General features: G+C 45.6%; 2 protein-coding genes across 2 annotated transcripts; one reads left to right on the forward strand and one right to left on the reverse strand.

Annotated features, from left to right (window-relative positions):
* The first annotated feature begins 21,182 nt into the window (after positions 1 to 21,182).
* LOC133928816 (probable transmembrane GTPase FZO-like, chloroplastic) lies at positions 21,183 to 34,861 on the forward strand. Its single transcript, XM_062375305.1, has 11 exons — positions 21,183 to 21,899; positions 22,277 to 22,848; positions 22,971 to 23,039; positions 23,950 to 24,147; positions 24,699 to 24,830; positions 27,802 to 27,888; positions 27,996 to 28,439; positions 28,846 to 29,013; positions 33,494 to 33,724; positions 34,214 to 34,329; positions 34,439 to 34,861. The coding sequence occupies exons 1-11, from the start codon at positions 21,440 to 21,442 to the stop codon at positions 34,719 to 34,721; spliced, it is 2,760 nt and encodes a 919-aa protein (XP_062231289.1). The 5' UTR covers positions 21,183 to 21,439; the 3' UTR covers positions 34,722 to 34,861.
* Positions 34,862 to 38,688: 3,827 nt separating this feature from the next.
* LOC133928069 (uncharacterized) lies at positions 38,689 to 40,418 on the reverse strand. Its single transcript, XM_062374353.1, has 2 exons — positions 38,807 to 40,418; positions 38,689 to 38,700 (listed from the first exon to the last, which is right to left on the reverse strand). Exons 1-2 carry the CDS (start codon positions 40,301 to 40,303, stop codon positions 38,689 to 38,691), a joined length of 1,509 nt encoding a protein of 502 aa, XP_062230337.1. The 5' UTR covers positions 40,304 to 40,418.
* Between the last annotated feature and the right edge of the window lie 31,671 nt (positions 40,419 to 72,089).

Consider the following 72,089-nt stretch of genomic DNA (forward strand, 5'->3'; position numbering starts at 1 on the left):
GGTTCATTTCCTATAAGAAAAAATGTAATATGATTTTGATTGATATGAAATATTGGTGTAAGTGAACAATAATAAATGCAAATTGAAGCACCAAATTCGATTTACTTCCATTTTTCTTAATTATTAACTCCCATTACAACAGTTGTGTCTGTTGTTTATCAGCTACATAAATGAATAGAGTTTGTTCATACATTTTTTATCTATCATTTGTCTGGGTTCACTAGGTGATATGTAATTATTAGACCATAGAAATACTTGTATTGTATACTATTATTAATTTTTTTAATTTCGTAATTATTTTGCATCATTTATCCTAAATATATATTTGTATTAGCATAGCTCATTGGCCAGTAATTACTTTAGTCAACTGACAAACTATTAACTTATGTCCATGTCATCTTGCCAACTTCTTTTTATAATATGCATTACTATATGCCTTCCTCTAATCTTGAGCTTTTCCTTTGTGTTCTCTATCTCTCTACGCACTTGTACATCAGCTTAAGGGGATATTAGGTATTTCACTATAGAACAGTGTAGGTGATTGTAGCCAAATATAACTATGCTTCTTGGCCCATTAATCTATATATTTTAGCCCATTTCGTTATCAGTCGGAATTACCGACCCATTAAACTAAAATAGACAAATGTGTCTTTCTTGAATGCCGGGTAGCGAACTCAAACAGATAGGTGGGTTTGTTTCATGGGCCCATTATGAACTGGAATATATAATCGGGTTTACTTTGAGGGCCCATTAAGACAATTGAGCTAAAATACCACTACAAGCAATACTAGCTATTATATTTTCATCAATGGTCAATATCATCAACTGAGAATTCATCTAATTTCCAGTCACCTTAAATTTAGCATGTTCCTACCTGACATAATGGTAGGCGATCGGTTATGCGTTGTCAATCGACAAAAACATTCTTTTTCAGTCGACTAACATATAGCACGTTCCTACCTTTTACTAGTTCTTTTAGTCTGATGATTTATTTCCTCGATTGCAAATATTTACAATTTCACCAATGCCAATATTCTATTTCCATACTAAACAACCAAAATGCATGGAAAATAACCTAATTGACCTTTGGCATATTAGAGATTATGTCTTAGAAAACATGATCACCAATGCCAATATTCTATTTCCATACCAGACAACCAAAATGCATGGAAAATAACCTAATTGACCTTTGGCGTATTAGAGACTATGCCTTAAAAAACATGAATGGGCGCATGGCATGTGAGGAACCGTCCAAATAGTATTCTAATTAATTATTATGAGAATTGTTATTCGCAATCACGACCTCAATGATTAACCAGAATATCATCTCGGTAGTCCCGACACATGTTTTGTGTCTAAGATCAGAATATATATCTTTCCAACATGTAAATCACAACATAGCTTAAGAAAGAGTGAGTAATTAAAGTTGTAATACAAGTTCTTAAGCATGCAACCATTTGCAACAGTTTACACAAAGAGAAACTACGTAGCGGAAGATTAAAACCTTAACAACAACAAAAGGAGAGTGGAGCCATATGCCCTTAGGCTCCACCCCAAAAGTTACGTCTCACCAGAGTAGGATGCACTACTCTTTCCCACCACCTGCATCGGCGGGCACGAAGTAGCTAAACACCGCCTCACCCTCACCAGTAGAACCTGAAAGAGCAATGTGAATACGAAGGTACTCGTATGACTTAATCTATATAGGGTACATATAAATAGTCCGACTCCAAGGATCGTGCATTAAGCTATTAGCAAGAGTAAGACAATAGAGTTAAGTAAAATATATGCGGTAAGCAACCTGTACACCTACGTGTGAGCATATATACTTAACTGACATACTAGTGTGCCCTACAAACCACAACTTGAGCATGTATGTATAGGAATCATAGTATCCCATCAACAAAAACCACCGACCATTTTCATCATACCATAACCTTATCCCACATTTGTAAACTCTATGATCGATGCAAATGAATGGAAGCATGCTTATGAGCGAGAGCGTGGCATTTTGAAATGTTTTTATACCTTGCAGGTGGTATAACTTTACCCACACGACTCGAGAACCATTCGGCTTATGCTACTCGCGAAAGTACATACAAGGGGGTACTTGTATCAACCTTTCTCATACTCAGAACCACTACTTGCAATGCCCCTATGGCACCAGGGCACGAGCAAGTTCCGGTCATGCTTCGACTCCTCGACACCTTGCTTCTCATTTTCTTTTTCTCTTACGCGTCATACAGCCACAAGGCAAGTGTCGATATGGCATATGATAATCAGCTTATCTTACCATTAGATCAGCATGCGGTGAGTACGGAAAGTGCTAGAGTCAACTGCACCGACGGACGGCCTTAAACGATGCAAGGGGTCTATGGCATCCTGGCTCCTCTCCCGAACTACCCAGAGGACTCCTCCTGAGCAGAAGATACCCCTAACATCACCCACATCTCATCTCAATCTCACATCTCAATCTCATCTTTGTATCTATGAACAATGATTAAGCTCTAGGCTCGTGAACAACGGTAGCACCGTCGCTCGACTTCTACCAAGGACTTAAGCATTGCTAAGCATTTCGAATAATCCTTGAAGCTAGACACCGACTATATCATGAAGGTACAAGGATAAGGATTCATCAATAAGTCAAGGTAAAGATAATGCATCAACATAAGTTCTACCCATATCAGCCCGACACTGGACTCAACATATGCAAATATACATAAAGCATAATTTATCAATTTAGACTCTATTCAATTTGAATAAAGGATGCAATATGATTAGATGCTTGTCTTGTTGCTCCAGAGTTTGCCCAATACTTCCCGCATAGAACTTTCAGAAATGCGGAAGGTTGGCGTTGTCCTTAATCGCGCTCGCGTCACGCTTCGGACCTTCGTTCAATACTGAAGAATGCATGCAATGATGAACATGGACGACATGGAATGACGGATGCTTCATAGTGTATGACAATAGTGGAGAAGCAATGCATCATACATAAGTTTTAAAGGATTAAAGGTTTTCCTTAGTTTGAATTATTGTTAAGCATCTAATCATTTCCTGGATTAATTAAGCTTAACACAAACCTTAACCCTAAATAGGAATTTAACCATATCTAACATGCAGGTGATTATTTTTGCTGCACAAGGTATATCAAAATAGTATTAACAAAATTGACCTCATCAATTTTGGAGTTATCAATAATTAATTATGAATTAACAAATCTTAAATCCATCTTCATTAACTAATGAAATTCCAGTACATATTTCACATCTCCTAGTGTTTTTAACATGTAGATTATGATCATGCAAACATAACAAAATTGGTTTCACAATTTTTGGAGCAACTTTCGATTTTCTATGCATTTTACAAGTTTTAGCTAAATTAATAGCTGAACAATAAACCAATTTTGTAGGCAATGGCTTCATATTGATGCGGGGAGTCCGTTCGAGGTACTCACGGCCGGTGAGCCCGACCGGAGCTGGGCCGACGACGGGCGGCCATAGCTCGATCGCTGAGGAAAGCTGCGCCGGTGATCGGCCAAACGGAAAAAAAGCATGTGCACTAGCTACATGAGGGCATTAGGGAGCTCACCAAGCAGACGGTTGATGCGAAGAGACAACGGTGAGGTAGCTCAGCAGTGGATAGGCGGAGATGGCTACCGGAGGCGAGGAAGTTGGCATGAGCGAGCTTGATTCGCGCGGGGAAAGCCGTGGAAGGCGGCGGGGGGTGTCGGGTGATCCACCCCAATGCTTCACCTGGCCTGGCCGAGGCTAGTTGGACCTCAAGCATGACAGATTGGATGGCGGCGTGATGCTGCTTGGCTCTGCTCTGCTCTGTTGAGTCCGGCCGAGTGAGCAGGAAGTAAGGGAGAGAGAAGGATCAAGACACATATGTGGGGGATAAGGGCGGCAGATGCTTCCTCTCGAAGCAACTCAGTGCGGCCCACGAGCTTGGCTCTACCATCCAGAGCAGAGAGGCCGAGAGGACTAAAGAGGATGACGAGTGGGCCGCGGTGAACAGTACTGATAGGAAAAAAAATCCCCTTCCTATACTTATCCAAATGAAGTTCTTCCCATACCCCAAAATTCCTGGTTCAAATTTTGTTGGACTCTGTAATTCATGTGCAATTCATTTTAACTTGTTTGACCCACAAAGCCTAAGCCAAATTTGAACTAAAATTCTTCAAACATACAACCTTTTCTAACTTGATGTAATTTTTATGTCTCCAAAATAATTCCCAAAAATTTAGAAAAAATCATTTATATTCTTGACATGGCATGGACTAATTTCTAAAATTGTTTCTAGCCCTATGTTTCATAGCAACTTTGTGAGATGCTTCGTAATGCCCCAATTAATATTGATTTTAACAGTTTATGTTTAATTTGAATTTCATATCAAAACTTTCTCAAACAATAAACATAATGCTAATGATGTTCATGATGCTTAATGACATGCTTAAACAATTTGGGCTGTCACATGGCACCTCGCCTTATTCATGCCAATTGGAATCTTGAGTACTTGTCCCTTGCTTTGGTCACCTTCCTCTCCTGCGTGGTTGCAACTATCGCCCTTGTAAGAGAGCAAAGCCATGTAGAGTGGTAACGTGTACACGTGTGACCTCTATGTTTAAACACAAGGCATATAGACCTATGTGGCCTATATATTTATAATAGACATCTCCAAGTAAAGAATGTCGTGAGACGAAGCTCAAATGTAATGTTGAAGACCCATGACAAACTGATTGTGCTAGTGCCATCACCATATCTTCTATTTTCATGTTTATTTTTATTGCTAAAAACTTGCATGTAGATGATTCCCTACCCCTTTGTTTTTCACCTCATAGAGAAGTCTTACATGTGGGTACACTGAGGAGTAAACAACGAGAGATTGGGAAGAGACACCAAACTTATTTTTGTAATCTGTATCCACTACCAATCTAGCGTTATAGCAATACGGTGTTCATTTAAAGTTAGTTTGTGGTTGTTACTTGTTATGATATGCTATACTGCATTGTTGAATCTATTTAATTATTTGCTGATTGGAATAGAGCTTTGCTATTATAATTGTAAAAATGATAATTTTAAGAAGCTAATTGTCGGTGTAAAGAATAGTAGGGTCCCCTCGCGGGTGGACCCACTTCGGTAAGATATTAGCAGGTGTTGCATGTCATGTTTTGTCCTGAACCGTGGGTGCCCCGTGCGACCAGCCAGCAACCATGCAATCAGGCTCTCCGACCAAACTCCGCGACCAGTCCCCAGGTCACAAGAGCAAACCCCGCGACCAGTCCCCTCTGGTCGCGGGGCAGGTATTTGTCCAAACAGTCTAAATCACAATAAATACCTTTTCACTCAGTATTTCCCTTCCCCAGGTCCTCTTTCGGGTTGTCCAAAGCATGGTCAGCGCAGAGCTGCCGTGTCCCGTCCCGTAGCATTAAAAGCTACGGGATGGCCCTCGCTCCCGTAGCATTAAAGGATTTCTGTCTAAGTCTAGAGCTTCGGTCTTGTTTCGAGCTTCATGAGTTCTGTCTTCGTTAGCTTGTCTGTGTTTGTGGAACTTCTTGAACTTGTCTTGATCTGGGTCTTGTCAAGCCTCTCAGATTCTTTAGCTCCTGCTCGTCGTCGGGGTGCACCCCCTCCTTTTATACGGTCGGGGGGGGGGCTTGGCGTGCCCAGAAAGGAGGGCATGAGTCCCCATGAGCCATAAATAGAAAGCAACCATCATGGGCTGCAACTTGATGTTACGAGGGGTTGAAAAATGTGTCCCCGACCGGTCCTGTCGTCATCATGCTGCTTTTCAGTGGGTGCAGCAGAGGGACCCACTGGGCAGCCACCGAACAACTCCGCGTGCCCGCCCGGTCGGAGTAGGCCTGACACAGCAGGGCCGCAGGCGATATGCCTCGAGCCCAGCGACGATATCCCAAGGCGTGCCGGATGACACGTGATGGGACCCGCTGCATTAAATGTCCCCACGCCTCCCTGCCAGGTAGTGGCAGGGACTGACAGCAGGCGTGGGGGGAGTGGTTGGGAGTGACATGCCATGCTCCCTCTTAAATGCAGCATTGGGCCTCTCACCAATTGACACCTCACCGCTGAGCCCGTGTGGGGTCCACCGGCAAGGGGCTTCTCAGGTCCTCGGGGAACTCTGGTTGCTCGGGGATTACTGTTAATAGCCCCGAGCGCCCTCTCCCGGATATGTCCTTTCCCAGTCCTCGAGGAACTCGGATACTCGGGGACCACTGTTCATGGCCCCGAACACCCTCTACCGGAACTGCCTTCTCGGGTCCCCGGGGAACTCGGGTACTCGGGGACCACTATTCATGGCCCTGAGTGCCCTCTCCCAGAACTTGTACTTCTTGGGTCCACGGGGAACTTGGGTACTCGAGGACTACTGTTCATGTCCCCGAGCGCCCTCTCCCGGAACTTGGTCTTCTTGGACCTCGGTGAGATAGTCCCTGAGGGAAGGCGTCACATGGCATTCTGCTGTCCTAGCCTCGGGACTCAGGGACCCCTGGTTCCCATGTTACCGACAGCAGCCCCCGGGCCCATTGGCAGGCGATGGCCTAGAGACTACGAATGCGGCCCTTATTTCTTTGAGGCCGATCCTAGCATCGATGTCACGTGGCTTGTTCTTAGGTGTTAGAATCTTGCTGTCTTTGCAGTCTTTTCAGCCCAAGCTTTTGGTACGGCCCAGGCGGGAAACTGAAAGGACACGTGTCCTTCCGACTTCCGAGGAGAGTGATAACGAGGCGGGAGGTGCGCGCGGCAATCGCGCGGATCGAGGGTAGTGCACCTAGCAACCGCACGGATCGAGGGAGATGCGCCTGGCAATCGTGCCGATCGAGGGGAATGCGCTTCGCAGATTGCGCCGCGGAAAGTGCCGTTTGAAATCTCCAGGATATAAAAAGGAGAGGGGGAACGAACCGTTGCCCCACACGCCATTCTTACGATCGCCACCTCCTATTTTCTTCTTCTTCTTGCGCACCGGGATCTCTGTCTTCAGCCCGCAGCGCACCTTTCTTCTTAACTCTTTCAGCACACTCTCCACCCCCAAAGAATGCCGAGGGCAGGAAGTGGTCGCCGGGACGCGTTGGGCTCTAACAACGTCCTGCCGAAGTCCCGACTCATGAACGAGGAGGGGTCTGAGAAGGTCTGCAAGCTGATGGTGCCCGCCGGCCAGCGGGAGGCATCGGTGGTGATGCCGACGAACTTTCCGCCCTCCACGCGCCGGCCGGAGCGGATCGTGATCTTCGTGTCCTTCGTCGCCGCCGGATTGGTGCCGCCATTCTTGATGTTCTTCCTCCAAGTACTGGACACGTTCGGCATCCAGCTAGCCCACTTGAGTCCGAACTGGGTGGTAATCCTGGCGATCTTCGCGCACTTCTGCGAGATGTTCATGGGACTGCCGCTGTTTGTCGCTCTGTTCTGGTATTTCTTCGTCCTTCGAGTGGCCGGGAAGAGGAAAGGATCCGACGAGGTGGAGGTGGTCGGCTGCTGCAACTTCCGCCTGCGGGAGGGGCTCTACATCCAGCTGGTGCTGCACAGCAAATGGGAGGACTGATGCTGGGACTGGGTCTACGTCGATGTCAGCCCCCATGACCGCCTCTCGCTGCCCCAAACGCCGGCGGAGCCCCACAGGACGATCTGTGAGGCGGCCCTCGCGGAGGATGAGCGCCTACGCCCAGTGCTGAACCGCATCAATGACCTACGCCGGGCGGGGCTGACTTCGCTGATGGTGGTCACCGATTACCTGCGCCGCCATTTGGCCCCTTTGCAAGAGCGTGCCCGCTTTGCCTAGATGTACACCGGCTCGGGCGACATGACGAGGACCCACATCGGCCCGGACGGGGACCTCGACGAGGGGGCGCTGGCAACCTTGCTGAAGGTGGTGACCAGCGTCGATGACCTCGCCCAAGCGGTCCTGCCCCGAGAGGTGCTGGCGCTCTGTGTAGACCCAGGCCAGGCAGCACTGCAGGCGTTCATGCCAGAGTTCGACGCCCAAGGGCTGGTGGATCGTCCGGGGCGCCGGAACCCCGGGACCATACAAATCCCCAGGGTGGATGACAATGGAGGGCGGGGCGCCACCGCCGAAGGCAGCAGGCCACCGGCCCGAGGAGACAAGGGGAAGCATCCCCAGGCGTACGTCCCTCAGCCGTCTTCATCATCGTCGCCGTCACCTCCGCGACAACGATCGGCGGCGGGCAGTTTTTTTTCCTTCGCGCGTTTGGGCGCATCGGAGAACTAGATCCCCAACCTCGAGTGACCGGGCCCGGATGTGATGCTGATGATAGCGCCGCAGGATCTGCTGGTATCTGGTTGCTCGGACGTCGGCTCTTCACCGACGCTCCTCCAAGTGATCGACGTCGTCGCGACTTCGTTGTTCCTGTTCGCCTTCTGAATAGGCATTCACTCGAGGGGAGCCGAGAGTGAGCTCGGAGGGGAAGACCGCCTCGGTGCCGTACACGAGGAAGAACGGCGTCTCCCCGGTGGCACGGCTTGGCGTGGTCCGATTGGCCCATAACACAGCAGGCAGCTCATCGATCCACCCTTTCCCATGCTGTGCGAGCACATCGTAGGTCCAGGTTTTGAGCCCCTTCAGTATCTCGGCATTTGCACACTCAGCTTGCCCATTGCTTCGAGGATGAGTGACAGAGGCAAAGTAGAGCTTGATGCCGAGGTCCTCGCAGTAGTCCCCGAACAGGGCACTTGTGAACTGGGTGCCATTATCGGTGATGATTCTGTTCGGGACGCTGAAGTGACTTGTGATACCACGGATGAATTGGATCGCCGTGTTCTTGGTAACCTTGACAACTGGGACCGCCTCCGGCCACTTGGTGAACTTGTCGATGGCGACGTAGAGGTACTCATAGCCCCCGATTGCTCGGGGGAATGGACCCAGGATGTCTAACCCCCACACCGCGAAGGGCCATGACAGTGGGATGGTGTGAAGAGCCTGAGCTGGCTGGTGAATCTGCTTTGCGTGGAACTGGCATACCCTGCAGCGCCAAACCAACTCGGAAGCGTCCTGGAGGGCTGTAGGCTATTAGAAGCCTTGCCGAAAGGCCTTCCCGACCAACGTGCAGAACGATGCATGGCCACCGCACTCGCCCTTGTGGATCTCAGTGAGGAGCTCACTGCCTTCTGCCCGGGTGATGCATTTCAGGAGGACACCGTCTGTGCCACGCCGGTAGAGATCCCCATCTACTATGACATAGCGTTTGGACTGCCGTGCAATCCTCTCCGCAGAGGCATCATCCCTGGGTAGGATGTTTTATTTCAAGTACCCTCGGATCTCATCGATCCACAAGGTATCTTGAGAACCACCGGCAAGCGCAGCGCACTCACCAGGCGGCGACATGTCACACCCAGTTTTAACAGCCAAAAACAGATGCGACTTATGTATGCCCAGGATGTTCAACACACATAAGGACGTTACATGTGAAGTAACAAAAGCAATACTTTTATTAAATAACGTTAAACTCTTACAGCAATTGACATATATTGTCTTCTAAGAAGATATCTGCAGTGGAACAGAAGCACTGATGCCCAACAACACCGCAGGCAACTGACCGGGAGACACGCGCCTAGAATGTCACAACCTCGTCTTGTTAGTCTTCAACATCTTCACTCACTGAGCAGCAGCATACATGTCGCATGGTGTAGTGAAAATAGCAAGTATAAGCACATGGAGTACTCAGCAAGTGAGGAAAAATAATGATATGCAGACTTATACCAAGAATAGGCTAACAAATGGTATTTTTGCATAAATGCGAGTAATGAAAACATATTTGGACTCAAAAGCATTAAGCAATTATTAAGTGAATGTAACCCATACAGTCCAATACGCAGCATACAAGGCTCCCCACCTTGCATACCATAACCGTCTAGTACTCCCTGTATTATAACTAAAACCACAACCATCTAGTACTCCCTGTACCAGAACCAGAACCATAACCACAACCATCTAGTACTCCCTGTACCAGAACCATAACCACAACTATCTAGTACTCCCTGTACCAGAACCATAACCACAACCATCTAATCATGTGAGGATCCAAGTCTCTCATATTCGTGAGCACGGCTGTTATAACAGTTTTACACTCTGCAGAGGTTGTCCAGCTTTCCCCACGAGTCAGTGAATTCCATATTGCCATGTTCGCGAAATACTTAACACACGCCAGTGGTGTGCCGCCAAGGATCACTGTATGACACTTTCTACTAACCAGAGACTAATCCAGTATGTGTCTGCCCACTAGGTTTCACCGCCAAGCTTTACGCAAGCTAAGCTCCTACCCAGAAGCCCCCTTTTATGCTGACCCAACACACACTGGATAGACTCTAATCAGTATGTCACTCCTTACCCATATCAGCCCCGTGGTTGGTACATTACTTCTTGGGTTGTCGCTCCACGAACCGGTCCTTACTTAGGTTACTTGAGCAAACACTAAACCAACATCATAACTATGACAACCATCAAAACCACTTTGCTCAAGGCCTAAGGTTCCATGTTGCTAGACCATTAACAAATTAACGACCATTGTTGCATATGTTCATTAGTCAAGATCATGACACTTCTCAACATCCCAAAAGCATGGCTAAGCAATCTACCCATAAAAAACACCTAACCATAAACCATCTAGGTTCCAAGGGATGATAAGGGAAAATCTAGGGAAAATCCTAACATAGGTGACTACCCATTATATTGACACTGCATGCAATTTTGTAAAACAAAACATTTAAAAATATAGGTTCAATATGATCAAGGACACTTGCCTTTTTCCCAATGCTGCTCAGTGTTGTCGAAATCTTGGTCTTGAAGTCCCTCGAACTGTTCCGGAACGTTATCGACTAATCGCGAGAACTACCGACAAACAACACAAAGGAAACACTAAGAACAACATACCAAACATCATCAAAACACTTTAAAAACACTATGGTCAGATAGGAATGATTTTAGAAACGTTTAGACACAAGAATCATCTAAATCGGAGTTAAGATGAAAAGAGAATAGCTTTCGGGAGATGGATTAGACTGAAAAGGAAACTATCTCCCTATGGAAAAGGCTTTATTGCACATTCACTGTGTCAGGCTTGACAACATAATTGCGCAAGATTCAAGAAGTGTAGGGCAGGTCATTCTTCGCTGACTAGGCTAAGAAGAATGATGTGGTGCTGACTTGGCATACTATACAAGTACCATCTTGGATTAAAGAAAGGATACACTGAGATCTAGTATCGACCACCTATGATGAATCAAAAATGCCGAAGGTTGCGCTTCTAGGTTAAGGATACTACTGGTGACTCTATGTAGCGGTGGTGTTTTGGGTTTCGTCGGAGATAGCGATCGGGCATGTGGCCACAGACATCGATGTCGGCTTCAGTGGTGTTTCAGTGAAACGAGGGAAGCATGGCGTAGAACGTGGAAAGACTAACTCAGTGGTATGGTTGGTTTTGGAAGGGGTCATCCGAGATGGCGGAAAAATAGCGATGACTGCTTCTAGGTTTGGTGGTGACCGCGAACAGATGCAGGAATGAAGACGCTCGCGTTCCAGGAGATTGGCTATGAATTTTGAGGAACCGTTTGAACAAGGATGTTCACATAACACGGGAACACAATGCTATGGCATGGGTTTTAGTAGATCATCCACTGAGAGGAAGAACGATCTGCATAGATGAGACGGGTGATGGTTGCGACGTGCTGTGGTTGGCATTGGCGTCCTGGTCGTGTCGTTGCACAAACGGGGATGGGCTCCTAGGGTCACGTAGAAGACTCAATGGGACACACCGTGACATAGTTGGTGCATCCATACGGCTTTCGAATTGATGGGGAACGCAAATGCAAATCCGGTGCGCGTGCAGAACACGTCCAGAAACCAGACAGCTGGTATGTCGACCTTGATTTCGATAGTTTGGCTAATCTACTTGCCGACCTGGTTGTTGAGGGCGTAGGGAACATCATGGGACATGCACCGGTGAAAGGGCTTGGTGATTTGACCTCTGGTTGGTCGGGAACATCGGTGCCAATCGGCTACAGCGCGGCTGTTTCGCGGCTGTCCGCGACGGCGACGACTGTGGCAGCGTAGATCGGGCTTTGGCTGGGGCTAGGGCTTGGCTTGGGACTTAGTATGATGCTAAAACAGTAGTAAGGGAGGAGAAGAAGAGGTCCTCAGGTTGCTTTGGTGGTCGAGGAAGAAGGATTCACGGAGAAGACGATGTAGTGCATCACCGGCAGCGGCGGCGGCGACTCCGGTGAACGGCGGCGCTCCGGCGACTCACGGACAGGGCAGCAGTGACTTCTAGGGCTTGGAGGCATAGAATAGGGGTAGGAGAGGGAGTGAAACTCATATATAAGGGTAGGGGCGGCTGGTTGGGGTGGAGTCCAAACCGAACACGAATTGGATTCGAGTTCGAGTCGGTTACAATTTCTTTTTTTCGCAGTTCTGTATTCCGAGGATGATATCTTAGTCGTCCGGACTCCAAATTGGACGTTTCTTGATTGTAAATTGTAGTACTAGAAAATATCTACAACTTTGGTAGTCATTGGAACTTCTGAAAATGTCATCTTGATTTCCAAATATGCGCCACAAGATAAACTGTTTGAACTCGGACTTCTCTGCGCAGCACTGATTTCGGTGGCCATAACTCCTAGCTCCATTATCCAAAAGAGGGCTTCCATAGGTTCAAATCGAAGCTCTCGATGAGACCTAAAACTTTGGTATTGTCAAGATTTGTATTTAAGGCCGTTTTTAACTCCAAAACGTCATGGAAAGATGAGGCTATCCAGGACTCCGCGAAAATTTACAGATTTCGTGGATCCTTTGTTGGGCCATATAGAAGACTTGGCTAAGTGTTTGTACTTGAGCAAAATTGAGCCCAAAGACACTTTATGTATATCTAGGGTTTAGAAAAGAAACTTTTGCAGAGAAATTTGAATAGGGTTTGAATTTGAATTGAGTTCGGAGTGAATTTAAGAGAAACGAAAAATGAGATTGAACAAGAATAGGAGTAGATAAGGAATTTGAATTTGGATTTAGGTAGGATTTGAGAAATAGGAGAGGTTGACTTTAAAAAAGGATTTGGATAAGATTTGAATTGACCTGGAGAAGGATCAAGTATGATCAAGGATTGAATAGATGATGAATTCAAGGATTTTGAATTTCAACCATTAAGATCCTTAACTTATTCACTACTGAGTTTTGTAAAAACCTTTTCAAAATCTTTTTCACTCAAAACACCAAAGAGAAAGAAAAGAAAACGAACTCTAATGCATTTACCTGGCTCCTAACAAAACTCAGCATGCAATGCACACAAAATAATAACTTAGATTGATTGATTGATTAAGAAAATAGGTTTTAAACCTATACTACTAGTGAAGCTATTCAATACTCTTGAAAATTTTAGAAATTGGAGAAATATGAAAATTAGGGTGTTACACGGCACCCTGAAGGGACCTCCCACTGAGGGTGCTGCCTAGGTTCCCTCAACTAGGCTCGAGGGTTCCCCTTCATCCTAGTCGGCAGGCAGGACGGATGGCCGTGTGAGCCTTTCTTCAAAGGCTCCGGCTGGGGCGAGCGCCCGGGCAGAGGCCAGGCGGGAGAGGTCATCGGCCAGAGCATTGTCGCGGCGAGGTATGTGCCACAGCTCTAGGCCGTCAAAGTGCCTCTCTAGCCTCCTAACTTCCGCCACGTACGCCGCCATCTGAGGATCCGAGCACTGGTATTCCTTGGATACTTGGTTGGCCACCAGTTGGGAGTCTCCCTTGACCAGCAGCCGCCGAATCCCGAGGCCCACCGCTGCTCGGAGGCCAGGGATGAGGCCCTCATATTCCGCCATGTTGTTGGTTGCTCGGAAGTGCAGCTGCACGACGTACTGGAGTACTTCACCCGTTGGAGAGGTGAGCACCACTCCAGCCCCCGCGCCTTTCAGCGTGAGGGAGCCGTCAAAGTGCATGACCCAGTACCCGACCCCATCTTGCTCGGGGTACGTGGAAATCTCTTCATTGTCGATCTCAGGGACCAGCATCCACTCTGCCATGAAGTCGGATAGAGCTTGGCTCTTGATTGCTTGGTGGCTGACGAAGTGCAGATCGAATTCTACGAGCTCGACCGCCCACTTGACGATACACCCAGTGCCTTCTCGATTCCGGAGGATCGGCTCAAGTGGGTATGTGGTTACCACCGAGACCTTGTGCGCCTGGAAGTAGTGGCGCAGCTTCCTGGAAGCAACGAGCACGGCATAAAGCATCTTCCGGGCTTGAGGGTATCTTGTCTTGGCGTCTCGGAGGACTTCACTGACGAAGTCCATCAGTCGTTGTATATAGCGAGCCCGGACTGTGGCCTCGCCCGAGGACTTATCACAGCACCCGAGTGGTCGGGGTCGGCCAGGCTCTCGGGCTCAACTCCCTGGTCGGGAGGAGCCGGGGTCTCGGGCTCGACTCCCTGGTCGGGAGGAGCCACAAGACCTGAAGCCTGCTCGGGGGCGGCTGGGAGCTCGGACCCAGCACCTTGCCCCGAGCACTCGTCACGCTCCACCACCAGTACCATGCTTACGACCTGAGGAGTGGCCAAGACGTAGAGCAATAAAGGCTCGCCCTTGGAGGGGGTCACCAGTACGGGCGGCGAGGTGAGATACTTCTTCAAGTCCTGGAAGACCTGCTTGGCCTCCGGTGTCCAGTCAAAATGACCGGTCTTCTTCAGCAATTTGAAGAGGGGGAGCCCTTGCTCACCGAGCTTGGAGATGAAGCGCCCCAGGGCCGTCATGCAGCCAGCGAGACGCTGAACCTCCTTGAGTTGGGCCAGGGGACGCATCTGCTCGATGGCCCAGATCTTCTCCGGATTAGCCTCGATTCCTCAGCTGGAAACCAAGAAACAGAGGGGCTTGCCCGTGGGTACCCCGAAGACGCACGTCTCGGGGTTGAGCTTCAGGCGGGTGGTGCGGAGACTGTTGAAAGTCTCGGCTAAGTCTTCCAGCCGGGTGGCGCAGTCTCGGGACTTGACCACGAGGTCGTCGACATAAGCTTCGATGTTGCGGCCAACCTGCGTATCAAGGGTAATACGCACGGCCCGCTGGAATGACGATCCAGCGTTGCGCAAACAAAAAGGCATTGACACATAGAAATAAGTCCCCATTGGGGTAGTAAAAGATGTTTTTTCCTCGTCCTGTTTGGCCATGCGGATTTGGTGATAACCCGAATTTGTATCTAAAAAACATAAAAGATCGCATCCTGCAGTGGAATGTACAATTTGATCTATGCGGGGTAAAGGAAAAGGATCTTTCGGACAAGCCTTATTTAGGTCGGTGTAGTCGACGCACATCCGCAGCTTGCCGTTGGCCTTCGGGACGATGACTGGGTTTACCATCCACTCTGGGTGGAGGACCTCTCGGATGAAGCCGGCGTCGAGGAGCTTGCTGACTTGCTCCCGGATGAACTCCTAGCGCTCGGGCGCCTGTCACCTAACCTTCTGCCTCACCGGCCGCCCGTCTGGTCGCACAGCAAGGTGGTGCTTGATCACATTCCTAGGGATCCCGGGCATATCGGACGGCTGCCATGCAAAGACGTCGACGTTAGCCCGGAGGAAGGCGACGAGCGCGCTTTCCTATTTGTCGCCCAGGTCACTACCGATCCGGGTGACCTGGGACGAGTCTTCGCCCACCACAACCTCCTTCGTGGGGATGGAGGCATCGGTGGCAAGTCGGGGTTTGGATGAAGAGGGTCCCGGGCCCCCTGGGTGTCCTTTGACTCGGCCCGAGCAGAGACCAAGGCCGAGTAGAGCTGCTCGGTGCAGGAGACGGCGCTGCCGTTCTCGGCGGGCACGGAGATGGGGCCAGTAGGGCTCGGCATCTTAACCGTGAGGTACGCGTAGTGTGTCACCACCATGAATCGGGCGAGCACCGGGCGCCCGAGGATGGCGTTGTAGGGCAGGGGGACCTCCGCAATGTCGAAGACGACGTTCTCCATCCAGAAGTTGTCCCGACTCCCGAATGTGATGGGCAGCTCGACCTGCCCGAGGGGAAAGGTATGCCCCGGTATCACCCCGTAGAAGGGGAGCGACGGCTTTAGGCGCCTTCAAGGCACCTGCAGCTTCTTGAAGGTCTCCTGGGACAGGAGGTTTAGGCCTGCACCCCCATCGATCAGCACTCTACTAACCTTCACATTGCAGATGGTGGGGGACACTACCAGAGGTAGTCGCCCCACGCCTGCAGTACTCGCGGGGTGGTCCGCCAGACTAAAGGTGATCGGGGTCTCCGACCACTTCAGAGGCCTTGCGGCCGCAGTGCCCGGGGTAGTCGTGCACGCCTCACGTCGCATTGTTTTGACGCAGCGACGAGAGGAGGGCGTATACGTGCCCCCGTTGATAAAAGTGACGGTGTACTCGGGCTCCTGGAACCCGAGCTCTTGGTTCCCAGGGGTGGCCTTGTCGTCCCCACCCCTGCGGCGCTCCTCGCGCTCCTTCTGGTGTCGCTCGACGAGTCCTTTAACCGACCGACACTTGGTGAGGTCGTGCCAGTCAGTTTGGTGGATCTCACACCACTTTCCTGGTTCGGGCCTTGCGGGAGCGGGAGGGCTTCCTGTCAACAGCGGCCCGGCGTGCCAGCCTGCGGGCAGGGCCCTCTGCCGGCACGATAGGGACAGCGTCGCGCCTCCTTCTCTTTTTCTTTTCCCGCCTGTCAGAGCGGGAAGGACCTGCCTTGTCGGCAGCGGGTTGCTCAGGGCGCGGGACATGCCATGCCCGAGCCTCCGCCGCCTTAGCGCACTTGTCGGCCAACGCGAAGAGCTCCGCGGTGGTCTCGACCTCATGCGTACCTAGCTTTTCAAGCATCCGCTCGTCACGGACGCCTTGCCGGAATGCGACGATGATGGCATGGGGAGTAATCCGCGGGATGGTGTTGCGGACTTGGCTGAAGCACTATATGAAGCTCCTCAGCGTCTCCCCCTCTTGCTGCTTCATGGTGTGGAGGTCGCACTCCAAGCCGGGGCATGTGAAGGTGCCCTGAAAATTGGCCACGAACTGGTGGCAGAGATCATCTCAGGAACTAATAGATCTTGGGGGCAAGCAACGCGCTCGCAGGGCTGGCGTCACCAAAGGCGAGCCTGCGCCGTAACGGTGCCCGGCGCTGTCCGGATGTGGATCTTGCGGCAGGGGCGTCTGCCGCTTGCTGAGGGTTAGGTGGCCCGCCTGCGATGGCGGCGGCGGCCCTACTGGGCCCAGCGCTGTTGCCCCCAAGGGAGGGGGCGCCGTACGGGCCGACCGCTGCTGCTGCTGAGGAACAGCAGAAACTAGGGCCTCCTGAGCGATGGGCTCCACTTCTTCGCTGGAGTTGGAGCCGGTGCGTTGGAGACGATATTCACTTGCCATCTTTTCTGCAGAAATCAAGGCGGATTTAGAGATGCAACCCCCCTACTTGGCGCGCCAGTTGTTGGAGGATGAACTCCTCAAGCGGGGATCCGGAGGGACCCCTTTGAGATTCGGCTGGGGGGATGATTCTGAATCTACCTCGTATGTGAATTAATGAGAGTAAATGGAAGATGCAGGCGGGACGGATGATCGGAAATAAATGCTCGAGGGAGTTAGACAGGTTCGGGCCGCATGGAGCGTAATACCCTACTCCTGTGTGTATGCTATAAATGCTCTGGGAATGCCTCTCTGTGGATCTCTTGCGTTACAAGGATTTCTATCTAAGTCTAGAGCTTCGGTCTTGCTTCGAGCTTCATGAGTTCTATCTTCATTAGCTTGTCTGCGTCTGTGGAACTTCTTGAACTTGTCTTGATCTGGGTCTTGTTAAGTCTCTCAGACTCTTCAGCCCCAGCTCGTCGTCGGGGTGCACCCCTTCCTTTTATACTGTAGGGGGGGCTTGGCGTGCCCAGAAAGGAGGGCACGAGTCCCCATGAGCCATAAATGGAAAGCAACCATCATGGGCTGTAGCTTGATGTTACGGGGGGTTGAAAAATACGTCCCCGATCGGTCCTGTCGTCGTCATGCCGCTTTTCAGTGGGTGCAGTAGGGGGGCCCACCGGACAGCCACCGAGCAACTCCGCGTGTCCGCCCGGTCAGAGCAGGCCTGACACAACCGGGCAGTAGGCGATATGCCTCGAGCCCAACGATAATATCCCAAGGCGCGCCGGATGACGCGCGATGGGACCCGTCATATTAAATGTCCCCACACCTCCCTACCAGGCAGTGGCAGGGACTAACAACAGGCATGGGGGGAGTGGTTGGGAGTGACAGGCCATGCTCCCTCTTAAATGCAACATCGGGCCTCTCACCAATTTACACCTCACCGCTGAGCACATGTGGGGTCCACTGACAAGGGGCTTCTCAGGTCCTCGGGGACTACTGTTCATAGCCCAGAGCGCCCTCTCCCGGATATGTCCTTTCTCGGTCCTCGGGGAACTCTGGGTGCTCGGGGACCACTGTTCATAGCCCCGAGCGCCCTCTCCCGATATGTCCTTTCTCTGTCCTCGGGAAACTCGGGTACTCGGGGACCACTGTTCATGACCCCAAGCGCCCTCTCCCGGAACTTCCTTCTCGGGTCCTCGGGGAACTCGGGTACTCGGGGACCACTGTTCATGGCCCCGAGCGCCCTCTCCCGGAACTTGTACTTCTTGGGTCCTCGGGGAACTCGGGTACTCAGGGACCACTGTTCATGGCCCCGAGTGTCCTCTCCCGGAACTTGGTCTTCTCGGACCTCGGGGAGATAGTCCCCGAGGGAAGGCGCCACGTGGTATTCTGCTGTCCTGGCCTCGGGACTCGGGGACCCCTGGTTCCCATGTTACCGACAGCCACCCGCTGCGGTCTCGGGCCGAAGCGGAAGGGATGCTCCGCTTAGAAACGGAACACCAGAGGCAACACCTTTGGAGGCAATGCCTCCCTTAGTGTCGTCGACCTCAGGTGGCCATTATGTGGATGCCCTACTCGATTTGGGTACGACTTGAATGGATCAGATCTCAAACTACCTTCAGAATCAAGCAACCCCAGATAACGATGTGTCATTAGTAAAGGTCACGCGGGCTAACCGCGAGAATCCTCCTTGGTAGAGGGACGCCTCTACCACAAAGGGAGCAATGACCCTTTACTGAAGTACATCGCTCAGGATGGGGGGGGGGCACAGCGCTCCCTAACACCCTCGGAGGCAGACACGGAGGCCAGACCTCCCACTGCCCTCCAGGATGCTCGTGAGTAGGTGAAAAGGTGCGAGTCGTGCCAGCACCACGACCGGAATACCTACCTACTAGCCCGAGCACTGCAAACCATACCACTTTTCCGACTTATCGTTGTCTGGGGGCTGGACGTTATGGGATCGTTCTCTAAAGCCCCAGGCAGCCATAAATTCCTAACCTCAGGCACGGCCGTGACCACCACACGTGGAACTGGTCGCAGATCACTAACGACCTCCAGTTTCCCAGCCTCACGCAGTCAGGTTGACCGGGGTGGTTGGTCGCCGATCATACAGCTTGTGATATGCCAGCTCTACATATGAGGCTGCTTGGAGACAAGCCTGTTTGACTATTTTGCAGGACCTTCCGAACGAGCGTGAACATGACTTGTAAGTTTTTCCACATTAAAGTAATCAAACCCTTTATGTTGCAGGACTCCATGGACAAACGCGATTTCCCACCATATTCCGAGATTTGTTAGCCTGCACACTCGTGTTGACGGGACGAGATCCGAAACTAACCTGCTCGCACGATGATAGGGTAAAGGCACCCGAGGGTTAACGACCACATTGCCGCAAGTCCTAAATCGGGTCGAGCACTGGTCGCCACCGAAAGGCTCGTCGTGCTAAGGGTCTCCCTCAGCGTCAGGAGTGTTGCTCACGAGCGGCTTAATGTGATTCTTCCTAAGCTATACAGGCACTCTGAAGACTATTCATCATCCAAACACAGAGGAAAACCACATGAAGGCCAAATGCCCATCATTACAAAGCCCAGGGGCTGGTTCTACATAGGCCTACGACATTCCTCCTAGGACCAAAAATACCCCTGAGGGGGTCAAACCGGACGGTCCATAGACAGGAACGAACAGCATACCAAAAAGAATCATCCCGGGCGAGTCCTCCACGATCATCCGAGTAAAGAATAGTAGTGTCCCCTTGCGGGTGGACCCACTTCGGTAAGATATTAGCAGGTGTTGCATGTCACGTTTTGTCCTGAATCGTGGCCGCCTCGTGTGACCAGCTAGCAACCATACAACCAGGCTCTCCGACCAAACTCCGCGACCAATCCCCAGGTCATAGGAGCAAACCTAGCGACCAGTCCCCTCTGGTCGCGGGGCAGGTATTTGTCCAAATAGTATAAATCACAATAAATACCTTTTCACTCGAGTATTTCCCTTCCCCAGGTCCTCTTTCGGGTTGTCCAAAGCATGGTCAGCGCAGAGCTGCCGTGTCCCGTCCCGTAGCATTAAAAGCTACGAGATGGCCTGACGGGTGTGACAAGAGGTCTTTTCCAGGTGCGCAGGCGACGCATGGGGACGGGACAGGCCAGTCCAGGCGACTGGGATGACGCAGGTGGTGGAGCGATGGAACAGGCTCTGTAGCGCCATAGAACAAATGGATATGTCTGCTCTTAGTAATGATGGACATAGGTGGGAAGCTCTAGCTAGGCTTGCGTTTATATCTTGACTTACGTGTAAATCCTTTCTCCCTCTGATATATAAAGGAGGAGTACCAGACTTGTAAGGGAATGGGGAAAAAAGAGAGACCTAGAGGCGAAAGAGACCGAGAAAAAGGCTTAGCAAGAACATCATCTATATCTCACTTAGACCGCAAGAAAAGAATACATAGGATGTAGGGCTATTACCCTGAGGGGGTTTGAACCTAAAAAACTCCGGTGTTCTTGACTCACACACATAGCTAGATCCAATATACGCATCCCGAACAAAGATCACACACCCATCGTCCGATACGTCCTAAAATCATTGTCAGGAATTTACTCTCGACGCTAATACAATGTTAAACGAAGCCTTAAGCAATAAATGTGAGTGTCCAGCCGATGTGATATGAAAAATTTCTTAGGAAATGGGAGATAAATAGGGGTTTCTTAACCAAAATGAGTTGGAGAGTGAAACAGTGATTCATGAGGTGTTAAACAATATCACGCTGTCCAACGTTATAGCAACAACGTTATAACATACTATATCATCAAATCCTTTCATCCATCTACATCCAGCAACTCACGATGGAGATGGAGTGAGGTTAGAGGATCCCATTTCTGTGATCAAAACGGCTCATCTGACCGAGCCCGCAAACGGCAAATCCCTATCGCGGCCGTGCCCCGCCCTATCCAACCAAATCCGCGACAAACGCCTTCTCCTCCACGGCTCCACCGCCCACTTCTCCCACCTCACCTCACCTCACCTCACCTCGCCAGTCGCCCCACCGCAGCTCGCTCCCTTCTCCACTGTCCACACGCGCGCTAGCGGCGCACTCCCATCCCTGTCGCTCTCCATGTCCGCCGCTTCCACCGCCACCTTCACCCGCCTCCTCCTCCCGCTCCCGGCCGCACCCTTCTGCTCCCTCCTCCTCTCCCGCCGGCGCCTCCGCCGCGCAGTCCACGCCAGCGCCGTCGCGGGAGGAGGCATCTCCAGCGGCGGCGGTGGCGCCGCCAAGGAGCCTCCGCGGACCCTGTTCCCCGGCGGGTTCAAGCGGCCGGAGATCCAGGTCCCGGCGCTCGTCCTGCGCGTCGGCGCCGACAAGGCGCTGCGCTCCGGGGATGAAGTGGCCGCCGCCGTGGCCCGGGGAGTGGGGATCGTCGTGCTCGATACCGGGGAGGAGGGCGGCGGGAGCGCGTACGAGGCCGCGCGCGCGCTCAAGGCGGCGGTCGGGGACCGCGCGTACCTGCTGATCGCGGAGCGCGTCGACGTCGCCTCGGCGGTCGGGGCGAGTGGCGTCGTGCTCACCGACGATGGTTAGTGATTGAATTCTCTTCGAATTCTCTCTCCGTTGCTTCTTCCATTCTGTATTGTCTTGTTTTTTGAGCAGTTGTTGAGAGTGCGGAGTATACTGACCTCGAACTTACGTTTTGCAACAACCGGTTTATGCTGAATTGCTGATACGGTCACGGACTTCCATCATTCATGTAGTGTACCAGCTACCAACTTAACTAGAGTTCTCTTAACTCTTCACTTTTTCCACAAGTTCTAAGCTTCACGTCAATAATTTTGAATGGATCATCGGATGATTTCTCTATCCTAATGTATTCTTAATAGGAAGTTATGCTGTAAGAAGTAACTGCACTGCAACATTAATGTATTTTAAGACACCCCTTTATTCATTTTGATGCAGGTATTCCTGCTATTGTTGCAAGGAGTATGATGATGAAATCAAATGCTGACTCCATATATCTCCCTATTGTTGCTAGAACGATAAGCTCTGCGAACTCTGCGATAAGCGCTTCAAGTTCTGAAGGGGCTGATTTTCTTATCGTAGATAGTGGCAGTGATGATTTTGAGGCTGTTATGAATGGTGTGGATGGTGGTGTCGGTCAACATGTGAAGATTCCGATTTTCTTCACTCTAAAGGACCTGCGAAGTGGAGGGACTTATTCTGACATCACATCCAGGTTGCTCCAATCTGGTGCATCTGGAATCGTTACTTCCTTGGCTGTTATGCAACTCCTCACGGATGATCTTATAGAAAGGGACTTTTCAAAAGTGGATGCGACTGAGGAAGTCCCACAAGCCAGTTACTCTTCTGCTAGTATGTTGGAAGAAGCAAATAATGTAATGGTTGTAACTTGTGAGAAGACGAAAGTTGCTGGATTCACAAAACTGGATGAAAAAGTGATGCAGCTGATAGAGACGGAAAGGCCTATTCTAAGTGAAGCTGTTGCCATTATCCGCAAGGCAGCACCAATGGTGATCACCTAATGTTACACATTTGGTAGCTGAATATGCTCTGGAATGAATTCAATTGTACTTCATATCATCATCTCTAGCATATGTTTGATTTGATTATAATTGCTGATATGTGGTCACAGATGGAGGAGGCTGAGCTTCTGGTTGATGCCGCTTCTCGCCTGAGTGAGCCATTTTTGTTGGTTGTTGTGGTAATTTTGGGTTTACATCAAGTATTGATTCTGGCATCATCTGTTACCTACCCCATATATAGATAATCTGCCTGTATACTGCCGAGACTAATGATTCATATGTTAAATCATGAAATGGTATGCATCTGACTAATGAAATTGCTCTTTCTGGTGCTATAAGGCAACCATATCAATATATCATGCATCTATCTTGAAAGCAATCGACAATCTTAATCTTTCTTTTTCTCAACCAATGAATACCAATGTTCTATGAATGTTGCTTGCGCTTGTCTTGTCTTTTTTATTTATAGGAACCTACGATCCTATTGAACCAATAGTTTGAAATCTGTTCTTTTGGATTTCTTACATTTCATGAACTTCCCAATTAATGTGTTCCATTTAATGCTTTTTTTCTGGTTTATCTTGTCATGGGATACAGTTTGAATTTATGTCTTCTTAGTTCTTTCCCTATTTGCCTTTGTATGAGTGGAGAATGTCCACTTCCTCTATGCTCATTCTTGTAATCCACCCATTTCACTAATCAAATTTGCTTATTCACTTCCTTATTTAGTGAAATGTTGTCCGCATATGTGTCCACATCCTTGATAGTGCTGTATAAACAAAAATAAAGCTCGTTAATTTTCTAGCAAATTATGGCTTTGATCCCTATCAGATCTTAAGCTAACCAGAGTAGTAGTAATGCAGGTCCTGTTCTACTGTTGTATAAGCAGACCTGTTGGTCATATATATTTTCCTCACACAAACAGTTTGGTTTGAACTGCAAAGCAAAAGTGTTTTCTTGTTCACTAGGAAATATTGACTCTTTGTTTCACATTATGCTATACATTTTCCACATTCTTCAACTCATTTTGTTCGCTCAATAATCTTTTTGCTGCTCATTCTGATCAGATCCTCCTGCAATTTATCTCAGGGTGAATTTAACTCAGGAAAATCGACTTTTATAAATGCTCTACTTGGAAGGCAGTATCTTCAGGAAGGAGTTGTGCCTACGACAAATGAGATCACACTGCTATCATATTCCGAGGTTGATTCCGAGAGCTTTGAACGATGTGAGAGGCACCCGGATGGTCAATTCATGTGCTATTTATCTGCTCCGATTTTGAAGGAAGTAAGTACTGAATTGCTGGTGACTATCATGTTGATATTCCTTACTTAGCTCAGAGATGTATGCATGCAATTTTGTTATTCAATGCTTACCAAGCTAGCCTTTTCCCCTTCACTTAACTGCATTGAGTTATATAAGCTAGCTACTTCAGGATGGCGGATGTAGTTTCCCTTTTCACCCATTTGAAGGCTGCTTTCTGAATGAAACTCAAAGATATACTAGTTCCAAGAAAGCACTTTGTGATCAAATTGTCAAAAGGTTTAGTGATAAATTATTAGGAACAAACTTCTTTCTCCTTCGACTTGCTATGGTTGATGACATGTACCACCTGTCCGTTACTTGTAGATTCCTGACTGCTTGGCTGTTGCTCAGCATTTACTACATCTAAATGAAGATGCCAAAAAATCACCGACAGTCCTATTCAACCTTATTTTCATTTACCTTTTGTAGTTGCATGATTGCACCAGTAACAAGGCCAACTCAACAGTGTATGTTCTTTGCTTCTTTACTTCATTTTGCTTTTCATAAGATGCTCTATGTGTACTAATGAACAGATGAATCTAGTTGATACACCTGGAACAAATGTTATTCTTCAGAGGCAGCAACGACTCACTGAAGAATATGTGCCACGAGCTGATTTAATACTCTTTGTCCTATCATCAGATAGACCATTAACTGATAGTGAGGTAAGTTGTTATTTGTTTTATTATGCCGAATGTTCACAATTTGATATTGTGATTGCTATCACTGCAGAAAAGATAAATGATACAGCACAACAACAACAAAGCCTTTGTCCCAAGCAAGTTTGGGTAGGCTAGATATAAAACCCACAAGATCCAACTGCAAAGAGATGATAAAACAATAATAAATAAAGGTATTGGTAATAGTAAAAAAGTAAAAGTAATAACTGTACAAGGAGATTGATGCATAAATTATGGTTCTGACACGTGGATTGCTAACTTCCACGCACTTTTATCCAAGTTCTTTTGGGATATTCTATTCTTTTAAGTCTCTCTTTATAGACTTCTCCCATGTTAGGTTTAGTCGATCCTTACCTCTTTTCACATTTTTAGCACGCCTTAGTATCCCACTATGTATGGGTGACTCTGGAGGCTTCCGTTGGATATGTTCAAACCATCTCAACCGATGTTGGACAAGTTTTTCTTCAATTGGCGTCATGGTTGTTATGGCGGCATGGCGAGGCGCGGCAACCCACCACCTTCACAACTTTATAGCGCCATGGCGCGTGGCGTGGCGATGCCATACACTCGTGGCGAATACACACATTATAGTCTAGGATATTAACAAATGACAATGTAAATGTAGTTTAACAGTTATAATCTATGATATTAGGAAATGTAAATGTAGCACAAAAGGCAAATAACAATGTAAATGTAGCACAAAAGACATGTAACTCTCTCAGCTCTCAAAGTTGTACTGTTGTGTCATTGTGTGCTAGGGTGCTTAAGTTACTGTTATGTGTAAGTGTGGTACTTTGCTATGTGTGCTACAGCTTAGAGTATAGCTACTGCCTACTCCCGACTGTTATGTGTGCCTAGTGCAGCTGTGCTTGAGCTGTGTGCTACACTGCTACTAGCCTACTGTTACGTGTCAATGTGTGCTTAGCTGCTTGATCTGTGTGCGTGCTAAGTGCTCAAGTGTGCTACACTGCTACTGCTAGTGTGCGTGTGCTACTGGCCTACTGCTACTCTGCTAGTGTGCGTGTGTGCTCATAGAGTGCTACTGGCCTACTGGCTGCTAGTGTGCGTGAAAGTTGAAACAGAACAAAAAAAACACAATAGAAGAGGAGCCGATGAGCTACTCGATGGAGGGCGGTCGGGGGTAGCCGGCTCAGGAGATGTCAACTCGAGGGTGGGGCCGGCCGGCGAGGGAGACACCGAGGGCGAGGGCAGCCGGAGATCCGAGGTGGGGGCGGCGAACACAGCGAGTGCAGGGGCGGGTGGAGATCGACTGTCCTGCCTCTGGTGCCGGCGGCTCAGGCTAGGGTTCCTCAGTCCTTGCGGGCTCTCGATGGATGCGGACAGAATGGTGCGAGCGGATTCTTTAGACCTTCGCTGGATTACCAGGTAAGTCACCACCAACCTAACCTTCTATTGCGCCCGCCACAGAGCCGCCATGTGCCACAGGACGCCATATAGGCGCCACGGGGACGCAATGGCGATATGGCGGACGCCATACACGACGGAGCCGTGGCGTCCTTGTGGCGACAAGGGGATTTCCGCCACGACAACATATCGTCGTAATGGCGACGATATCCCGACGCCATAACAACTATGATTGGCGCTACCACTACCCTATCATGTATATCATTATTTCAGATCCGATCCTTTCTAGTATGGCCACAAATCCATCACAACATACACATCTCTGTTACACTTAACTGTTAGACATGTCGCCTTTTAGTTGACCAACATTCGGCTCTATATAATATCACAGGTCGAATCGCCGTCCTATAGAACTTGCCTTTAAGCTAAGCTTTTGTGCCATCCTACTCTTGTCACAGAGGATGTCAGAAGCTTGGTGCTATTTCATCAAATGTAATTTAATCAAATCCAGAAATGGATTGGGCATATTGATTCTATCTAAAGAGTAGACTATTTATATGGTGATACGCATGAGGTTGTTGGGGTTGGAGTATCAATTGATAGTCTGGAATGTTTCACAATTGTAGACTCCCAGTCAGTGCAAATCTCAAGTCCTGCTTGGGGAGTAGATTTTAGTGAAACTAATTATTAATTGAATAAAAAAGTGAAGGCAGCTGAGCTGGGCTAGCGGCTAAGTACCTGGGTTCGATGGGAGTAAAAAAGGTCCCTTGCCTAACTTTCTGGTTTTGCCACACCTAAGTATCACACATTCTTAGCCCTAACGATTTCAAGCAGTAGACTCAATATTATTACTAACTTTTGGCACACTTATTGCAGCTGATTTGCCCATTACAAAAATGTGGCAAGCGTAACTTTACCTAAACGTAGGTTTGGCAAAGTTGACTGCCAACTAACTGCTTAATTTTCAATTTCAGTTTCTTTTCGACAGTAAGAGTATTGTGTTTAGCATGATAATGTTCAATTTGTGGTTGCTAACTAGCTGTTCTGTGCTGCAAATCTAGTCTGTTTAGGGAATATTTTACTAGTTTTAGTAAGAGTTTGTTGTTACATCTCCTAAAAAGTATGCTTTTTACAACAAACTCTTACTAAAACTAGTAAAATATTCCCTAATCTAGAAAGAAATAAGTGCTTTTAAGAAGTCACAGGCTCACAGCAATTCTAAGTGGAGCCTAAGCTTCTAGCATCTCTTTGCCACTGATCCAGATTGGTAACTTTTTACTTCACCGTTTTTGGTTGGCTTAGTTTATTTTTCATTGTTTCAAGTGCTATGTAGGTTTGTCACTACCAAGGGTTCATTGCTATATTCCCTCAAAAACTCAAATTGAATGTCTTTCAACATATGCTATTTGTGACAATGTTGTAATAAATTTCATCTATATGTTACATGTCTTCTTTCCAGGGTAATTATAGAATACAGGTTGCAATGGATCTTGTCTTTGCACGGATTTCTTGCTGAATCACATATTTCGCAACAAGTCTCTAGAGTTATGATTTTCTAATAGAGCTAAACGTTGTTTCTCATAACTTCTAGGTCGGATTTCTTCAGTATGTCCAGCAGTGGAAGAAGAAAGTTGTATTTGTTCTCAACAAATTGGACCTCTATCGGAACAGCGATGAGGTATGATATGACATCATCTGTGTACCATTCAAAATCCCAGCAAGATTGTTTCGCTCGTATTAGTTGTTGCTAATTCATTGTTTTGCTTCTCAATCTGATGGGTGTAGCTTCAAGAAGCTACTGCATTTGTCAAGGAAAATGCAAGGAAATTGCTTAACACAGAGGATGTAATACTGTTTCCTGTATCTTCACGCTCTGCTCTGGAAATCAAACTTTCATATTCCAAAAGCAGTGGTGGAAAGCATTACGAGGAAGCTATGTTTAGTGATCCTAGATGGAGAAGCAGCAAATTTTGTGAACTTGAGGATTACCTACTGAGCTTCTTGGATGGATCAACAGAAAATGGAAAGGAAAGGGTCCGGCTGAAACTAGAAACACCAATAGGAATTGCAGATCGTTTGCTAACTTCATGTCAAAGACTCGTGAAACTAGAATATGAAAAAGCTGTTGATGACTTAACATCCATCAGGGATCTTGTTTCTGGTGCAAATAATTATGCTGTGAAGCTTGAGGCTGACAGCAATTCTTGGCAGAAACAGATTTCATCTCTTGTAGGTGTTTCAAAGATTACTACTTCTTTTGTATCCTATTTAAGTTGCACTGTGATATGCTCAGCCTTTACAGCAAAATATTGGCACAAATGCAAACTAAAGATGATTTTCCTGCTTTGTACTTATTTGTATTTTCTTGCCTCAAGATCATTTATAACAAACACAGTTCATATATTGCCCCTGTCCTTTCCAGGGGTATTATGATAATTTAGTCATTTTCTCCGTGCCATTCCTATTAATTGTCAAGCTCCATAGTATGCATGTGGTTAAATACTCTTTTAACTTATCATAAATGCATCTATAGCTTACCTAGCATTGACAATTCGTGAGAGCTGTAGAGTGCAATGTGCTTAATACTTATTTTGTTCCTGGAGATTGAGAACATGCTTATATTTTCTTCTTGCAGATTGAGAGAGCAAAACGTCGAGCGGTAACACTCATGGAATCTACACTTCAGCTGTCAAACATTGACCTTATTTTTACATACACAGTTCAAGGAAAAACAGGTACTTCTGCCAGAGCCACATCATTCGTTCAGAATGATATTCTGAGTCCAGCCCTTGATGATGCCGTGGTATGTTTAATACTGAACTTACTCTTAGTCTTATCATATTCTGGTTGCTTGCAAGCATATCATTCATGCCTGAATTTGCCTAAATTTTCTGTAAACTACACATAAAATCATCGAGTGACAAGCATAATTTACTCCCGTGAAAAAATCTTTTCATAATTTTGACTATCACATTGCAGTATCGCTAACTATATGCTGGCAATTTGTGCAGCATGACTATTATTGACAAACTGTGTTTGCAATCTCTACGCTAAAACTTTGTTGATGTAATTATATAAAATAACTTGAGATATAGAAGGAAAGGTTCTATCAATTTCACAAATCTTGCTCGTTTGAGAAAAATTTCTACACTAGAGTTTGGAAAGCTGGATGGTCAGCAGCCCTTCACCAACTATGTGCTTCGCAGTCAGTTACTGGCAGTAACAGGCTCAGTAAATATGTGGAATTGTAGAAAGATGCACAAACGTATGGAACTTGGACTGGGACCAGCCATAAACACTGGAGGGGCTTAGCAGGCCAAAACTGGCTGGTGTGATTTTGGTTAACTCCAGCAACAACATATACTCTGAAAGGATCACCATGCATGCAGTCTGCAGGATGTCACCTTCATCTTCTATATTTTTTTGAGTAAAATACACCAGTGGTCCCTAAACTTGTGACAGGATGTCACCTATGTCCCCAAACTCTCAAAATGCAGATTCAGACCCATAAGCTTGCTAAATGTATCATGCAAGGTCCATAAACCCCTAGACCGCCTTGCACTGTTGATGTGACATGCCAGCATGGGAGACCACATGTCATCATCAACAACAACAATAGCCTTTATCCCAAGCAAGTTAGGTAGGCTAGAGATGAAACCAACAAGATCCAGCTAAAAAGATAATGAGAAAACAATAATGATAATAGTTATAGTTGAAAAAAAATAAAAGTAATAATGGCACAAGAAGACTAATGCATAAGTTATAGTTTTGCCACATGGATTGCTAACTTCTACATGCTTCTATCCGTGGATGGTTCTTTAGGGATATTCCATTCCTTCAAATATCAATTTATACTCCTCCCATGTTAGGTTTGGTCGACCCTTGCCTCTCTTCACATTATCAGCGGGCCTCAGTATCCCGCTATGCACAGGTGACTCTGAAGGTCTCCATTGGATATGTTCAAACCATTTCAACCGATGTTGGATTTTCTCAATTGGTACTACCCATACCATATCACATATATCATTATTTCGGATATGATCCTTTCTTGTATGGCCACAAATCCATCGCAACATATGCATCTCTGCTGCACTTAACTGCTGGACATGTCACCTTTTAGTTGGCCAACATTTGACGCTATACAACATCACGGGTTGAATCGCCGTCCTATAGAACTTACCTTTCAGCTTTTATGGCATCATCTTGTCACAGAGGATGCCATAAGCTTGATGCCATTTCATCCATTCGTCTTTGATTCTATAACTAACATCTTCATTGATATCACCATCCCTCTGTTGTATCGATCTCAAATATCGAAAAGGAACCACCTTTCCACCGAGACTAATATCTTTCCCTTCATGCCTATTAGCGCCGAAATTGCACTTGATATACTTGGTTTTGCTTGTAAGTCTAAAACCTTTCGATTCTAAAGTATATCTTCACGATTCCAATTTCCTATTAACCCTTATCTTATTCTCGTCAACTAGCACCACATCGTCAGCATATAGCATACATCAAGGGATATCTCCCTGGATGTCCCTTGTGACCTCATTCACCACCAAAGCAAATAAATAAGGTCTCAAAGCTGACCTTTGATGTAGTCCTATTTCAAGTTGGAAGTCATTGGTGACACCCTCACTTGTTCGAGCACTTGTCACAACGTTATTGTACATATCCTTAATGAGAGTAATATATTTTGTTAGGACTTTGTATTTCTCCAAGGCTCACCACATGACATTTTCGGAGACCACATGTCATCCTCACAAATAAAATAAAAAACAATTTTGGACCTACAAATAAAATAAAAAACAATTTTGGACCCACATGCCATCCTCTCATTTCCTTTCTTCCTCCCCTCTTCTATGAATTCTTCTTGTACAGACTCAATGTGAAGCCTTGCTCCTGATCCTACTCCCACGACTGGATGGAGTGCCACTACTTGCATCTTGGCCAATACGCGCACGACGTCTTTGGCACTAGCTCCATCCGGCCAATATCGGACGCACTATTGCAGGGATGAGCTTGGCTACGCGTGTTGCATCTGCTTCTTCACGCACAAGCCCAAGGAGCTCTGCGCACCCCTCCGTCGTCACCGTTGGATGCAGTTGAAGCTAGCTCGACTGATAGTTGTTGCAGAACCGTGTGTCCACGAGCGGCAAACGAATCGGCCTCCACAACTCTCGAATTGTCATCCACCGCCGACGAATTGGGCCTCCACCGTCCCCAAATAAGCATCCATCACTGACGAATCAGTCTCCGTCGACAAATCAGCCGCCCTCACACAGGAATCGGTCTCTGCCGCCCCCACATAGGAATCGGTCTCTGCCACCGCCACGCCGGAACTTGGTCAACCTCTAGCGACGCCAATCCTTATCCCCTCGTCTCAGTTGCTTCTCTCCTTATGCAAAGTCACGATGGAGCTATGCAGGCATGGAGCACCGCCGCTATTGTGTTGAAGCCGCACGCCCTTGGTCGTTGCTCCCCTCGTCCATGGATGGAGATCTAGCTAGCGATGAAGGAGGTTGAGCAAGCAGATAGAAAAGAGACAGGAGAGAGATTGATTATGTTGTCAAGTTAGCATGCCACGTAAGCGAGTCAATGCTAATTTTTGGTCCTTGCATGGCACATTTAGCAAGTTTAGGGGTCCGAATTAGCATTTTGAGAGTTTAGTGACTTAGGTGACATCCTCACAGAAATTAAGGGACTGTGGGTGCATTTCACTCTTTTTTTCGCTATTACAGCGCTACTGAAGTGGTATCTGAACGCACACACAAACGCACGCCACTCACTCCCACACACATACAAACTACCCTTTGTGCCCTCTAGGCCTACATAATGTGCACTTGCGTTGGTGAGGAGATTCACAAACACGCAGAAGGGCTTTGCTAGCTACAGGCACGTCGCCTTACCATTGTGGTCCACGCACACCAACAACAGGAAGGGTGAGTGTAAGATCTAGGATAGCGACTGGAGTGGGGTGAATAGATAGTTTTAAAACTAATTTCTAAACGATCAATTCTAGTTACAAAATTTAATCAATTGATCACTAAGCAAGATAAATAGGACTACACCTAAGTTGATATAAGTCAAGGTTTTGTAATCTTATGGTGACATGCAACAATTCAATTTCTAGGAATATGAACAGCAAAAATGTAAATTGCACAAATATGAATTGAGCTTAAAAGATACCACACAAATGAGACAATGGATTTTTTTCTTCGTGGTATCAATGGCTTGCTGGTCACCCTTAATCTACGTTGAGGTGTGTTCAAGCCTCTAACTGCTTCTCTACCAAGTCACCGATTCTCACAAAGAACTAGATTTGATCTTGGGCTTAGTTAGTCCAATGAACCTCTCAATACCTCGATTTTACTAAAGTTGCATTTAACCGCTCTGGCGAGGCATGCATAGGGCCTCTCACAATCACAACCGGGGCTCCTTCACAAGCTTCTTGAAGGGCTCATCGATTCGACTAATTCCAAGCCGTCTAGGAGTCGATAACCTCCAAGAGTAACAAGTCGATGGCGCTTCATTGAAGGATCATTAGTGCCACAAAGCTCAAACACTTGAATCAAAGCATTGGAATGCTCTCACTCTCACTAAGAATGCTCATCTGAGCAATGAGAGGGAGAGGGGAACTCAAGGTTATAAAGTATGCAATCCAAATAGCCAAGAGAGTCATCGTCACATGTTCTTTACACATGCATCCTCTAGCTTTTTCATCGATTCCGGGACTAACCTTTCACATACCTCAATGTTAGTCCACAAATAAGTGTAGTCATTATTTACCAAAACACTAATTAGAGGCCTACATGCTACAGTGAGGCAACTCATGTGACTGTGTCATGATCCCAGTGTTCGAACCTGGGTGGGCTGGGCGAACGACGTCGCACAAGGCAATCTGAGCCTCAGCTCATCCTTGCATTCATCTTCTAGATGTTCCTTTAGTAGAACTGGACTTCTGCAGGTGCATGGCATAATCAATCACATGGTCACCATTCATTGAACGGGACTTTGCAGGTGCATGGAATAAACAATCACATGGCCACCATTTATTAAACCTGAACTGTGCAATCAAACAATGCAAGTTGTGCCTATTCATTTCATTTAATTTACCAATTTTGCAGCATTGTTAATTTTACTCTCAGAGTGACTCTATTATGCTACTCTCTTCTATTGGTATATTGTGATTGTTATTCTTGTTTTGTTTTCATATTCTAATTATTTGCTTTACCATGCTTATTTCTTCATGTTATCAGCAAAAACCTCCTTTCTTTTGTTAGAATTTACTAGGTGAATATTCGACATGGTTGAGTTCTAGCAATACGCGTGAAGCAAATTTATACTTGGAGTGTTTCCACGAAAGATGGGATTCACTGGTTGCTCAGGAACAAAGGGTTCTGTTAGATCCAAATGGACTTGCTAATGAAGGGGAGAAACTCAGCATAAAGGCACTGGATGGCTTCAGCGCCAGTGCTGCTGCTAAGGTTTTTGAAGAAGAAGTCCGAGAAGTGGTATGTCTATTAAGGCCCTTGATGTTCCTTATGCCAATTGATATGTTTTAAACGCTTTCTTGACCCTAAAAGAATGTTGTGGCTCTAGTTACAGGAAGTACAGTGTACCTCTTAGTCTTTTGGGGAAATAAAGCATGTGGAAGTTTCAGCACAGATATTATATACTAGGATAATAGGCCAAACTATTGAAATGCCCTACTGAACTGATGTTTCTTGTAACATTTATTTACAAACGAAACGTCTGTCTGTCACATGAATTTTTGCAAGGACAATCTCAAAAAGAATGTACATGCCTCGTGAATTGGAACGGAAGAATACCTGTTTTACTGTATTTTAGATTTAACTGAATACCTCCAACTCATAAGTTTTGAACTACATCTGAGTGCATGCCAAGACTTCAAACTGCAGGTTGCTTTGTTATCCATTTATTGTTCGTCCTTATTTTTCCATTGTGATCTTTCCTTCTGAGCTTAGCTATTTCATGTGAAGGCTTTTGGAACATTTGGAGGGCTAGGCGTTGCTGGATTGTCAGCTTTTCTTTTGACATCTGTTTTGTCAACTACACTTGAAGATCTTCTTGCTCTTGCTCTTTGCTCAGCTTGCGGGTAATTCTTAATTGATAACTGGAAACCACTCGTTTGCAAATTCTTCTAACAATGACATGGGATGGACTGATGTGTAACCATATGCATATATACGATGATCCTTTTTCAGGTTTCTTGTAATATCGAATTTCCCTGGTCAACGAAAACTTGCAATAGAGAAGGTTAGCAAGGCTGCTGATGCACTGTCTGGTAAAGTTGATGAAGCTATCCAGAAGGATATCTCGCAGAGTGCTAATAAACTAGTCAATTTCGTTGAGGTTATCAGCAAACCATACCAAGACGCATGTCAGCGAAAAATAGATTGGTTGCAGGGCGTTCAGGGTGAGTTGTCTGTTGTTGAGCGTAAGCTCCAAAGTTTGAAAGTCGAAATCCAAAATCTTCATGGACCATGAGGTTTCACTTTTGTTCATACCTTCGTTTGTCTGTACTTAGCTCTTTGTATGAATGGCCCACTAATTAAAATTTGTTAATTCGTGTTGTATTGTGACGATGTTGACGTAGTGACTTTACCGTCTGATAAACCTGTAGTATATATCATATCTTCAGAACAAGTGATAAAGCGATCAAATAATCAGAGGGGTGACACTGTTGCCAAATTTTCTATTGATCAATATTGGAGTGATTTTCTGTTCTCTAAGCAGTTGCCATGAGGACCGTCGTAGAAGGTTGCTGTGATCCTACACTGGTGTGTCAAAAACTTGCTTTGAACAGTTGAAAACGATTCTACAGATGTCGATAAAAAGGTTAAAGGAGTTTATAGTTGCAGGCAAAGAAAGAGACCCCATGTAGAAAACCAAGAAAAATACAGATGGCTATCTAACCAGTTCTGTATATCTGGGAACCGGGAAGTATTCTTTTTCATAGATAACCGTGGAAAGTTCCAAGTTGAAGCATCTTTTCCAGTTGTTCGTTTTTGGATTAGTATTATCAAACACCTGTGATTTCGGATAGTCCAGGTACTCCAACAGGCAAGAACAACTATTTCCATGTAAACTGTTTGCTGTAATCTGTACATTCAGTCTTCAAGAGCTTCTAAAACCGAAATAACAACTTGCTGACTGGGGCAGCCTAGAAAGAGATGTTAAAGAGTGTCACGTCCTTGCGACAGCGACCGAAGAAGATAAGCGTGAGAGGTGGCCGGTCTGTCTCTTGCCGGCTTCCTGCCCGTGGTGAAGATGAAGACGCCAAGGCGCCGACCAATGAGAAGCAGAGGTGAGAAAACAGGGAACTTGAGGTGAGAATTAAATTAATCTATTGCTTACCTCTTTCATGTATTGGCTGCTCAATAATAGAGTCCCAGCCAACCAATTCTAATCCTATTACAATTCGGTCTCCTAATTCTATCTCAACTACTCCTACCTTATCTGATTATATTATCTATTCCTAATCTAACTATGCTTATCTATATAAATATGGTAACTTAGATATTATTTGGATTTTCTGGCGCATGCTGTCTGCGCCTACTATAAGTATTTCCGATCATAACATCTCTCCCCTCCTTCGGAAACAGCTCGTCCTCGAGCTGAAAATTTGGATAGCGCTGCTTAAACGATGCCACATCTTCCCAAGTTGCATTGGAAGCATCCTGACCTTGCCATCGGACCAAAACCTGCCAAATTCCTCTAGCAAGACGACTGCGAACAATTAGAGCTGGTGTAGGCAAAGCTCGTCCATTAAGCAGTGGTGGCAACTGAGGGATGTCTTGCGGTGGTTGGCCATAAAATTTTTTTAGAACGCCCACATGGAACACATCATGGATTTTTGCTCCCTCCGGCAGTCGAATACGATAGGCCACATCACCAACACGAGCTAATACCTGAAAGGGACCATAGAAACGAGGAGAAAGCTTCCCTTTTGACGCCTGTATTACAGCAGCAGGCCGATGAAGCAGCTTCAACCATACCCAATCTCCAATACCAAATGCTACATCTGTGTGTTTAGCATCATAATAATGTTTAGCATGCTCTTGTGATTGGAGAAGGCGTTCTCTAACATCAGCCAAGAACTCATCCCGTTCCAACAACGATTGCTCCACAGCCTGTACTCTAGTTTCGCCCTTATCATACGCACGGAGTGTAGGAGGAGAACGACCGTACACTATTTGAAAAGGAGTGTCACGAAGGCTGGAATGATATGCTGTATTGTAACAATACTCGGCCCAAGGCAACCATCGAAGCCATTGTTTTGGTCGATCCCCCGTCAAACAGCGAAGGTACATGATGATTACTTTATTTGCAGCTTCTGATTGACCGTCACTTTGTGGATGAAATGCAGAGCTCATATGTAAACGAGTACCTGAGAGACGAAAAAGCTCTTTCCACAAATTGCTTGTGAAAGTAGGATCACGATCACTAACAATTGACTGCGGAAATCCATGTAAGCGTACTACCTCATCAAAGAATGCCTTAGCCACTGAAATTGCTGTATAAGGATGACCTAATGGAATAAAATGAGCGTATTTGGAAAACCGATCAATCACCGTAAGAATAACAGATTTGCTGTTGATCTTCGGCAGTCCTTCCACGAAGTCCATGGCTATATCACTCCATATTTGTGATGGAATTGGCAAGGATTGCAGTAATCCAGCTGGATGAAGATGATCAGTTTTGTTTCTTTGACATACTGGACAATCCCGTACAAAATTCTGCACTAGCTTCTTGTCCCCTGGAATCTGAAAATCTGCACGAAGACGATGAAGAGTCCGTTGAACGCCTTCATGGCCTGTAGAATGAGCTTGTTCCAACAATTGCAAAATCAAGGATGAGTGAGCCGGTACAAAAATACGGCGGCCAATGGTGACCAATCCATCACAGACTTCCCAAGCCGGCCCTTTCTTGCTAGCTAGAACATCTTCACGGAGATGATGTAATTCTGGGTCAGCCTCTAATTCTTGCCGAAGATCATCCCATAAGACAAATGTAGGTGCTGATATAGCAGTGGCCACCAGAGTTTCAGCATCACGGCGGGAAAGGGCATCAGCCACTGTATTAGTTGCGCCAGGTTTATATTCCACCTCAAAATCAAATCCCAATAATTTACTTATCCATCGATGTTGAGGGATTGTTGAAAGCCGCTGATCAAGAAGGAATTTCAAACTATAATGATCTATTTTTACTATAAAGTGTCGACCCCAAAGATAAGGTCGCCAATGTCTGATAGCGTGTGCCAACCCGATGAGTTCACGCTCATAAGCTGCTAATCCTCCATGTCGTGGCGTCAAAGCCTTGCTGAAAAACGCCACTGGTCCAGATGATTGATGTAATACGGCACCAATGCCAGAACCTGAAGCATCGCATTCCACGATGAAATTGCGACGGAAATCTGGTAATTGTAGTACTGGGGCTGAGGATAGCGCACTTTTTAGTGCGATAAACGCCTGAGAGGCTGCCTCTGTCCAAGCAAACCGGTCTTTCTTCAGAAGTTGTGTGAGAGGAGCTGCAATGTTGCCATAATTCTGAATAAAACAGCGATAATAACCGGCCAGACCCAAAAATCCACGGAGCGCACGAATCGACTTTGGTTCGGGCCATTCTTTCACGGCATGAACCTTTTGACTTTCCATAGCCACGCCATCCGCCGTCACGACATGTCCCAAGTAAGAAACAGATGAAACCCCAAAAAGGCACTTGGATTTCTTGAGAAACAGATTGTGTTGGCGCAACGTTTCCAGGACCATTCGGACATGTCGCAAATGATCAGCCCACGAACAACTATAAATTAAGATATCGTCAAAAAAGACAAGAACAAAACGTCGAAGATACCGGCGAAGGATGTCATTCATGAGTGCTTGAAATGTCGCCGGTGCATTTGTCAGACCAAACGGCATTACCAAAAATTCATAATGACCTTGATGGGTTCGGAATGCTGTCTTTTCCACATCAGCTACATGCATGCGAACTTGATGATAGCCACTGCGAAGATCCAATTTGGTGAAATAGCATGCTCCACGAAGTTCGTCCAACAACTCCTCAACTACTGGAATAGGAAATTTATCCTTGATTGTTATGGCATTGAGGGCCCTATAATCGACACAGAAACGCCATGAACCATCGCGTTTCTTAACCAAGAGAACTGGTGAAGAAAAGGCCGAAGTACTGAGGCGTATAAGACCTTGTTTGAGCATGTCGGCACACTGACGTTCCAGCTCATCCTTCTGGAGTTGAGGGTATCTATATGGTCGCACCGCAACCGGCATTGCTCCATTGTAGAGGTGAATGCGGTGATCATGTATGCGTGCCGGTGGTAAACCCGATGGATCATTGAACAAAGCTGCGAATTCTGTAAGTAAGCGCTCCATAATAGTGCCCTCCTGATGAATAGTGAAAATAGTATGCTCTGTTATGGGCACCCCTTGCCAAATTACTCGGCGACCTTTGAGAACGCAGGATATTGTTAGTTTGTTGAAATCCCACAATATTGGCCCAAGTGAACGCAGCCAATGTGTTCCAAGGATCAAATCATAGCCTCCCAGGGGTACTGCAAAACAATCCAGCTTAAACACCTCCTGTCCAACGCCAATTGATAGAGATCGGCAAACACCTGTGGCGCGGAGCTGATCACCGTTAGCCACGGTCACGCATAAGCCTGTGCGCACTGTGTGGAGATGCAGCCCCAGACATACTGCTACCTTGTCTCGTATAAAGTTGTGAGACGATCCTGAGTCCACCAGTGCCAGCAGCGCTTGACCAGCCAAAGTGACCCGGAGACGGACGGTGCCTGCGGACTGGACACCTGCCACCGCGTAAAGAGAGATATGCGGTTCATCTGCTGGCTCTTCGTGATCTTCGTTAATACCGTCGTCCATCGTGGTGTCATCGAGCTCGACATAGAAGAGGTGGGCACACCGGTGGCCACGTGTGAACTTGTCGTCACAATTGAAACACAGACCCAAGCGGCGACGTTCTGCCATCTCAGACGGCGTCAGACGCTTGATCGGCCGCTGGAGGTGCGCGCCGTCGCCCGTGGAAGGTATCGGCGTCGCGCCGGAAGCAGACAAAGGGATGCTGCGCGGTGGTATGCGCGTGTTCGCACCGCGGCCATAACGCGTCGCCTTCTTCTCATAGGCACGGGCCAGACTCATGGCGTGCTCAAGGTCCATAGGGTCTTGGAGCTCGACATCAATACGAATCTCGTCAGCAAGGCCAGATGTGAAAAGTTGCCGCTCTTGTGTCTCTGTCAAAGGATCGGCACGACTTAGCAGGGCCAAGAAACGACATTGGTAGTCATTAACAAATCCTGTTTGACGAAGGAGTCGGAGTTCTCCCAGTGGATTGCTTCGAATAGGTGGCCCAAAACGTGCGTTGCAGAGCTGCCTGAACACTGGCCACGGTGGCTCGCCGCGAACTCGTTCCAGATGGGCGTACCAGTGGTGAGTGTCGCCGTCCATATTGAAAGATGCAAGCCACACTTTATGGCGTTCTTCTGTTTGCTGGACACGGAAGAACATCTCGCAACGATTGAGCCACGGAAGAGGATCATCTTTGCCATCATATGTAGGAAAATCCAGCTTGAAGAATTTGGGTATGCCTCCTGAAACGCCCTCTGTGACATCTTCTTGGTCTCGGCGAGAATACTGCCGTCGATCCCCCGGCGGATGCGCGGGCAGAAAGTTGGTGCCTCGGGACGCCAAGCCGGGATTCTGCAATATTCCAGGACCGCCTAGAATAGCCCTGTCGCCTGGTGTCTTCCTCACACTTGAAGCAGCCATGGTCCGAGTAGCATCATCGGTGACCGCCGGTGGGTCGATGCCATCTAATTGGGAATCATTGGCCGACTCGTCCGCGTTGCCTGAAACTGCCACCGACTTAGCCTGTTCCAATCGCGTCAGCCGATTCATCACACCGGTTAATGCTGTGGTGACATCGGTCAGGGTAGACTGGATGTTGGAGAAATTTGTTTGAAATTCAGTGCGCAGCAGCTCCTGTTGTTCGGCGAGGAGTTTCTTGAACTGGTCGTGATCGGCCCCGGAGCCCATGGATGGTGGTGTCTCTGATACCAAGTTGTCACGTCCTTGCGACAGCGACCGAAGAAGATAAGCGTGAGAGGTGGCCGGTCTGTCTCTTGCCGGCTTCCTGCCCGTGGTGGAGAAGATGAAGATGCCAAGGCGCCGACCAATGAGAAGCAGAGGTGAGAAAACAGGGAACTTGAGGTGAGAATTAAATTAATCTATTGCTTACCTCTTTCATGTATTGGCTGCTCAATAAATAGAGTCCCAGCCAACCAATTCTAATCCTATTACAATTCGGTCTCCTAATTCTATCTCAACTACTCCTACCTTATCTGATTATATTATCTATTCCTAATCTAACTATGCTTATCTATATAAATATGGTAACTTAGATATTATTTGGATTTTCTGGCGCATGCTGTCTGCGCCTACTATAAGTATTTCCGATCATAACAAAGAGCTTCTTCAGCAGCACTGTGGCATGGTACACAAGTATAATGATCCACCATTGCGAAGTTCTTGCGATCTAGATTTCCTGTGTTTAGACTGCTCTCTTGCTAACGATCGAACAGAAAAAAAATTACCTTGTGCCAGCTTGACTTGGCAAGAACTTCTCCATTGGAAGCTTGTAGGCTTTCTAAGTCGGGTTTCTGAGTTGGATTGATTTTCTTGTAGACAAATTCGACTGTGGATCCGAATCGTAACGTTATGGATTCTACCAAATAACACAATGAACATGTCTTAATTATATACATCAAAATTAACATAATTTTATTAGCATGGATGATGGCATATTACTAGAATTGTCACCCCTATTCTGGACACAATACCTGATTTTTATATACTAACCACTGAAATTGCCATTTGTATGTGAAGCTTATGACCTTTAGAACATAAATTTCACATAGTCAACAAGAACCAACAGAATTGAATTGGGGTTCAGTTTAAATCAGAACTGAGATTCTATCTTGACAGGAGTTCGGATCCAGTCAGATTCACATAAGTGAATTAGTAACTAAGACCGAGATTTTATCTTGAATGGGATTCAAGGTGGGAGTCAGGTCAACTCGGCACCCGTAGAGTCACAGGATTGTTGGTCTATCCTCTCCCGGGAAAAAAGGGATTTTAGGACTAAAATTGTGATTTTAGTTATCTTGATCGTAGTTTAAGCTAGTCACGAGCATTGTTGATTTTAAGTTGACTTTGTACTATGCATAATATTTCAAACAATTCTTTCTACTCAAATGCAAGTGGTGATTACTTTATACGACTGCTTGCGTTCGCTAATAACCACATTTTTCCCTTGCAAGAGGGTATTGGAGGAAGGTACTCTTCCAACTGTATATCCTAATAATATTTTTTTTTCGTAATTTACAAAAATAATATACGTTTTTTTACAAAAATATACCTCTGTCACGCTACGGCACCGGGATCATCCTTTGTCGCGCAGTTGTACAGCGATAAAGAACTTTGTCGCGCTGTGGGACCGCCAAAAATTGTTAATTGCGCCACGTGGATTTGTCGCGGTACGAGACAGCGACAAACAAAATCGCGACAATCCTTGGAATCCGGGGCATGCATGCTCGTGCAAGAGGTAGGACAGTTCGGTATAGCATGCGTGCAGTGGTCAGGTGGTGTATGGTGGCTGCGCGTGGTGCCACGGCACGGAGGTGTTCGCCGGACGCCCGGACCCCGCCTGATCGAGGCCTCCGGGTTCCTGCCAGCCGCGACGGGGGCCGCGTCCTCGACCGTCGTGGGCGTTGCTCGACCCCGCGGGATCTACCCATCGGCCATGGCTCATTCACGCCCGCTGTCCGGCGAGGCGGCGATCGCATCGCACCGCAAGCCGCACGTCCTAACGCCGCCCACGCACCATGCATGCAATATGGAATGACGCCGCCGCCCACTCACGCACGCATGCATGCGACTCTCGGATTCCAAGCGAGACCGTCGCAGGCCAGGACGCGGCTTGCCTGTTCCTTAGTCCTTTCCCAACGTTTCACTTTGAATTTAATTATGTCTTATAGATATTAAATGCATGTCCATGTAGCATGAAATATGATCTGATAACGCTACGTCAGAATAGCACATTAGTAACGGGTGATAACCGTTATTAGTGACGGTTATCGCACCTGTCACTCTTATTATATCATTAATGATAAAACATTAATAACGGGTTAGGGCTACTATGTGAAAAAAGCTCAAAAGTAACGGGTTATAATCGTCATGGGTGACGGGTACCGCATTCGTCACTCCGAACGCGTCAATGATGACTAGTCATAACTGACGGGTAAAGATCCGTCACTAATAAGATCATTAATGATAGGTCAAAACTTGATCCATCACTTATTAAGGTTATAACTGTGACCCGTCACTTATTATAAGTCACCCGTCACTTATTATAAGTCACCCGTCACTTATGACTAATTTACATTTTTCATATTTTTTGATAGAGAAAAATCAAAAAAATATTTTTTCACCCAAGCCATCCCAATACATGCCTATCACCACTAGCCACGAGTCAATTCTATTTTTTCAGCACTATTTTTAGTCTTTGTGTCAAGCGAGAATCGAACCCGCAACCTCCCCTTGCGCGCATATTACCACCTCAGCTATCACGTGTTTGTGATGGACATTGGATATTTTATCCTTTTACCTTCTCAGTCGGAAGGTCATAAGTGACGAGTCATAACTGTGACCCATCACTTATGAAGGTTATAGGTGACGGGTCGTAATCTTGACCCGTCACTAATGACCGTTTTTTATTTTACATATAAAATTTGTATTAATATTAACATATAAAATATGTATTAATATTTACATATAATATTTGATAGGTGACTGGTTATAATTTAACTATAAATTGTATTAATATTTTATGAATTTCTTAATATCTCATACAATCGATCGTAATTTAATAGGTGCCCCGGAGTACCTCCGGTAAAACAGATATAATTTTTGTATACGAACTCCGATTTTGAATTTTTTTTAACTCTACGGACATCTACAGAAAAAGTTACATCCGTTTCTCTCCGAAGTTATCGGATTCGGCGAATTTTTTGAGGCCAAAAATGGCTTGGAAGATTGAGTTCTTGCCTCCGGAAGTTTCAGTACCGTTTTTGGAACACGTGTTTGTGTCTATAGCCACCACCCCTTACATCAAACTTGAGCAGAAATTATATATATCCTATTCTAATGCTGCTAAGGAGATAAAAAGATAAAAAAATAAAAAAATAAAAATATTAGTGAACTAAATATCTATGACTATTATCATTAGTGACGGGTGACAACATAACCCGTCACTGATGTGAGGCCATAAGTGACGGGTCACAATTTAACCCGTCACAATTTGACCCATCACTTATGAGTGACCAAGGTGATTCATCACTTATTACTTGTCATAAGTGATGGGTCACCTTAGCCCAGTCATAAGTGACGAGTCAAATTGTGGCCCGTCACTTATTACTTGTCATCAGTGACGGGTCACCTTACACCACTCATAAGTGATGGGTCAAATTGTGACCCGTCACTTAAGTGACGGGTCATGTTATGACCCGTCACTAATTTCGTATCTCATTTGTTTGTTTTTCACGTAGTGGCCTCATCACTATTGACAATCACTAGTGACAGGTCATAATTAAGATTCGTCACTAAAATACGTCTCCTATAGCTTGAGCAGACCTGTTGCCCGTCACTGTGACCATTATTAGTGACGGGTGTATACACCATCTGTCACTAATTATTAATCCCCAGTGACGGATAGCTTTCTAACCCGTCAGTCACGGTCATTAATGACGGGTATTAACCACAAACTGTCACTACTGTCCAAGTCATCAGTGATAGGTTGTTACCACCTATCACTGGTTACTGAGTCATTAGTGACAGGTAGATTTTTAACCCGTCTTTGAGACTCTGTCATTAGTGACGAGTGCTAACAACAACCCGTCACTAGTGACCAACTCATCAGCGATGGGGTGTTATAAGTCATTAGTGACGGGTATTTTTCCAACCCATCTCTAATGACTGACTTCGAGAGACGGGTTAGAAAGCTACCCGTCACTGGGACTCAGTTATCAGTGACGTGAATTTACTACCCGTCACTAATATTCTCATCCTTGAAGGGATTTATCTATTTCCTGGCTGCATCCTGAAGCAATGTGGGGATTTGGTAGCTGTCTTCTTCTGCAAATAAAACACATCCAGATACATTCATGTCATAATCACCATTCATCTCAAGATATATACCCACATTGTAGGGACCAAGTCATGAGATATGCAACCACAAATTACATAATCAAAAGTTCTCATAACGTACAACGACGCAAGTCCACATCAAGATAGTTACAAATTACATAAGTCGAAAGTGCAACCACAAATTACATAAGTCAGAGCCCTGCATCCCTACAATAGAACTCGACTTTCAAAGAGACGACTTCGGTCATTAAGAACAAGGTGGTCCATGCTTGAACGTTGGAGAGTGCAGACTCCTTGATATTGCCGTCCAGTAAGCTGAATTCCTACTGAACGAAAGTAGTTATGGAAAAAGTATGCAATTAGCTTGAGCAAAATCATTTTATCATCGGATTTTTGTAATGAATAAAAGTAGCTATGAAAAGAGTATGCAATTATCTTACATCTGGGGATTTCATATCCTTTGCTGCCATGAATAGCAGCATGTGACGCGCAACGTAGAACCCGCATGAGTTGCTCGGTGGTTGTTGGTGGCAGTGGAGAGAACAAATATGACTGCTGGCACTTACCATAAAGACAGTCTTATGTGTCAGTGTGCGGGGCTCCTTCGGATCTTACTTTGGATCACAGCGCATATACATGTCAAAAGCCCTACATGCGAAGAGGGATCCAATAATCAACATTTGGTGTAATTTTGAAAAGTTCAATATGTAACCTAAGTCATGAAGAGCTTACTCGTCGAGGATTTGTTTGACGAAAGTATAGTCACGTTGTTCCCGTTCGCCGTTAGGTCCCACCACTGGTCTTGATGAATCGAGGTACCAGACCAAGTTCTACTTGGGGGCAATGACCAGTAAGATCCAATGGTCACTCGTGTTGTAGGCGATCATTAGGTAGTCCCTCTTCGAAAAGTGGCTCATTGCCCCAGCCACATATTTCACAACGAATTTCCTTTGTTATTCCATCAAAGAAATCACCATATTTTGGGGGTCAAGGAATCCGAAGGGCTCCTTCTTCCTTGTTTCTTGTATCAAGTGTTTACAGATAAGAAATTAGTTAGATTGGAGAATTTAGTGGCAATAATTAATGAACGTCTAGTCTGAAAGCGCTTACAATGTAAAGCATCGCAATAACCCTACATCCAGGCCATCGAGGTTGAAGAGGTCGTATAAGTCGTTGAAGCCCACGAGGAAGTAGCAATCCCTAGTCAAGAAGAGACGATTTTGGTAATATAAGACAATGGAAACCTCTTCTATCTACAACCTTGCAAATAGTAATTATGCAACTCAACACAAGGTTGTCCCGCCCGCCGAAGTGGACCTGCTAGCAGCAAGGGCTTTCCAAGCTTGAATTTTGGGTTTGCCTTAGTCCAAGCTTCCCCTATCCAACACTTCTCGGCGATTGAGTCCTTACCAATAGACTTGGATTTCTTCGGTAGCTGCTTCTTGGACCCTGGCCTGGACTTCTTCTTCTTTGGGCTACCCTCAGGTTGCTTACTTGTAGATGGCAGAGTGGGCAAAGGCTTCTTCTTCTTCTCTGGGCTGCCCTTAGGTTGCTTAACTGTAGATGGCGAAGTGGGCAGAGGTGACATAACTAGCGCATCTCGAGGCTGAGGTTGGGATAGGGAACTTGAACGTCTAGGTGGATCACTCCTAGATACCGTGTATACCTCGATGTCCCCCCTCTTCCATTGGATACTTTGAAGATGAGCTTGACTCAGTTTTTGGATCTCATCATTAGGGGGGACGGGTAAATTTTTGTCCACAGTATTGGCATGTACAAAATCCATGAAGACCATGGCATAGCTAGAACGTATCAGAACCGTATGTAGCACTTAGACATTTGGATGCACCTGGCCCTTTGCAACCTCAATATAGTAGCCACCAGGTCTTATGACCAGCGAGCATGACGTGGGCCCATCGAGAAGGTCTATGGTATTGGGCTCCACATATGGAGAGAAGACATGTTGTTCAACCTCCCTATAGGCTTGACTACTCTTGTGTCCAGCAATGGGGTTACCACCCGCTGGTGCACTAAGAATTACGACTCCCTGTGCCGTAAATCTTTGCAGGACGTCTTGACAAACAATCTCCCTAATTGATTGAGTCAATGCTTCCACATCTATTGGGACCAACCTCTTCCTCTTCTTATATATCCCGACGTGTTCGGAGAAGCCTAACTTCCAGCCCTAGGAACTGGACACACCTTGAACGTGACCTGGGTGCTCAGGGTTTCTCAGCACAGTGGAGAGCACGTCATGTTTCTTGACCCTGGTGAATGAACCTTCGAAAGAGTAGGTTGCTATTTCTTTCACCTTTTGAGCGATTGTCTTGGTTTCGCTGGATTTAAAGGTGATTTCTCCACTATCTAACAACGTACCCGTCGCGCGTAAATATGATTGCGATCGTCCCGGGAATTACAACAAAGGATCCTCACACCTTCGTTGGCTAACTTTGCATCCTCCACCTGCCATTTATCCCTTTTCCTCACGTACCTGCATGTGCCTAGGTTGTGATTCTTCTTGTTCTTTGCCTGAAGCTGCTTCTTTGCTGAACTCTCCGTTTGGATTGACTCAGAGCTCTTCAACGCCACAAAAGCTTCACAATCCTCTCTTTTAATATATGGGTACTTACTGAAGGGCTCCAACTCTTTTGTCATATACTCATTCACAAGATTGCTCTTGTGGCTTCTCCAAAGTTTGGCGATCATTTTCTTAGCAGCCCTGCAAGCCTTCGTCTTCATGTTCTTCAGGAACTCCAGAAACATATTGACACCATAATTGAACAAGGCATTCTTTTGATCCACAGTGAGGTCATCGAACTTCAGAAGGTTAATGGCACCCTCTTCCGAGCATTAAGGCATGCAAGCTTCTGTAACATCTGCAGGGCCTTCTTATCCGTAGGCACGTCGTCGTCATCAATTTCTGTGACGGTTTTCTTTTCAGTCAGCCACTTTTCTTGTGCCCTTGGCTTTTGTACTATTGCTCCACTAGGACCTGGTTGTGCAGACGTCTGACTGGGAGCTTGTGCTTCGTTAGAGGATCCCGATGACTCATTGGCAGACATCTAGTAGATACGAATATGCAGATATAATTGCGTAAGTCTTAGTAACTATATTCACTTTTATATGAATTTATGAAATATTATATATTTCTTATCTAAAGAAAAGGATCATAGCTAATTTCTAATAGGCAAAGATAGGACCTAATCCCATTCGAGGATATATAGCCTGAGTAGGTTTCCATGCTCTTGTACGGTTTTGGAGAAAATTTTGGCAGCGTCTCCCCACTATTCTCCAAATACACGTCTCGACAACAAGCCAAGAGGGTGTGTATCCGGAGAACAATAGGGAGATACCACCGAAATTCTCTCTAGAACCATACAAGAGCACAGAAACCTACTACTCAGGCCACATATCCTCGAACTTGTTGTGCAATATGCATACATTAGTGATAAGAAATTGTTGTGCAATATGCATACATTAGTGACAAGAATATACATCAGCGGATAAATAAGAATAAGAATTAATGTGTGATATCATGACTGAACATAAGCAAGAATAAAAATAGGTAAACATGAAAATTGCATATGCCAAGCATATAAACATCAAGAACATATTTATGTTATCAAGTCTTACTCTCAGAGAGCTGGTTACGACTGATGTCGCCATCCAAATGCCAAATTGGCTATCTCATATCATCGGTATGTGTGACATCACACTGTTAATTCTCAAGAACAGCATGCATTGCAGTCTCCATATTTATGCATGTTGAAAAGTAAAAATTATATATGGTTGTGCTAAACTGCTAACCATTGATTCACATACCCTCAATATCCTATATTACCGTAAATACTACATAGAAATTGCAACTCAAGGGTCAAAATTAGGAACACGTAGAGTTTAAGTATTCAATAGTAAGTGTTAAATGGGTAAGATAACAGCGTGCCTAATTCATCTGTGCTAAACTGCTAAGTTCATATTGTCGCACCTAAGTAGACTACGCTATCACACACATCCTCACTTAGCTGTTGTCATCATCGAGTACTATAATCCAACATACCATTTGCATTCACCCTCGGCACACAAAGTATGGCAGAATGCATAGAAGTAACTCATAATGACAGATGAGGATGATGGCGGCATGCGTCGGTGAGGAGGGGACGACGGGAGGCCTACCTTGATGGATGAGGATGATGGTGACGCAGAGCATGGTGGCATGGGCTCCTTGGCATCGGGGTGCTCGTCGGGGAGGAGGCGATGATGGTGTGGGCTCCTTGGTGTTGGGGTAATCGGGGACAAGGGCGTAGGGGAAGACGGCGTCGGGGAGGGGGATGGAGATGGCAGGGAGACGGTGGCGGCCTCAGGGATGACCGGGAGAAGGAGGCGAGGAGGAATGGGCAGCGGGCGTGACGGGACTTAGGCAAAATCGGAGGCTAGGGTTCCTGAGCCTATTATTTATAAACATATCATTAGTGACGGATGGATCGGGTCACAGTGATGGGTGAATTTACCACCATCACTAATGACCGGGTCTCTCTGTCCTGGGATTCGATCATTAGTGATGGGTGGTAAATTAACCCGTCACTATCTATATCTTCACTGATGCACAAAGTTCTCACCCATCACTAATGTGCTTATCTCTTTAAGGGATTACCTATATACTGGCTGCATCCTGAAGCAAAGTCAGGATTTGACTGGCGTCTTCTCCTACAAACATATCACAAATATGAGGTTACATTGAAATTCATTTGGCATGTGGTAGCTGTTTTCGTGCTTTCTTGATATGGATCCCTTCGTTATGGTCCGAACGTAGGTATGGAGTCTCCTCGTTCTGTATAACCTGTGGCATGATTGCAGTAGCAAAATGGGGGATTTAATCAAATTTATTGTACTCATCCTCATCAACCACGTTTTCAACTCCGACGATCTGTCTTTTCCCAGTGATAATCATATGAAGTTTCTTATTTGTTGTATTAGTCACATAAAATACATGTGCAACTTGTTTAGCGAGTACAAAAGGTTCATCCGTATATCCGATAAGTTTGAGATTAACGCTAGTGAATCCATACTTGTCTTTCGTAACACCCTTTGTCCCATGAACCCAACGGCACCGAAGTAGGGGTACCTTAAATCCCAAGTAATCCACTTCCTAGATTTCCTCTATCTGATCATAATATGTGCTCCTGTGCATATTGTTATCATAAACATCTATACATATACCACTGTTCTGATATGTGCTTTTCTGATCTTGGGAAACCGTGTAAAATGTGTAACCATTTATATTGTACCATTCATATGTTGTAATTGTGTATATAGGGCATGCTGCTAATTTCCTGATCAAATCACTTGTAGGAGTACTCGATTGATTGATTTGATCTCGAAACCAAGTGTTGAACCTTTACATATGTTGCTTCGCAAGCCAAGCTTCGGTCCGCCCTGGATTCTCCTGAAGAAGCAACTGCTTATGCTCGTCGATATATGGGGATACTTCACTCATTTGTTGCAACATGAGGTAATGAGCTTGGTCGTATGCCGTCGGCTCAGGAGTAATTGCATGTTTCTCTAGAATTCCTTGCCCTGTGAGCCTACCCTCGTCGCGAGAATGAGGCACACCAATTGGGTTATCTGGGTCTGTGTAATTAACGCACCACTCCACTACCTCCTCTGTAGAGTAACCCTGCGTGATGCACCCCTAAGGAAAAGTTTGATTCCTTACGTACAACTTGAGAACGCCCATGAATTGCTCATATGGATACATTTGATGTTGGACCACAAGGCCAAGAAAATAAATTTTCTTCACAGGGTGAGCTGTGAGATGGACCATGATATCGAAAAAGGATGGTATGAAATACATCTCGAGAAGACATAGAGTCTCAAAGTGTCTTTTTTTAGCTCACCTAGCGCTTCCGAATCGAGTATCTTCAGACCAATGCATTGAAAAAAAGCACATGCTCATGATAGCCTCTCAAACACCAATTGGCAATATATTTCTATTTCCAACCGCAATCATCTGCATCAACATCACATGGGAATCATAAGTTTTCATGCTAGCAACCATTTTCAGCTCTTTCACTGAAAAAAATCTTTCAATGTTGGACGAGTAACTGGATGGAACTTTCACACCGTGCAAGAACACGCAAAATTCTTTTTTCACCTTCTTGGATAGGGTGATGCAAGATGGGGGGTAGGAATTTCCCTTTATCCATATCCTTGACATGAAGCTCCAGCGTTAAGCCCATTTCTTCAAGGTCAGATCGTGCGTTTTCATGATCTTTTGTTTTCCCCTTCATGTTGAGCATTGTACCAAGGAGACTATTGAACATGTTGAGCATTGTACCAAGGAGACTATTGAATATATTCTTCTCTACGTGCATGAGGTCAATATAGTGACAAACGTCTAAGTATTTCCAATAATCAAGCTCCCAGAGAATTGATTTCTTATTCCACATTCCACGTGTGTTCTAGTGATATTCAAGATAACAATTAACATCCAAATATGATACATGTTATCTATGATGAAGAATCTTAGCTAATTTCTAATAGGCAAAGATAGGTCCTAATCCCATTCGAGGATATATGGCCCGAGTAGGTTTCGATGTTCTTATACGGTTTTGGAGAAAATTTCAGCAACACCTCCCCGCTGTTCTCCAAATACACGTCTCGACAACGAGCCGAGAGAGAGTGTATCCGGAGAACAACAGGGAGACACCACCGAAATTCTCTTTGGAACTATACAAGAGCACATAAACCTACTACTCAGGCCACATATCCTCGAGCTATCCAAAGTACGTGGATAATTCAGGAGCATCTTCTTATAAATATGACGAGTTGCCAAGTCATATTTATAATCAAACACTCCCGAATGGGAGACGTAGGTTACACATATACACTAAGGGGGACAATCAACATATATCAAGATCTGAGAGAAGGAGCAAAATTGTTGATTCCAACTCAAACCCTAGAATTCACCATGCATATATGAGCAAGAGGAGGAGGAGAGGAGTAGCCAAACCTTCAAAGGCCAGGGATAGGCACCAACTTCAAATCACCGAGATTTAATTTGGCCTCAACAGAATTGCCAAAAAAATCACCCCTTTGCTGAGCAACTGCGGTGAATAGATACTATTTGGTCGTGCTGCTCGGTGAATAAAATAACAGTAAATATCACTCATTAGTGACAGTTTACAAAGACAACCTTCACTAATGAACCATTAGTGACTGGTCTTATAACAACCCGTCACTAATGAGTGGCCCTGGCAGGGAGCCTCCAAGGCTACATTTAGTGACAGGTTATAAGGACACCCGTTATTAATGACTTAACATTAGTGACAGATTATAAGGACACCCGTCACTAAAGAGGTTACTATGATCGGTCTCGATCATGGCCGGTGGGGAAACACCTAGAGGGTAGTGTACACATGGTGTGTGAGCTAATGGAGGAGTTGTTAGGATCCATCCAAGTCCGCCACGATGACAGCAATGGCCCATGCCACTACCTTGATCCATCACCTTAACTCTAGCAGGTAGAGGGGGGCTACGGCGTACGTCAGGCTATGGTGGAGGGGGGAGGATGGCGACGGGAGGAGGAGGCGAGCGGATGTGAGCGGAGATGAGAGTGGTCGAGAGAGAGAAATGGACGAATAAGAGTGGTTGAGCATATAAGAGTGGTCGGCGCAGAAATTAGTGATGGGTGATAAGGACACCCGTCACTAATAAGTCAGTCATTAGTGACGATAACAACTATGACCTATCACTATTTACTTTAATATTAGTGACGGGTCTCACAACCACCTGTCACTAATGAGTAGGCTACATTTAGTGATGTGTGCCCCATATACTCGTCACTAATGATTGAATTATGATGGACTTTAATCTAACCCATCACTATATCTTTAGTGATGGGTCGTTCGCTCGCCATCACTAATGATCCCTCATTAGTGACGGGTCTTGGCCGGGTCCCAACCCGGATCACATATTAGTAATGGGTCGGCATTGGACCCGTCACTAATAGTGCACTAGTAACGCATATTGAGGAGCCGTCACTAATGATATGTCTCTTTTGATGGTTTCTTACATAGTGTAAGCAATTAAATGATGAAAGAAAATAAGCTAGTATATTGTGAAAGAAATCAGTTAGACTCAAAATGCAAGAGACAAGACATAACAATATATATTGGGTATAATGTCATCGGTATATATTATCACATTTATCTATTAGTTATATAAAAATCTTTAGATACAAGCTATCAATATTATGTATTAGGAGAATTTTTTATGTGTTTCTTGTATTTTCTCTCGTGTAAAAAATAGCTATAGACATCATACACCGAGAGCGGCCTTACCCTGTTCGTTTCTTGTGACATGGCAACTTCCCATTGGTTCTTGTTTTTTTAGTGGCCCGACGAGTTGTACCTCCGTGTCTATGCAAAACAACATTACTGCTCCATCTTCCACCTTCCTAAGGTTCTTTCCTTCCATCAATCAATTCTTTGTCATCTACCGCGGATTATCTCACTGAGCAATATAAGCAAAGAATTAAGGATCAGAACAAGCACTTGGCCCAAATGTAGGGACACTGATGCCTTAGTTTGAAATCTATCGCTGACTAGCGCATACATAGGTAGTCGTGGTGGCTCCGGTCATGGCCTAATTCTTCACAACGGTGATTGGCCACAATCGCCGTGGCAATCATAGCGAGCCGCGCCCATTTCATGGCAACTACAATGTCCTCGAGGGCGTCCTTTGTCATCACAAGCAGCAGGCTCACGGTGGCAGTCACGTTCACAGAGATGTAGGCACGACCAAGGCGGGCGAACATGGGGGTGGCACACTGGGGTGTGTCAAGAGACTCGCTCCGATCCTACATCAACATCACCGATTCTCCAGGATCCACAATAGTCATAACTCCCTCATCACTGGGTCCTTCGTCTCTTCTAGTAGAATAGAACATGATACCACATGTTAGTTAAGCCTCAACGCTATACACACTCATGTAATCACCAACATAAATTCGGGCACTCTCAATGAATATTATCATGCTTGATTAGCTTATCTTACATGGTATCAGCAGCCTCGGATCTCTGAGCTCTCTCTCTTGCCACCGATGACGGATGACACTCTGCCTCTGCATGCCTCTTCTTCAATTCCAATTTCCACCGTCGGCAGCAGCTCTTCTAGTGCCGCTTCCTCTCTCAAGCTATACACTCCATCAATATCAAATTCCTCATCCCTTTCACCTTAGATATTCAAGCCAACAACTTCTCCAAATGGAAGACCATGTTCCTCGTTGTACTCGGTCGTTTCAATCTCAAGCCTCATGTCGCCGACCTTGAACCTCATTACAATGATCCAGATTGGGTTAAGGAGAATCTCACCATTCTCATGTGGATCTACGCCACAATATCCGATGAACTTCTCGATCTCGTCATGAAGCCTTTTGCCACAGTTTATTGCGTCTGGACACACCTCGATTCCATTTTTACCGGCAACAAACAAAGCCGTGTGGTCCACCTCGAAGCTAAATTTCGTGCCCTCACCCAGGGCGATCTCTCGGTTGCTGCCTACTGCCACAAGCTCCAAATCCCTCTCCAACGCCTTAGCTGATTGCGACTAGCCCATCAGTGAGAGCGCACTCATCCACAAACTCCTTCGTGGCCTCATCCCACGGTTCTTCGTCCTTCAGCGCATGTTGCTAGCACTCCTAGTCTTCCCCACCTTCATTCGAGCCCACGACTACCTCACAATGGACAAAGCATCATAGTCCAACTCAGACAAACTAGCTGTAGAATCTGCACTCATCGACTCGGGCAATTCTTCGAACAACAGTGCCTCCAACAACCGCACCGATCATTCATCTTAAACCTCCTCCAACAATAAACACGAGTGTGGTCATGGACTGCATGACCGTGGCTACAGTAGGTGCTCCAAGCAGCCACAGCCTTCGCAACAACCACCCCAAAAACATGTGCCTCCTAGTGGCGTGGCTTGGAGTGCACCCTGGACTGGAGCCACATGACTCGACATCCTTGGCTCATGCCCGAATTACACTGACCCTGGCCATGCCTATTCCACACAACTGGTTGGCTCTTCTTCCTTCACGCCAGTTGCCTTGTCTTGGGACATCACTGGCCTGATTCAAGCACTCCACTCAGACTCTATGGGACAACCATCTTCCCCTAGCGACTGGGTCCTCGATATGGACGCCACTTCTCACATGTCCACTGATGTCAGTACAATCTCTTCCTACCTACTCTCCCTCCCTCTCTCACTCATTCTCCTGCACACATTATCGTCAGCAATGGTGCATCTCTCTTGATCCTTGGTATAGGATCCTCCACCTTTCATACCCCATGTGCTTTCTTCAAACTCCATAGTATACTTTACACTCCTCTCCTCATTCAAAATCTCATATCCGTTCGAAAGTTTACAAACGACAATTCATGCTTGATTGAGTTTGACCCTGTGGTTTTCTATGAATGATCTCAAAACCAGATTCCAAATCATGAGGTCGAATGGTACCAGTGATCTATACACCTTCCACTTCAATAACCGCCATCCCCAGCCAAGGCATTTGCTGCTGCGTCATCCACCCTTTGACATCAAAGACTCAAACATCCACGTTGGCGTTCTACCCTTCAATTATTTTCACATATTCTAATAACAATCTCTACTTTTCTATTTAAAAATCCATAGTGTTTTCGGCACGGCCTTCCCCACATCCTCTTCCTCTATTAAAATTAGCACCGACAAGTGGATCCATGCTGAGCTCTCTGCCTCCTGTTCCATCTCCCCGAGCTTGATCCTAATATTCCTTCCCAACCTCGGCGCCTTCCATCTTCCCTCCCTCACGCATCTGCACAACTGCGCGCCGCCATTGTGACAATGTCAACGCTATGTACCTACCTAAGAACCCGATTCAACATCAATGGGTGAAACACATCGAGATCGACCTTCATTTTGTCTGCAATCGCGTCTCCATTGGCGACATCAAGGTGCTTCATGTCCCATCTACATCTCAGTATGCGAATATTTTCACTAAAGGTCTATCGTCATCCATCTTCACGGAGTTTTGTCACAATCTTAATGTTTCAACACGTTCCGATTACGGGGGGCTGCCAAGAGACTCACTCCAATCCTGTGTCAGCAACACCGATTCTTCAGGATCCAGTCACAACTCCCTCATCATTAGATCCTTCGTCTCCTCTGGTAGAATAGCATAGAATACCACATGTTAGTTAAGCCTCAACGCTACATGTGCTCATGTAATCGCCTATATAAGCTCGGGCACTTAATGAATATTACCAAGCTTGATTAGTTTATCTTACAGGGTGCAAGCGCTGAAGTGCCTGATCGGCCTCGGCGTGATGGCGTGATTCAAGTCCAGACCTAGTGGTCAACGTCGTATTGGGATGTTGGTGCCCTAGCCACACTCCCAGATCGGACACAGCATCGGCAAGCCATCAAGAGGTTCTAGAAAGTAAAGGTCAGAGCCTAATTGTGAAGCATTTTGATGCTGACCGTGGAGCTCGAAACACCTCTTATTAGTGTTCACAGCACACACCCGCATCTGGCATACTTGTTGTGGTAGACCTCAAGGGCTTGTCTCTGGGTACCTCTCCGATATGCTCCACTACTAAATTGTCGGTGATTCCACCTCACGGCTCCTATAGCCAACTTTTAGTTTCCTTCTTCCTTCCTCCGTGGAAGGTAACACAGGGCTGGCTATTTTTAGTTTCCTTCTTCCTTTCTCCGTGGAAGGTAACACAGGGCTGGCTATTTTTAGTTTCCTTCTTCCTTTCTGTAGGGTGTAAAAACAAATCGGATACGAACAAATATCGTTGATTCTATATTCTATCTCATATTTTCTTCTTGGATTTAGAATCAAATACGGATAGTACTTAATATAGGTACAAATACAAATAGTCTCGGTCACAGATATATACAAATAGTCTTGGTCACAGATATAGATCCATATGGATCGAATATGTGATGATTTCGATGCAGATAATATCCGTCACGAATATTTATTCGGATATTGAGTAAAAGCAATAACCAATATATCATATATGTTATAATTGTTTGATCATTCTACGTATTTAAAACTCAACTATATAGAGGTCCAACAAATAAATGAACAATGTACTCATATACAATAAGTTATGTTAGAGCAAAATTGGAGAAGTTATAAGTGCTGAATATGCTGGTTGAAGTTTCTATTAATTATTTGAATATATCAATAACTTCAAATAAAAAATATCAACTAGAAATTTATAGATCTCATCGAGAGCTACAATTTTTATATAAAAATCGTCTATATTTGACTCCGTAAAAAAAATTACGAGCTTCAGAAGATAGGTCCAAATAGTCTTTGATATATCCGATTTTATTCTTAAATATTCAATATCTGAGTCTATATTCAAATCCAATATCCAAAATTCAATTAGTATATAAATCAGAAGGGGTGATCGGGCAGAGAGAAAAATTCGACCCGTTTTCACCTGGGACGGGCGCAACTTCGGCCAACAAAAAAATCAGAGCATAGGAAATACTTCGACCACAAAAAAATAAGAGCCAATGGAAAGCTGCCACACCGGTAGCGCGATGTGTCTTTATCGTGGTCCCATAGAACGACGAATCCACGTGGCGTAATTAACGATATTTTGTGGTCCCACGTGGTGCCATTAATGACTTTTCGCGGTCCAATTACTACAGAAATTGTAGTCACTGCCGGCTAAACAGTGCTATTAGCATTGATTTTTGAATCGATCTCAGTTTATGATCTGATATGGATAATGAGTGTAGTCAGGGCCGATTCGGAGGAGGGTCGAGCGGTGCAATCACTTCAGATCTCTAAAATTTTAAGGCTCCATATGTATATATATACTATGTATATCAGTCAAAAACAAACTGAAAAATTAGATTTGAATGATTTATATTTAATAATAAAATCTTATTTTTAATCTCGCTCCGGACTATCGAAATATCAGGACCAAACCTGAGTGTAGTATCATCATAGTTACCAGCCGGAAGCAAAAAATAAATAAATAAACCAACCCGCTCGATATCGAGCCGCCCCGCGCCCATTTATTTCTCTGATTTTACACTATGTATCCAAAAGACAAACAAAAAGAACATCCAAAGAAAAGACTCATCACTAGAAATTGCACTAGCAATCGATTGATTTGTCATTTGGCCAAGATGAGCAACCTCATCCAAGAGTTACACCTATTCACGAAGAAGGATAGCTACCAGACTTGTCGCACATCAAGCAACTTTTTTCAAAACAGGAGAGGCCACAAGAGCTGCAGACTGTTTCAAATTGATTGTAGAGTGACAAACAATTATTCGAATTCATTACTTTCATTGATTGATGATTGATATATATACATGTTTAAAAGGTATCCATTCGGGAGACATCCCTCCTGAATGGACATATAGCAACTGTATGATAGTTGTCAGGTTAGATCATATTATTTCTAACACTCTTCCTTAATCTATGCCGGTACATGTACGTATATAATCCATCTTGAAAGCTCCTCAAAAAATCTTGTGGAAAAAATGTGAGTAGAGTAATAGTGATATGTTGTTAAAATTCTTTTAAAACCTAGTAGGAAAAATAAGGAGAAAATAATATAACATATATTGATTATTGTCTCTTTGTTAACTTATATGAGAAAAACCTTGTAAAAGGAAAAATTCATAAGCGAGTTTAGATAACAATAAATATGTCTTGTATATCTCCTTAAAAACCCTGATAGGGAAAAAAAGAGATATGATATATAATCTTGTGTAGATATCATCTCATTAAAAATCATTTATGAGAAACTTTATAAGTAAAACTCATAAAGGGAAAAGAGTACAATATGATGTATGAATAGGTTGAATTCAGGAGGAGACTCCCGCCGATTCTTGCAAATTTTGAAGCCGTCGCATACCAATACCATGAACATATTTTTGAAATGTCAAAGTTGGTAAGGACTTAGTGAATAAATCTGCGAGATTACCACAAGATTTAATTTGCAAGATATTTATCTCCCCACTTTGTTGTAACTCATGAGGATAAAACAATTTAGGGGCAATATGCTTAATGATATTGCTCTTTATGTAACCTGTTTGCATCTGAGCAATACAAGCAATATTATCTTCATAGATAATGGTAGGTGATTTAATAGAACCAATACTACATGATTGTTGTGTGTAGTTTATTATTCTACAAAGTCACACGTATTCACGGGATGCCTCATATAATGCAATCATTTCAGAATGATTGGTGGATGTAGCCACTAGAGTCTGTTTTAAAGACTTCCATAAAATGACTGTCCCACCATGTAGGAACACGAAGCCTGTCTGTGATCCGGCATTGTGGGGATCTGATAAGTAGCTAGCATCAGTGTATCCAATCATATTTGAATCTTGGTTTCTTTGAAACTGAAAGAATAGACCAAAATCTTTGGTGCCTTGGAAATATCGAAAGATATTCTTGACTCCCTCCCAATGGTGTTTGGTTGGAGCAGCGCTATGCCTAGCTAGTAAGTTCACTGCAAATGCGATATCAGACCTGGTGCAATTTGCAAGATATATAAGCGCTCCAATGACACTGAGATATGGAACCTCGGTCCTAGTATCTCTTCTTCATCTTCCCGTGGTCTAAATGGATGTTTCTCCATGTCTAGAGATCGAACAACCATGGGGTTTTAGATGGATATGATTTGTCCATATTGAATTTCTCCAATATTTTCTGGATATAGGCAGCTTGATGTACCATAATTTCTGAGGGAAGATGCTTGAGTTGTAGACCCAAACAAAATTTAGTTTTACCCAAATCCTTCATCTCGAATTCCGTCTTTAGATGATCACGTGCTTCACTGATATCTTGTGCGTTGCCAATGATATTTAGATCATCAACATACACTGAGATAATACAAAATTCTGTTGAGGATTTCTTAATGAACACGTATGGACAATCATCATTGTTGGGGTAACCCTTCTGCAGAAGGAACTCACTAAGTCGGTTGTACCACATTCGTCCCGATAGTTTTAAGCCATATAGTGACTTATTAAGTTTTACACAATATATATTGCGATTTGCATTTGGATTCGGAATTTGGATTCCATCGGGAACCTTCATGTATATGTCCGAATCAAGTGAACCATATAGATATGTGGTCATTACATCCATCAACTGCATAGATAGATGATTTTGAATTGCCAATGAGATAAGATATCGGAATGTGATTCCAACCATGACTGGAGAATAGGTTTCATCGAAATCAATGTCGGGTTTCTGCGTGAACCCTTATGCTTCTAGCCTTGCTTTGTATCTCACCACCTCGTTGTTCTCATCCCGTTTCCGGATGAAAACCCATTTGAATCCCATAGGGAAGATATTTGGAGGTGTATGTATTACTTTTGTGAATACCTCTCTTTTTGTGAGCGAGGCTATCTCTGCTTGGATTTCATCCTTCCATCGAGTCCAATCCGAGCGTTGTTTACACTCTACCATGGTCTTGGGATCTGGATTATTTTGGAGGTCGTTTGCAATCATAGTGGAGAAGTATGCGTCGATAATTGTAGTCTTTCGGTCATATGATTCTCCAGAATCTAGATAGTTGGTAAAAATTTCATGTACCCTTGGTGACTGTTCGTGATTTCCCAATACGATTGAGTCAAGGTATTCCAATATCCCAGCATCATTAATTGAGTGCACTTTTGAGCTGGGTTGTGGATGTTGCCTATCCACTGGGTGTATACTACGCATTGGGTGTCTGTCAACTTGAGGTTGATTTGTACTTACTGTTTCAGAGGGTTTCTTCCTCTGTTTCGTTTGGCGCTTGCAAGAAGTTGTATCCTCCTTTGTGGTCGTACTTCTCCCCCTCCTATTTTGAACAGGGGGTTGAGTGGTTTTTATTGGTACCTCCACTCTTTCGCGCACATTTTTGGCAGGATTATAGGATTTTGTGATACCTTTGTAGTCAGTAAATGCATCTGACAGGTTATTTGCAATATGTTGCAAATTGATAATTTTTTGAACTTGGAGTTCAGATTCTTGAGTACGTGGATCTGAGGCAAAAATGCCTTGGACATTCCAATTGATTTTCTAGCATTCTTTCTGGTACTTGAAAGCTCTCGCTAATGTTGGGAAATGGTCCTCATTGAATATACAATCAGCGTACCGGGTCGTGAATAGGTCTCCTATGAGGGGCTCGAGGTATTTAATGATCGACGGAGATTGATACCCCACGTAGATCCCCAATTTCCTGTGTGGGCCCATGGATGTACACTGCGGTGGTGAGATCAGTACGTATGTAGCTCAACCGAATTTACGTAGATGGGAAATACTTGGTGGATTTCCACGCACTAATTGTAGAGGGGAATTACTATGATATGCAGTAGGTCGCAAATGAATTAAGTCAGCAGAGTGTAAAACTGCATAACCCTAACAAGAAGTTGGTAAATTGCAATTCTATAATAAGGGTCGTGCAATGAGCTCTAATTCTTTAGATAAGGGATTTTTTCAAACCATTTTGAGTATGGACATATGGAACATAATGTTGAACTTGAATTCATAGGGCCATACAATAGTTATTGAAGGCACACGAGGAGAATTCTGCAGCATTGTCCATTCGAATTGATTGAATTCGATGTTCAGGATAATGTGCTCGTAATTTAATAATTTGAGCCATTATTTTGGCAAATGCATGGTTTCGTGTGGATAGGAGACACACGTGAGACCATCGTGTAGATGTATCTATTAGAACCATGAAATACCTGAATGATCCGATTAATGGTTGGATAGGACCACATATATCGTCTTGAATGCATTCAAGGAATTTGAGTGGTTCTGCTTGAATTTTAAGGTAAGATGGCCTTAAAATTAACTTTCCTGTGGCACATGAAGTGCACATAAAATCCAAAGATTGTGGGAATTTAGCATCACTTAAATTATGACCAATGGAATTGCTGATAATTTTTCACATCATCCCTATACCGGGATGACCAAGGCAATCATGCCATGTTTGGAATACATTAACATTCTGAAAAATTACCTTGTATGCAACATTTGCTATGGATTTGATGTATATGTAGTACAATCTTGACGATAAAGAGGGAATTTTTTTCAAGTACTCGTTTGCCATATCCGTTGTTTTTTGTTAAGAGAAGATATTTCTCTTTGTTGTCATCATGAGTTTCAATATGGAAACCATTTTGACGGATATCTTTATAACTTAGTAAGGTACGAGTTGAATCAGGATACAATAAAGCATCTTCGATTACAACTTGAGTACCCATAGGGAGAATATTATGGCATGATCTGAGCCAACAATTACTGCATCGCGTCCAGCGATTGTCAAAACATTTTCTTGTCTCTTAGTAAGAGTTTAAAAATATTTTCTTTCCCTAAGTATAGAATTTGTGGTGCAACTATCCACAAGGCACATTTCCTCCTCTATCGGGTTGACTTCCATAGAAATCTATATATAGAATTAAAGAATTTAATATAAATTTCTTTATCAGATATATAGAATACATACAAACTTTATTTAGTATCATAAGTGGTGATACAATTTTGTGACATATGATGTATATAATGACAATTTGTTATTACAAACAACAATTAATAGACGTAGATAATATAGTATCTTTGGAATTGGGAGACTAAATAAGGTCTCCAAACAAGTCATGAGAAGCAAATTCGATGATCATGTTTTCCGTGCTCATGGGATCTTCTGGCAGCTGAAGAGTCTGATTGTTATTTGGTTCTTGTGGAACTTGTTGTGAACAACTAGCCTCCTTAGTGGTGTTAGTTTGACGATTGAAGTGAGCTTCATATCTTTGTCCTTGAGCAGGTCGGTTGCGTCCCATGGATTGTAGATACTGATCAATTAAATGTCTCGAGGTTTGGCATTTCTTAGTAGTGTGCTTATAACAGCCACACTTGCGACAAACATTAGATTTGTCAAATCTAGGTTAGAAATAGCTTACCCCTTTTCCGATGCACGTGGCTTTGCGTTTACCTTTAAAATTCATTGGTTGGCTTCTAGAAGAGCCATCAAACTTATTCCTATTCTGAACATTAGAATGTACTTCAGGTAAAGGAGCAGTGCTTATTGGACGCTGATGATGATTCCTTAGAAGGAGTTCATCATGTTTTTCGGCATAAAGTAATACATGTATTAAGTCAGAATAAACTTGGTATTCTCTTACATGATATTGTTCCTGTAAGATCTATTAGCGGGAAGCATAGTAGATAAAGTTTTCTCTATCTTTTCTGTTTTTGTAGGTTCTTTTTCGCAAAAACGCAACTTAGAACATATTTTATGAACATCATGATTGTAAGCTCTGACGGATTTGAAATCTTGGAGTTGGAGATGTGTCCATTCATGACTTTCATTAGGCAGAATGACCGCCTTTTGCTGTTCATATCTTGTTTTGAGAGCTAGCTACAATGTGCTCGGATTTTCTTCCATCAGATACTCAGATTTGAGATCTGGATGGATATAGTGCCTTATTATGTATAATGCATTATATTTAACTTGATCTGTGAGCGGTGGGTCTACCTTTTGGGGAGATTAGAGTGCCGCTACTATTCTGTGAGACGCAAGGCTGACCTTGACGTCCATTGCCCATGTTAGGTAGTTGTGATCATCAAGTTCAAGTATATCAAACTCTTTGCCAGTTATGTTGACCTACATGGGTTTAAACCATCAATTTGATTAATTTACTATAAGTAAATTAAAAATCATCATGGTAATGTTGTAATAATGATGCAAAACATGTAAAGTCAATTGAGACTTGAATTACATAGTGTAGATCTCAAATTATGTAGCTAAAACATTGAAGATAATCACCAAAATATGGTGTAGATCTCATAGTAATAGAGGGAATAATCTGACACTTATCAGTAGATACCTATGTTCTTATTACCTTGTGTTAGGCTAAATAGAATATTTGGAAGAGCACATTGAAGTAGTCATTTTGTTAAGATGACAAAATGTAGACCTCACAGTAATGATGGATAATCTGCAAATATGTAGTAGATCCATATTTTCATTACCTTATGTTTCACAAATATTGAATTGAGATAATCAGTTAATTTGATTTTGCATTGTATTTCTACTTGAATTAAGCACTTTTCGGCATAAGGCTCTTTAGGCTTAATTAAGGTGAATTACTGTATAATCTTGCAAGAAAATGAATCTCAATTGCAAAATTAAAGTGTTCGTAAACATAATTGCATGTTATAGGGATTTCATGAAGCAAACACATTGAACAGTACACAATATTCTAGAAAAATAGGGTCTGAAATGTTAAGTGATAGCAATAAACAACACAATTTGCAATTACTGTAAACATCGAGGGCCTAAACATGAAAAGTACTTAATATACAGTACTAGTAGTTGACCATATTGCAATTTGTTAGAAAACCCTGGGGGATTTTTGCAAAATGGCCTTAGACACAGTGATGGTGCTGGCGCATGGGGCTGAAGCAACCTAGGCCGAAGCCTGAACGGCCTTTTGGCCTGTGCAGCCGGGCGCGGGAGGAGGCATGCCACCACAGCCTGGGCCTGGGCCTTGGTGGCCCTTCAGTCGGCCCAGGTTGGCGCACGCGAGCGGATAGAAGGGGTGGGGCGGGGCAACGGTTAGGGTTCACCAGCCCTGACCGCCATGCCCATTGACTCACGTTGCCATGTAGTCACCGTCTTGCCGTTGTGCCGGCGCACTGCCACACCGCCGCGCCTTCGCGCCTCCATGCTTCAGCGTGGTGTATACTCCTCCTCGTCGGAGGAGGAGATGTAGCCAAAGCAGTTGCCGTTGGGGGCCCCGCTTCGGGAATCCATCGCCGCAGAAGACTAGGAACCCGGGTGGAGGCCGGGTCGGCGATTCGTCGTTGCGGCGGAGGAGACGACGGGTCGGAGTGGAGTCTGGTGCCGTTGAGATTCCTTTGCCGGTGGGATGGGTGTTGACAGAGCTGGCACCACGCGTGGAAGATAGATTGCCCGAAGCCTCAGTTACATGTTCTAGGGGGGTAGCCCACGGTGAGCCGCCATCGTGCCTCCGGAGTTAACTGAGGGCGTGGGCGTGAAGTGATGTGTCACCGGCGGGAATCGTTCCGGAGCAGGTGTGCCACTACTAATGCAATACACCGCGGTGGATGCGGTGTGGCCAGGGCGGCTCGATCCAGGTGCCGTTGACGCTGGAGTTGGTGAAGGGAGTGTCGGCTTGACGTCGATGTGGATATCGACCTTCGTTGGTGGTGGGGAAACCGAGTGGGGCATCGGCGTGTACGCGAATGGCGCAAGGCCGTGGATCAGACAAAAACCGAGTGCGCCAGGAGGAGTGAGATCGGCTGTATTGGTCAGGGTCATGGTTGGAGGTGGGTGGCTTGGGCCGGCGCGGTGCACGTCAACCGGAGGACGACGAGATGGGTGTGGAGCACGACAAGTACATCCATGGGAGCGGTGGCCATGGTGGCCGCGATCCAGAGGAGCGTGTTGGCTACACCGGCCACCACCAGGGCCAGGACCACAGCGAAGACGACCGAAGTAGGAGCGACGACGACAATCCTCATGCAGGACACGAAGAAGAATGGTGGCAATCCAAGATAAGTCCACTCTTGCCATTGCTCACCTTGTGATGGAGGCCTTCGTGCCTCAGTGCTTCTGTTCGTGATCTTGATCACTCAATGGTGAAAACGTGCTGATAACGTGTTTAAAATTGATTATAGAGTAGACAAACAATCATTCGAACTCATTACTTCCATTGATTGATGATTGATATATATACATGTTTAAGAGGTGTCCGTTAGGGAGACACCCCTCCCGAATGGATATGTAGCAATGTATGATAGTTGTCAGGTTTAGATCATATTATTTCTAACACAGACTTCAGATGGGGTTGCAAAATTGGCCAAATGACAAGTCAGAAGAGCAGAAGAAGGACGAGTGAAAGTAGCCACATTCTTGTGCTAGGGCAGCAGCCATGAACGCACCTTTTAGATCTGCTGTGGACAAGCTGCCAACCAGTCCACCGTGGATGAGCCGCTAACCAGCCTATCGTGGATGAGCCATGGACACTGAAGGAGGAGCTGTGGACGGAACCACCGTCGACGAGCCACGGACGTCGAAGGAGGAGTAGTGGACGCGACTGTCGTCAACCAGCTCGCTGTGGACACAGCCGCCGTCGATGAGCCACGTACATCAAATGATGTAGGAAGACCAAGGAGGCGAGGAGACACCGCTGGCCTCCCCTCCACTCGGCCACCTTTCACTTCATGCACCACTCCACTCCCTCATTGCCGTCCAAGTCTGAGCATGGGTTGTGTCCATGACAGATCTAAGGAACCTGATGCACGAGTGGTGGCATGGAAAGAGGAAAGGGGATGGAGCTCCGGTGTTGGGGCTAGCAAGGGAGGGAGGTGGGTCATTGGGGTGGGAGGAGGTCGGGCAGTGGGTGAGGGAGGGAGCTAGAGCTTTAGCGCTGAGAGATGAGAGACTTGGGGATGGAGCTCTAGCACTCAGAGAATGTTGAGAGAAAGGCGAAGAGATAAGAGAGAGGCTGTTGTGGCAAAGAGATAAGGCAGAAAATGAGTGGTGAGAGAGAAGAAAGAGTGAACGAGCTCGAGTAAGGCTACAAATCAAAACTGGGACGTATCAAAATTTTGAGTCTGTTCAAGATTATTAGTGCTGATATGTAATATGAATCGACAACTGATGCCGAGTATCAATGTTGGTTCATAGTTACCAATTGACACTAAAGTATTAGTGCCGATTTGTTTTAAGAGCTAGCACTGATATCAGTATCGGTTGAACTTGGCTTAATCATTGATTGAGTATAGGATGTTACAAACTAGTACTGGTACAGTGGTGATTCTGACCAAGTCAATACTGATGACTCAGTGCGGATGATCATTTTTATTTGTGTCCCATGATGCAAAGGTCTTTGTCACCGTACATAGCACGGCAAGGGTAATTGTGGTACGCGACAGAGGTATATTTCTGTAAAAATACAACTGTATATTATTTTTGTAAATTTTGGGAAAATACCGATTATCTGAAAAAAACCCAGTTGATATTCCGCATCATTCCTAGGGTACAAAGGAAGAGAACGACTATTTGTCCATAACTTCTTCTGTCCTAAGTTAACCAGTTTCTTCATTTCTTGCACCTGAGCATCCAGCCTTTCGGTTAGTGCGTTGCTACTGAGTACGGACAGATAGTCAAATCCATGCAAATTCTCCCAAAACTCTCCTCATTGGAGAACTGATTACAATAGTGCAGTGTTTTTTGACACTCTGTTTATTCTTCCTTCCACTACCAAAACTCAGATTTATAGACAGATACCTGCACATGAATGGTGGATGACGAATGAACTTGTATATGAGAAACAGAATGAACTTTATCTAAATTTTTCTAGCGCCTAATTAACAAGCAGTTGACGTTTTCAAGGTATCAAAACTAGTACGTATGGTGGTGGATGAACTTGAGCTTTTATATGCCATGGGAAAACTCCTGGATCCATGAAACGTCACTCCACAATTGATGTTCCGGTACGTGGCCCTGCTTTTCAAATACGGTGAAGGAATAGTTTTGTGCAAATTATCGCAAAACTGTTCTCTCATTGGAGGCCTGATTACAATAATTATATGTTTTTTTGACACTCTGTTTATTCTTCCTTTCACTGCTGTTGGAACCTGAGTCCCCACACAAGGAAGGTCTTCGATCTAGAAGGGAAGCTGAAGGCTTCGAAGTGTGACACGTATTAGAGGGTGAAATAATCTTAATTTCTCTGTCACTTTAGTTACAGTGCTAGCATATTTATAGTTTGTACTCAACCACTCTATACTAGTATTTACAGTTTCATCCCCAACTGCCATATTTTCGGTATATTCGGGGGTATTATGGTACCAACAAGTACATCTGGATATTTACAACTATACCCTGAGCAGCTACACAGGCTTCGACGCCCACTAGGCACCTTCGGCCAGCCTCGGCGTTGCACCCCGAGTCACCCTTCAGTCTCCACCTGAAGGTTCGTCAGGATCTTCGCCTATTCTGATCCTCGGCGCCGCGGATCGACCTTCGGGCTCCGACCGAAGGCCCGCTAGAGCCTTCGCCTATGCTGACAGTTAGTATCACGGATCGACCTTCGGCCTCCGACCGAAAGCCCGCTAGAGCCTTCGCCTGCACTTCCTGAAACACAACTGCAATATTCATCAGTGTTCAACCACCGGCAGATTTCGACTTTCCAACCGAAGGGGTATGGGAGATCATCCCCCAACAGTATCCCCCTACAGGTAAGGTTCATCTTCGAAAGGCTGAGCCTGTAAATCGGATGATATAGCTCAACGCCATCCCCATCGACTCGTCGAAGGCCCCCGGGGGCTAGTTTAACTTTTTAGCAGATTGCCCCTTCATGTTGTTCATTTTGACTATTATTATTTTTATTTTGTGTTAGTATTTTTGTGTTGGTATGACCATTCTGCCCCTACACAACCATCGGATCGAGGATGTTAAATGTTCACTTCGTGCTGAAACGTCTTTTACGGCTACGGTTCAACTTCCGACGTGTCTCGTTTTAACCGCCGTTACCTCCTATTTTTACCGCTATAAATATGCTCCACGTGGTGGTTCAATTTTTATCGCTTGAACTCGCTGAAGCTATAGCTCTCGTATGAAGGTTTTCTTTTCGAAGTCTCGTGCAGTCTGTCGCAATCTCTTTTGTTTCCGAAGCTCAGCGCGAATGGCTCCGAAGGGCAAGGCAAACCGTCCGAAGACCTACTGGATTGGACAATCTAAGGTGGATGACGAGGTCCTGGTTGGGCTGGTAAGGGAGGGCTTGATTAGTGATATCTCGAAGGTTAGGCTCACAGGGAGCCACAAGACTCCAAAGCCCGAAGATGACGAAGCCATCATCTTCGTCGACTACTTCCGAGCGGGGCTCTGCTTTCCTTGCGATGAGATGGTCTCGAAAGTTTTGAAATTGTTTGAAGTCTACCTGTATCAACTCACACCAAATGCCATTGTTTGGGTTGGCCTGTTCGCCTGGTCGGCTCGTTCCAAAGGAGCGAAGGAATCAGCCTGGGCCTTCGCCGCAGCCCACAGGCTTCACCATCAGCCGAAGCCGGTCTTCGCTCGGAGCGTTCAAAGCGAAGCCCACTATGGATTCTTGAACTTTACTTACCGTGCTGGCTTGACCACGCCAGTCGTGGTGTACAAAAATAAATGATCGAAGGACTGGATGCAGTGGTGGTTCTACCACAAAGTGGACCAAGAAGAGTTTCTTGTATCCAAGTGCGAAGAAGTTAAGGGTAATCGCACCTCCGATGTGCAGCTGAAGGCCACTCAAAGGTCGGCACTTTGAGGTCTTCGCTAGGTGTGCGAAGTATCTATCAACACGCGATCTCGTAGAAGAGTTCGTGGCATCCGGAGTATGGCCCCTCAGCCGGGACTGGACCATCCAGGAATTTGGTGACAAAGGGTCGAAGGGGCTGTGCTGCCCTCATCCTGCTCTCCATGGTTTCACAGGTATTACCTTTTATCACGTTCCTAAATGCACCTTGGTTGTCATTTGCTTCCACTTCTTACTTTGTGGCAAACCTAACGGTAGCCGAAGTGGAGGCTAAGGCCATGATGCCGCTCGAGAAGTTCACCCAAGGCGAAGCCCTCGACCGGCGGCTCAACCGAATTTTCGAGTTTCGAGGTCTTGCCTATAAGGACAGACCGAAAGTGACCACGCCCTTACCGGGTCAAAGTGGAGAGGGTTCCCCGATCGTTGATATCGGTGGAGAACATTCCGCTGGAAGCTAGAGGAAGCGAAGAAACGCAAACCCCTCACCGCAAGGGGGCATAAAGAAGAAAGCACTTGCCCTAAGGAAGAGACCTCGCGAAGTGGCCTTCGATGACCTTCGCGAGGAATTGACTCCCGAGGGCTCACTGGCCCTTCAGGCTGTACCCATTCAACAGGAGCCCCCGAAGGGCACACAGGATCCTCGCTCCTCTTCACTGAAGTCATCCTTTTGTGCGCGTGTGGACCTTCCCACGCTAATTCTTAGTGACGATGAGGAGCCTTCAGATCCGCACGTAACCACTGAGCCAGCGGTAGGGGAAACTGAGGCCGAAGGAGCCGAGGATGTTGAGGTGGTGGCTGACTCATCGTCTTCCTCTTCATCTTCGAGTTCCTCCTCTGACGATAAGTCGTCTGGTGGCCACAGAGCCATGGAGACCGAAGAGGAGACTTCGCCGCCCATGACCCACCATGGTGGAAAGGGGTTAATGAGTCACAACGGCTTACTTGACGCGAAGGCTATTGAAGCCGAAGCCTTCAAGATTTCATTGTTTGAGCCAAGCTCAGGGGAGGTCAATGATGCAAAGAAGATTTTTAGCACCTTCGTTCTACCTGAGCTTGAGATTTCTCTCGCGCGAAAGCCCGCTGCAGAGCTCATCAATGCTTCCGACATGGCCATTGTGAAGGTATTTGTATATATTTTATTATGTTTATTTATTTATTACTATCCTGCATCGTTTCCTTGGTTATTCGTTCTCATAGCCACGCGCTATCGCAGGCCATGCTTATCACGTGCGCTCAGCGCAAGTAGGCAGAAAATTTTGAGGCCCATGCAAGAAACGCAGAGGCGCAAAGGGACATGTTTCAGGTCCGGGCGGAGAAGGCCGAAGCCCAAATATGTGAGTTCACGCCACGAGCAAGGGAGGCTGACCTGCACTTGCAACAGCTTGAAAAAGAAGTGAGCTCCCTTCGCTCAAGCAAACAGAGCGCAGAGGAAGAAGTCACATGCCTCTGGCAGAAACTAATGGCATCCGAAGCTCAAGTTTCGGAGCTGCAAGCCCTCTGCATCGATAAAATAGCTAAAATGCAGTGGCTGCGCAAAGAGCTGGACGAGGTGAAGGCGCTATCCAAAGATGCCCTCACTGTTCTTGGAGAACTGGAGCCGAAAGCCATTGCAGTCCGCGAAGCCATTAGCAATACCTTTGATGGAATCGATGCTTCGGCCCTGCCTCCTACGCTTGACCTTGTCAAGCTGGGTGGACTTATTAGATAGATCAGCGAAACCAGCGGAAGCCTTTTTCCCGCAGCCCAGTTGTACGGTGACTTCTGCACCATGGTCTCAGCCAGGAGTTTAGTGCAGTTGATTGAGATGACTGGCTGTGACCATCACATTGCGCTTCAAAAACCCACCTTCTGCTACCCATCGGATATGTCAACTTCGGTCGTGTCGAGGGTGTCAAAGGCCACTGCGCGGTCATTCACTACAAATTATTGGTGTAAACATGGCCGTGAGCTCGCCCTCGAGGAGGCAGAAATCAATCACCAGCGAGTACGTGTTTTTACTGTTTTTTTAGAGGGTCGGATTTTTGCTATCTGCGCATTCATTGAACCTTTTTGCTGCAGGCGAAAGCGAAGGAGGACCCTTCAACTAAGGCGACGACTTCGGCGGCCGAAGAACTCGAGAAGGTGTGAAGAAAAAGTGCGAAGCGTTGTGTTGGGTTTTGAACATTTTGTTATCGACTAAAGCATTCTGTAATATATACAATTTTGTTTGTTGTTAAATGTTTTGACTATCTTCACTCGATGCGCAGGTCCTCCCCTCGGACATTGCGTAGGTAGCCGAAGATGTTGTTCCCATCACTATGATGTGGGATAATTTTTTCATGTCTTGGTCTTGCTGGGACTCCTTCCACCGTGGCCATCCAGCTATCGATTTTGAGAGGTACTGGAGGGCGAAGTGTAGGGCTTATGACGTGATGAATGCAAAATTTAAAGCATTTTGGAAGTCTTTTAGCCCTTCAGTTTTAGATACCCGTAGGGCTGAGCATGAGTCCCGTCAGATTGCACATGGAGACATTGAGCATCCACATATTCTCGTCGACCCGAAGCCCGAGCTGAAAGACGATAACTATGGGTTCCTGCCCCGCCAGTTTCAGTTTTGTTACCGTCGAGGGCCTTCTCTGTAAATAGTGTGACATATCGAAGGTGGGAGCACTTCGCTTGTATCTTCCTCTATCACTTCTTCATCTTCTTACGTTGGATCCCCATTGGATCCAGCATTGCCTTATCATGCCAGTCAAGGCATAGCCTTCCACTTTGGCTTTAGCCGATGGTATAAGGATTTTGTTGATCATGATGTTGATGATTTTGCAGAATAAAGAATGTTGAGATGATTATTATGTTTTGTTATTATACTGTGCTTATCGAGTTGGGCCTTTTGCAGCACCACGCGCGAAGTGTGACCTTGACAATGCCATTCCCCCTGACTTTAAAGCCGTAGGGACCTTCGGCAACAACGTACGCGAAGCATCACCCGGAGAACGCCGTCCCCTCCCCCCAGACCTTGAAGCTATAGTGACCTTCGGTAGTAACGCAAGCGAAGCATCATTAGGAGAACGCCGTCCCCCTCCCCCCGACCTTGAAGCAGTAGGGACCTTCGGCAGTAGGGACTTTGTTCTTAATGGCCCGGTAGTGCATAACTTGGTTTTGCGTTGTAATTGCTATTTTTCTTCGGAAGGTTTGTTTCTCCTTCAGTGCAGGAGCAGGCACTCTTAGCCCCCGACTTAGTCGAGAGATGTGCTGCCTTCTTTGAGGTCAAGCAGCACTTTGGCCTTTCTTT

This window comes from Phragmites australis, chromosome 9 (genome assembly GCF_958298935.1).
Source record: "Phragmites australis chromosome 9, lpPhrAust1.1, whole genome shotgun sequence".
Classification (NCBI taxonomy): domain Eukaryota; kingdom Viridiplantae; phylum Streptophyta; class Magnoliopsida; order Poales; family Poaceae; genus Phragmites; species Phragmites australis.

What these genes read in the sequence shown, in the direction of transcription:
- LOC133928069 (XM_062374353.1), bottom strand. Translation starts at nt 40,303, where the DNA reads ATGGGCTCCGGGGCCGATCACGACCAGTTCAAGAAACTCCTCGCCGAA.
- LOC133928816 (XM_062375305.1), top strand. Translation starts at nt 21,440, where the DNA reads ATGTCCGCCGCTTCCACCGCCACCTTCACCCGCCTCCTCCTCCCGCTC. An exon ending in CAGCCCTTGATGATGCCGTG is followed by an intron (nt 29,014 to 33,493) that starts GTATGTTTAATA and finishes TTCTTTTGTTAG; the next exon opens with AATTTACTAGGTGAATATTC. An exon ending in GCTCTTTGCTCAGCTTGCGG is followed by an intron (nt 34,330 to 34,438) that starts GTAATTCTTAAT and finishes ATCCTTTTTCAG; the next exon opens with GTTTCTTGTAATATCGAATT.